Source organism: Pocillopora verrucosa, chromosome 1, assembly GCF_036669915.1.
Source record: "Pocillopora verrucosa isolate sample1 chromosome 1, ASM3666991v2, whole genome shotgun sequence".
Lineage (NCBI taxonomy): Eukaryota > Metazoa > Cnidaria > Anthozoa > Scleractinia > Pocilloporidae > Pocillopora > Pocillopora verrucosa.
Genome location: NC_089312.1, coordinates 6,277,728 through 6,349,816, shown reverse-complemented (window position 1 = coordinate 6,349,816; position 72,089 = coordinate 6,277,728). Strand labels below are relative to the sequence as shown.

At 38.0% G+C, this 72,089-nt stretch overlaps 1 protein-coding gene and 2 pseudogenes across 1 annotated transcript; 1 reads left to right on the top strand and 2 right to left on the bottom strand.

Annotated features, from left to right (window-relative positions):
* Nucleotides 1-8,772: 8,772 nt before the first annotated feature.
* LOC131798770 (G-protein coupled receptor GRL101-like) lies at nucleotides 8,773-18,165 on the bottom strand. Its single transcript, XM_066164701.1, has 18 exons — nucleotides 18,149-18,165; nucleotides 17,506-17,577; nucleotides 17,052-17,123; nucleotides 16,192-16,263; nucleotides 15,584-15,655; nucleotides 15,388-15,459; nucleotides 14,404-14,475; nucleotides 13,141-14,140; nucleotides 12,783-12,867; nucleotides 12,445-12,513; nucleotides 12,280-12,339; nucleotides 11,851-11,919; nucleotides 11,692-11,751; nucleotides 11,318-11,386; nucleotides 11,178-11,237; nucleotides 10,641-10,703; nucleotides 9,445-9,505; nucleotides 8,773-8,872 (listed from the first exon to the last, which is right to left on the bottom strand). Exons 1-18 carry the CDS (start codon nucleotides 18,163-18,165, stop codon nucleotides 8,773-8,775), a joined length of 2,145 nt encoding a protein of 714 aa, XP_066020798.1.
* Nucleotides 18,166-18,757: 592 nt separating this feature from the next.
* LOC136276889 (uncharacterized) lies at nucleotides 18,758-21,119 on the bottom strand (annotated as a pseudogene).
* A 16,110-nt stretch (nucleotides 21,120-37,229) lies between these two features.
* Nucleotides 37,230-38,251, top strand: LOC136283469 (uncharacterized; annotated as a pseudogene).
* The last annotated feature ends 33,838 nt before the right edge of the window (nucleotides 38,252-72,089 follow it).

The following is a 72,089-nucleotide window of genomic DNA, read 5'->3' as shown; positions in this document are numbered from 1 at the left end:
GCCTTTGCGAAATTAACAGCCTTAAAATCGGGCTCCGACAACCGATTTGAACCTTGTGCGATAGCCGTAAGTGAAAACATCAAAAAGGTCAATAGGTACATGTTTAGTTGTTTCATTTTTATCTTGCCTTCGACTCAAATTGATTTGGATGAATTTTCAAACTGGTGGCGCTTACCTTTTAAGCAATTTCAAGGATTCCTATTCATAATTAATAAGCTCCGTCGAAATTAAAAACGGAGTTACCACTCTTTTGACTTAATTTACATGCAAACTATATATATCACTAACTTCCCAATATGCAATATCCATCTTTTACGTCCTTCAAAATAGCAATCATCATTTGCATCGTCACGATTATTTGGATATTTTCATGGCTTCTGATGCAAACATGTATTAAAAATGGACAAAAAGCATTCCTCAATCCAATCAGAGCATTTTCATTCGGAAAGCTGATGTTTTTATTTTTCTTTCGCGGGACAACAAAACAGCTTATCACATTTGTGTAGCAGCTAACACGAAAGATAAATAAAAAAGGCAGGTACTTGAAATTAATAACAAAACAAGCTGAATTAGCATAATTCTACCAAATAAGCCGAGAAAAGGATGTAAAATGTAACAAAAATTAAATTTCAGTATTTATACGATAAGGTGTCGTGATGTTCGCCAATCTTTTGTATTCAATAATTAATTTTGTCAAAACAGGAACTCGAGAGAGAGAATTCGCAATTGGTGATATCAATTCTATAAGAGTTCTGTAAACATTTATGCGATGTACTTGTATCGTTGCCACAGATAGATTACAAATTTTACCAGCCAAGCAGAGAAAATAAACGGTTGAATATGTTTCAATATGTAAATGTGATTAATGTCGTTCATAACACGCACACAATAAAAGGTGTCAAATATTTTGCGTTGTTAACTCCGTTTTGTCTAATAACACCATCCCTAGAGGCATCAAAGGATTATGATTCTCTGAAAGTGTATGAAAAATTACATTTTAGATACAAACTTTTTTTTGTGTGCTACTTCAGCATCCTGGTCGCTTTCGTTTTAAAGCAGGAACTCCTAAGGTGTTGCAAACCAACTTGAAAGCTATATCAGAAACAGAATCAGTTTTCGCGTCACAAATATCTGACCCTTGTAAACTACTATTTGCAAAAATCTTACTGGTACAGGCTACAAAATTGAAATTATGCTGGTCGAAGTTTGATCTCCATGCGCTTTAAAGAATAATCTTGTCCTCGAAATGGTGCACATGTGACTCCTTAAGCGTAACCTCCACCCTGAAACAAACCATTTGGATTAGCGGCATGACAGTCACTATACCACCAGCCACCTTTATATAGCACTGCACAATTTGCATCCTCATAGACGTCGTTGTCCCTGTCCCTGGTTGTAAACCTCGTATTTCTAAATTTCAAACTAAAGAACTTCTTGAGAAAATGAGAAGCTGGATAGCAATGTTACTGAAAGCAACACACATCCAAGAAGCACTGCATTGACACAAAATTGTTAGAATGCCCATCAATGCCTTTCGAATGCAAATATATTAGCAAGTAATTTAAGGTTTAGTCAGAGGTCAATCAAAAGTATGAGTCGGGTAGAACTCGCATAGATCTTCCAGAGTTATAGTCAGGCAACCCATGTTACACGGAGAGAAGTAATTCTGATGTAGGTAAAATGACGTATTAAAGCACCAAGAGATTAAATAAGTGGAAAAGACAGGTCTAGAGTCCTCGGTGTCTATCGTTGAGTGAGATGCCATTCTGCAATTTACAGTTAGCTTCCCCTCTCTCATTGCAAACCAATAGGGGATAGCAAGTTCACCACTATACTTATAGCTGTATGGCTCGATCATAAATAAAAGTACGGATCTCCAGCTTTCCTCAGTTACGGATCTCTGGCGCATTCTTAGGCAGGTACACTTCAGAGGTTTCCCAACATCTGTATTTATTCAGGTAAGCACCGGAAAATACAATGAACAAATCATACCTGATGGGCTAGGAGTGAAATTGCAATGATTCCCTTGCAGTGCCTCGGTATACGTCGATCGTCACTCGATAATTATCACCGTCGTCGGTCGCAGAGAAAGTCGTGTACTCAGCAAATCGTTGGTCGCCTTCATAATCCTCCATATCAGTGCGAACCATCATGTTGGCAGATGCAGTCAGACGGTGAAGATAATCGTTCCCTAGCCGAAACTCGCCCTCCAGATTTCCGAAGCCTTTTTGTATGAATCCCAGTCGACATAAAAGTCTACAGAGCATTCCATGCGCCTTTGAAAGGTGGTTCATCCTCCAACATCAGTTTTCATGTCACACAGCACTTGAAAAGGTTCTTCTTCATCAGGGTAAACCCAGTACACACCGTCAGTTGAGGAATCATCTTGATAATAGTGTTTTAGGGGCAATCTATGAATTCAGCATCTGAGGATATAACTCACTGAGAGTATCAACGTTATTGTCTGTAATGAAAATAAAAATTAATGGCGTCATAACCTTTAGGGCTGCACGCTCAAAAGTAGGAAAACATAAACCGTATATGACTCGCCTGACACCCCGTGCGCAATCACAAAGAAAGCTTCTAACTGTGGACTTGTACTCGGTGGAAATAAAGAAGTGAGAAAATAAGACCCGTTTTTCGATGAATTCTAATTTTCTTGTTCTGACTCGAAAAAATAAGGAGAACAGCTATTAAAGAAGGATCTTTCTTGTGGTTGTACCGCGTGCACTCGTCTTTCGGGTCCTACTTAAGCTGAAACAAAATTTTCCAAAGTTTCGAGAAATAGTGGTCATGTGTTAAAGTGCTTATTGACTGACAGGGCCATACTGTAATATATTCGGCTCGTGGCGAAGACTCAAGGAGCTCGCTGCGCTCAGTCTTTACATTATGACCCCAAGTTAAATATTTTCACTCTCCAGCCCTCCCACTCTATTCAATTCAATTCAATGCTTCATAGCTCTCTAATACTAACATCAACCAGTATTATAACCTGTATTCCTTTAAACAGTGCTCCATGTTCTTTGGTAAAATTAACTCTACTAACAAATCGGTCAGATCACTTAGTTGCATTTTGGCATGTACTTGTCTCATTTCCATGGATGGAAAGGAAGTTGTATGACATACATCGGTCTTCAGAAAAACATTCAAACTGGCAAGAGATCTCAGAAGCCATTTCAAGCTCTCTTAAGATTGTCCCGTTGAGTTTTCGATCTTCTATCACCTTTGCGAAGTTAGCCGCCCTAAAATCAGGCTCTAAAAAGTGAGTTGACCCCTGTGTGATAGCCTTGAGTAGTCTAAACGCCGCAAAGACCCATAGGTACATGTTCATAGCTGTTGCACTTTTTTTTATGCGGCCTTCGACACAGGTTGCAATTCTTAAATTTACCGTCTGGTCAATCTAATGTTTTGAGAACTTTCATTTTCTTGTATACTATAATTATGATAAGTTTTCATCCCCTTTGAAAAATTCTTTAATATTACATAGGTGTCCTCTTATAAAAATATCAGGCAATCTTTATAACGTTACTATTTTTTTATACTTTTTTCACTTGGGTCATCAAATTTATTCAAGAGTGTCTACTAAAGTATCCTCAAGCCAATCAAAACAATTTCAATCTAAAAACTACTACATTTTTCTCAGAAGAAAAGTAACAAAACAGCTTGGGTCATAAAATTAACATCGGCTTGTCAGTTGCGTCAGTAGACATATCCAGTCCAATGATTTTATTCCGATTCTACAGCCCTGCTCCAGTCGTTTTGGAGTCATTGACCTGTATGGCAGCTAAACTCCAGTTCTTGCCCCGACGATAAACAATATATTCAAAGACAGCGGCTGAATTCGCATAATTCTTCTATATATGGGCAGAAACACGGTATCAAAGTAATAAAAGTAACCATCGTTTATGAGTTTTCTTGGCTTCCGGTACAACAATTTAACCCTTTAACTCCCAGAAGTGACTAACATGTAACTTCTCCCTATAGTTTCCACACTATTTCCAGCAAACAGTTAATGAGAGTATTCAAACTTATTAGGTAGAAGTTTATATCTTGATCTTTCACCAAATTCTAGCAACTAATTTACAAGGAATTGTGTTGGAGCTAGAGGGGAGAATTAACAATCAGATATTGGGAGTTAAAGGGTTAACCAAGAATGGACGACAGAAGTATTATTCCTCGAGCCAATCAGAGCAATCTCAGTCGGAAAGTTAGAGTAAATTTACTCGCAAGAAAGTAGACAACTCAGGTTGGGTCATAAAACTGAGATCAGGCTATCAGTTGTGCCGGTAAACGCATCCAATCGCATACATCTCTCCCATACCGAGGTCCTATATCAATCGCTTTGGAGTTGCATCTGGGTTTTATGGTAGGTGACTTCTAGTACTTGCTCAGACAAAAACATGAAAAGGCAGGCGCACAAAACCAGAAATCAAGCTGAATTAGCGTAATATCACGAAGGCGATTATACAATGAGCGAGGTATCATGAAATTAGAATCAGGAATCGCACCTTACCATGTTGTGTACTTCGTCAAATTGATGCGTTGAATGTTGGATTTCAACCGTCTTCTGCAAAATAACAACATGAAATCATGAAAATTTGCGTGGTCTGAGAAAAGAAACCCCGAGGGCGAGTGACTTAAGATTCCATTTGGAACTCAACGCCGTTCTCATACGTTAAGCTAAGGTCAACTTGCGGCGCCGTGAGGGATGGTAAGCACATCCAGTCATTCGCGAAATTCCAACTAAAAATACATATTAAGTGGCGATTGTTGAAGTCCTAAATGTAATAAATTCCTAAATGTAATAACATTTGGTCCTAAATGTAATAAAGCCCTAAATGTAATAACATTCGGTCCTAAATGTAATAAGGCTCCTATGCAATCGTTTAACTGCGCTAACATTGAGACGTGAAAGTGACAGCTGTTGCACCAAAGAATCCTCTGACCAATATTCACGGCATATTGCGGGCTCACTGATATTACTCAGCGTCTTTTTATTTGCTAAAGATGTGCGTTGAGAAGCATTGACTACAAAACCTTATACTGATACTGATGTACTTTTGGCATCAAATTGACGGACGCAAAAGCAATGATAACGCTGACCAGTAGCTCTCTTTATATCATTGGCTCAGACTCTTAAGTGTGACAGATTTTGACGATATACTTCTGTCATCAGTGTAAGTAATCTTGACCATACAAGCTTGTTCAAGAGAGTTTATATTCTCTTGGCTTAATCATTAAAGGATTCATTGTATAGCAAAAGATTTCGCTTAGATAAGAATCAAGAATGGCCTGTTTTATTTCGAGAGCCGATAGTGAAAGCCAACTGTGTTTGCAGCACAATAAACTCAAGAGGCTAGTTTATTTTTTTTTTTCTATGTATATGCCAACATTGTCCAAAAGTTACGAACTTTGTAAGTTTTCTTGCGTGGGATCAATACGGGGAATCCCGAGTGGACGAAGGCGGGCCCATCATGCCCGCTCAGGTAGCCAATCAGAACACAGGATTCTCTTCATCTTTCCCGCGTGCGCTGCTGGCTATATGATAAAGTGTCTTACAGAGCAAGATATCTACTGACCAATCATATGTTATCCCATTTTACGATCACAGGTCCCGACATGTTGCCTTTTTTCCACGCAAGAGTCAAATTGAACCATTGAGCGACAACATTCAACACGATGGTCAGTTGATGGTCTAATGAACCTTCATTGTTTTCCTTTAGCTCCTTATGACAGGTTCATCAGTTCCCGAACCGAAATATAGGGAAAACATATATTTTACAGTTGATCTAATGTTTATATTTCATCTTTTGTCTTCATCTCCTCTGCCGCCGTGAGGGGAGAAAATGAATAGATAAATAAATGAATGAAAAAAAGAAAGCTCAACAGTTTCCACTTATAGTCATATGGTACATGAACTGATTACTGAGGTGGAGTAAATCTATAGGGGGCTAGAAATGCAATATCCCAGGTGCAAAATTGAATAAATCAGGATAGTCATCCTAAAAAATGAACTCAAATGCTTCATTAAAATCAGTTGACACTGAATATCATTGATATGCAAAATTTCAGGAACACTTCTGATAATAATAATTTTCTTTTGGATTAACATGTGACGAACGATAACATCAACAATAGCATGCTAGTTCATCATCAATTGTAGTCAATTTCTTTTTCTTTTTCTCTTTTTTTTCTTTTTCTTAATGATTACGTACCAATCGATTCCATCCTATGAGTTTCCAGCCAAGCACTAGCCCACTTTGGGCTGGAAATGATTTTCAACTCGATCAGTAAACCGCTTTAAGGACCATACTTCGACTGCTGATATTTCTTATGTCTAGCAAGTAAAAAGACGCTGATTGATATCAGGGAGCCCGTAATGTGACATGTATACTGGTCAGCGGTTTTTTGGTGCAACAGCTGTCACTTTAACATCCCAATGTGGATGTCCGCTATAACAACAATGCACCGAAGGAGTTAAATGATTGCATTGGAAGCTTATTACATATAGGACTAAATGTTATTACATTTAGGACTTTATTACATGTAGGACAGTTAGTACATTTAGGCCTTCAACAACCCTAACCCCGACTCTCCTTATTAGGTAGTCAACTAGATCACAACACCCCACCCAACATAATAAACAGAGATCTTGAAGTTCATCCATCAAAAGTTACTTGAAAGTCCTCTCGGCTTTTTTCCCTTAAACAATGTTCCAAGAAATTATAGACAGTTTTATTAACAGCAGGTAACATTGAAGTAGTGAAAAGGTGACGCTTATATAGAAAATGAGAAGTAAAATAGCGTGTCTAGACTTTTGCGAAAAACACATGCTGGGTTTCTAAAAATTCCCTCTCCTCACGAAAAAAAAAAAAACCGAAGAAGAGAGTTTTAAAAAAATCAATAAGAATGTCCTGCTTTGAAAGATACCGCACCAGTAAACATTTTTTCTGATTGAAAAACTTACTACCTGAGTTTTTAAGAGAAAGGGGAGGGAATCGGCTTATAAGAGAGTGAGAGAGAAGGAGCATTTTAATCTATTATTTAATTATTAAATTTTAATTATTAATTATTATTTAATCTATTCAGGGTGAGCACGGGAAAAGGGAGATAAAAAGTTAGTTGTTTTGGAAAGCGTCTTTGTTTATTAGGTTTTTTCTTTCTATGTTTCTTTCTTTTTTTTAAAAGATCTCTTCGACCAAAAAAAAAACAAACAAATCAAAAAAATATGAATTTCATTTCCCTTTTATTTTATTTTTATGTATATGATTCCATTTATTTTTATGAATATGATGAGCCTGACCATTTGCATGATTGTTTTGGTCGCTGTAGTTGATGTGAGACATTGGATGCACTCGCTTCATTTGCAAAATATCCAAGTACATAAAATAAACACAACTTCAAATAGCCAAGGTGTTATTGATCCCTCTCGTTATTTTTATTTTTATTATATTAATGACAGTAATAATCCAATTGAATACAGCATTTATATTATTATCAAATTACTGACAAAAATTTTTTTCAATCAACCTCTATGTATATCCTATACAAGCACATAGGTTACTATTTTTGTTTTTTAAAAGGGTCAACTTGTTAGATAATTCAATGAGTCAGAAAGCATGCATTTTCTGAACCCTGCAGCAAATATAAGAAAAACCTCGTATTGTTCTAATAATGAAGCACATAATCAAGCAGGAAAAACGAGCAAGCATTAAATCAAAACTCTTAAAAACCACTTTTGTATCTCTTGTCAAGGTATATTCTAAGACAGAAAGAATCCTACACTACTACAAACCGAATTACGTTGCTAAACAATGTGTGAAAATGCTTACTAAAAAGCGACTCCTTTAGGCAATATAGTGATTATCTTCTACAAACCACTCCAGACTGTACCTTAGTTCTCCACTGACACAAACTCACCGTTTTTACCCAATCTCTTTTAAGTGCACAATCTTTGATGTACATCACAGTATCTCTCTCTCATTTTAGCGTGAAAAGCATAATTATTCCTAGATTCTTGAATTCTTGAAACGTATTTTAGAACATTCCGCAAGCCTAAAACACTAAAATTCTGGTAGAATGGCATCATAGTTACGTAACCTCCAATTCATTGTGAAAAGGTATTCTAGAAACTAGTATATGATGACGACTTCCCAAAAAAATTTTTGGTATTACATCCTCTCGTTTTAAGTCAATTAACACAATTCAATTAGTTAATTCTGCCTTCAATGTGCTTCCCATCTCAAGCTGACTTAATCTGCCCCCAAAAGGCTCCTCGTAGCAGATGTCTTAAAGGATCCCAATCAACCGCATGGGTGTTTTTGTTTAGTTAAGAGAAAGCTGAAACTTCTTGTGACTGTAAACACGATCCTTAAGATGATGTCACCGATTATGTGGAGTTGCCATGGAGACCATATAAATCATGGATATGAAACACTAACTCATAAACCATTAAAACATCAATTAAATTGTCTTGGTCTGAAAACTTATAACTTATCGTTTGAAAAAAATCGTTTTGGTGGGGATTTTTTTAAGACAACCAAAGATCGAGTGAAATTTAATTTAACTAGGCAAAGCACCCCAATTGGTTCAGTATAACTGACTAAGTCCTCCTTTACATCTAAATAGACACAAAATTAGCAAAGCAGTTGTTTCTATCTTAAGTATCTTATACGCTTAATAAAAAACAATTACGAGATTATCAATCTCTAATTACCAGTTCTTCTTGTTAAATTGCTTCGAATTTATAGTAGTTTCCTCGAGTTAAACTGCCTACAGTTTTTTGTCCTCTTCAAAAGTGTGTTCTTCATGGACAGCCTCGGTAGCCGAAGGTGACTTTCGACGCATTGAAAATCTTGATTTTCGCCTTTTTCTGCAAAAAACCAAAACAAAACAAAAGAGAGACAAGGAAAAAGAAAAGAAACGCTCAATCGCTATTATCTTGTGAAACAATTATTTATTTAAAAATTCCCGTTCTATCATGTAATAAATCAGTCAATCAGTCAGTGAAACAAACTATCAAACAATCTGTCGAATGGCCGCTCAGCTGGGCACACAGTTAGCCAGTCAGTGAAACAGTCAATCAGTTGTTCTGGCGATTGATCAGCATTCGTTCAGTCAGTCGGTCAAGTAGTCAGTTAGTTGGTTTATCAGCTGCTCAGTCATTTTTGTCAGAAATTCAGTCAGTCAGTCCGTCAGCTGGTTAATCAGTGAGTAAGGATGTTAGTGAGTCAGTTAGTCAGTGAGGTAAGTCCGCTAGCGACAGTTACTCTTTCAACCTTTTAGCCAGTAGGTTGAGAAGCTAGGTACTTTGGAAATAAACCAGTAATTCAAATAATTCAGCGGTTAGTTCGTCAGTGACAACGTCCGTCAACTTTGTTAGAAGGACAGTTTCTATCTCTCTAGGAATTTGAACCTGTGTATATCCCGCTGCTCACCACTTACTTCTTTTCGGTGGAATGCCTGAATTTACCGTCCCCTTTTTTCAAACTCTTGTTCCGTTTTCCTAACATTAATAGAAAAAAGTAAAAAAATTACATATTTGATTTGGTACCAAAAGCGCTGTAGCAACTGCTTAACTTGATGAAACTGGTTAACGACACTCTAAATGTAAGAAAGACACAAATAAATAGAGAACTCTAGGTTAATCCGTGAGGTAATACTGGAGAAATAAAACCAATCAGCTGCTTTTGTTTTGTTTTGTTGGTTTTTTGTTGTTGCTTTTTTTTTTTCACTGAGGTTTCTTCTAATAAATTTGCAAAACAAAATTGTTTCATTTGATGAAACAGCAAATAAAGGAAAAAAATTTTAAAAAAGCCAAAAAATTTAAAATTTTTTCCAAGATGTAGGCGAAACGAAGAGGATAGAATAATAAAGTGGAAGTAATTATTACATGGAAAAACTTTTTTTGCCAAAGAAATTTGCATCGGGCATATTTAATGACTTCCTCTTTTCTGTCGAGGCTCATCAAAATTCGCAACAGAACATTGCCCTTTTCGCGAAACAAACCCAAAGCCAAATTAAAAACGGGTAAAAAAACCCGAAATACGCTGCTTTCGTGGTCGTGAAATTGCCTTTGGCAAGGCATTAAACACTTGTGATACGACACATAATCGATGGATGTCAAACTTCAGGATTTCTTAAATGTTTTTGTTTTGTTTGTTCGTTGGTTTTTTTATCTTTTGTTCGACGTTTACTTGAAGAATTGCTTAAGAATTTTAAAGCTCGCAAATAAGAATTACTTGAATCTATACTTAACTTGATGTTTTCATACTTATTGCCGTTCATTTTGGTCGCAACCTGCTATGCAAAATCTCAATTTATTACGGCCAAATTTCGCTCATTTGCATAAAAAATTTCATCTCTTAGTTCTGTTTGAGGATAATTGAAATTTTTTGATTTTACCACCAGTAGTAGTGGTAGGAAAGCCAGCTGAGAAATTTAAAGTTACTTCATTCAGAGCTTGGCAATGCTTGAGGGAGGTAATGAGATTCTGAACTGATCGATACGCAGGAGAACTTAACAGTCCTTAGAAGGTTTGTCCATTTCTAATACAGTAACACTGGATGAGTAGTCAAACAAACAAAGAATAGCGACCAATTGATAAGCTATAGATTTTTAATAAAGGTAAGACAAGTTACCTTGATTTGAATCAGCATACCCAGTTGGTGCCCGTTCGATTTTTTCGGCTTCATCAAGTCCTCCTTGAAACAAGAAAGGTAAATACTGTCATTCTTTTGTGTTTCGAACTAATCAACAATGTTGTACCTTATTTTCTATGTATCTTAGTATTGGTGATTGTTTCAGAATCAAGTTAGTCTATTTTGTTTTTCTTTATTTCAGATAATGACTGGAGACAAAAAAACAAAGAAATGTTTCAAAACTTTTAAACCTAACAAAACTGTGTTAGAACACGAGATCCATAGAATTTAAAACTAACGTAATGAACGATGAAGGTTGAATAACTATAATGATGTAAATTAACTTTATTGACTTGTGGGAATGAAAATATCTATCTGTCCCAGATCCCTCCAGAAGTAGAGAACAAAATAAAAAGTACCATTAATACAACATATTGTTGAGTCTTGGCAATATAAACTAACAGAACAGCAAAGAAAATTTCAGTACGGATCTTTTATTTATATAAAGATGACATCAGAGAAGAAACTTTAGCCTACCTTGTTGTGGATGACGCACATCAACATGAGCCAGTTCGATAACTACACCCTTGACTTCCCCTTGAAAAAAAAAGTAAATAAAACATATAGTCAGACATTGCCACTGTGTTGTCATTGACTATAAGGAAAAAATGTCTTACCTCCCAAGCCGCCATGTTGTTCAATGTCTTCCATGCCCTGTTGGTTCAGTTGTTCTCCATCTCCTTGGCCTTTTCAAAGAAACCAAAGGAAAAAAATCGTGAACGAGTCAGGAAACAAATAAGAGATAGAACAAAGGGATTTTTTGTAACAAACGCAGAACGAGATCTACAATTTTAAACAATTAAAACGTAATAGACGAGAAAGGTTGGGTAATAAAAATGATAATAATAAACTTTATTTGTGTGTATGAGAATATCCTAAAGTCAAAGATCCTTCAGTTACAGAGGACACATTACCAAATCACCAGAGGTACAATATAAACTAACAGAAGAGCATTAAAAACTTGACATTCAAATAGAAACTCTAGCCTTACCCTGTTGTGGATGATGCATACCAACACTTGCCAGTTCAATTTCTTCGCCCTCAATTTCTCCTTGAAAAATGAGAGTAGAAAAAAGATGTACAAAGAATAACCCTGTGCTCTCAGTTCAAATGTTTATGATATGTTAAGTGACACCTAAAAGGTTTTTACCTCCCTTGCCGCCATGTTCTTCATTGTCCTCCATTCTGTGCTGGTTCACTTGCTCTCCCTCTCCTTGGCCTTTTTAAAGAAAAAAAAATGAAAAGAGGTTTATGAAAAAAACAAAAAAACAAAAACGAAAAAAAAGCAAAAAAAAACACACAATAGAAATAACGAAAGTACTAACAAACGAACGGGGAAATGGGTTCTAGAATTTGAGATTAACGTGGTGAACAAAGAGGGTTGAATGACTGTAAAGATAATAATAAACCCTATCTGTGTATATGAAAGTAACAAGCAGTCACAGATCCCTCCGGTAGCAGAGGACACAATAACATCACCAGGGATACCATTCAAAACAAACAGATTAGCAATAAACACTTCAACACGGTATTTTTCTTCCAGACAAGAATTACATTGGATTAGAAAACTGCAGCTCACCTAGTAAGGGATGATGCACACCAACATGAACCAGTTCGATTTGTTCACACCCACCTTCGCCTTAAAATAAAGAGGAAATAACGAATATATATTTAGTCACAGATTGCCTTTTTTCCCCCATTTACAGTTTTCACGATATTTCCAGAAATACGAGTTAGGATTTACCTCCCTCGCCACCATTTTGTCCATCGTCTTCTATTCCCTGTTGGTTCGGTTGTTCCCCATCTCCTTGGCCTTTAAAGAAAACGACGAAGAAAAGTCAATGATCGAGTCGAGAAATATTTAGTTCGTACCACAAATGAACAGACCAATAAAAGAACGAAGGAGCGAACGAGTAAATACATGATTAAATGAATGTCTCTATGCATGCATGAGTAAATTGATTTATGACTGAGTGACTGAATGAATAAATCAACAGATCAATAAACTGTATTTGCAGCAATCTGTTAGTTTACATCGTTTTTCGGTTTATTTCTGATCAGGAGCTGATAATTATATCGCACCTTCCTGATCCCAACCACAGCAGGTGAAAACGGTCTTCAAGTAGTTCCAGACTTTTTCCATTTTTTTCTTCAGAATGCCTCTGACCTGGATACAAAATAGCCAAAAGTGATCGAGATTTCGCTAGCTGCCTTGAGCTAAGCTCCGATGACAAAACAGAAACTAACGAATTTCTGTTGTCCAATGCTTTTGAAACATTATCAGTGTCCATTGCAAGTGAACAAAGCAGTCTTGAACAATATTATACACTGCTTATAGTCGGCTGAAAACCATTACCCTTCCTTTAACTAACCTTTATAAGTCTACTTACGGATTTTATTATCTTGATTACTTATAATGGATTTAAAGCGCATAACTTACCTGTTCTGTTGACAAGGTGTACAGGATAGGATTCAAGGCTGAGTTGATCGGAAGGGCAAATACAGCAATCCAGACAGCGAGGTCTCCTTGTGCTTTGTACGACTTCTCGATGATGGTCCTCATACCAATCACTATCACCGGCATCCAGCACACACAATCACTCAGGATGATGAAGAACACCCGCCTTGCAAGAGCCGTTTCCCTCCTAAAGTTAGCTCTTCTGGCCTGAATCTCTCTTTCAGTACCCTGACGGGCCAGTCGCCGGCTAGACAAGTAAGACTTGACGAGTATCATTAGATAAGCACCCATGATGAACAAGAAAAAAGCAAAATTCAAAGCGAGAAAGATAGCCACAGAATACTCCCAACCTGCCGGCTTATCAGAAGTAAGCTGCAAGGGCAGACATACCACACTTCTACCATAGTAACTATGGTACCTGAATGGGTCTTCAAAATACTGAATACCAAACATAGGCAAAAAGGCCATAAGGAAGCCGATTGCCCATATGATGATGCACAGGATATGTGTTGCCTTTGGTTTCAGAGAAGCACCTTGGTAAGGAAACACAATATTTTTAAGCCGATCAGCAGATATCAGCGTCATCATCATAACCGACACCTCACTTGACAGAAGGGAGATAGCTCCGATTATTTGACAAGACAAACCAGACCTCCACTGGAAGTCATGCAAGTAATACTCTCCTCTCCATAACAGATCTTTAGTGCCAAGAGAGATCAGGTAAATACCCATCAAACCATCGGACACTGCTAAGTGGAGCAACATGATGGACTGAACCACGTTCTTTTCTTTAAAGATCACTCGCCAAGTGATAACAAAAACTGCACCAATCAGAGAAAATACTCCTATCACCCAGATACTCTTCCTTGGGGCAGAATTCTTAAACATACTCTCACAGTTGGCAAAGTCGTCGTTGTATGTGAAAGCACAGTCAGCGTCCTCCTTGTGCATATGACAACACATCAGATTTGTGTCGAGACTCCTGCAATTGTAAAATATCATCCACTGAGAGAAGTTATTTCATTAAAACTTCGCAGACCATGTCGACAAGAACTTGCTTTTAAGAATGTATCAGTAGCTGATGGCTGGAGTTATTCATTGACTTATACAAAATATTTTTTTTAAGAATCCAAGTCTTCAATTCTTTTTGCAAAAATTTAAATTTCTCAAAGATGTTGTCTACTCAGAATATATAGCTTTGCTCAAAAACTAATAATTTGCGAATGAATTTTATCAAAATCTTACACTCGCTGTATATCTTTCAACATATCGAAAAAACCATATGGAATCTCCCTCATCTTGTTGTACTGCATATACCTGGAAATTAAAAATCAGTAGATAAAAATATCATGATCAAAAGCCGCAAAACTCCATAACATAATTTAATCTTTCGAATAGGCTCTCTTAATCCCACATTGTCAACGAAGTCTTTCGTTTAACAAATTTATTTATGTTTATCTCGTGACCAGGTTCCCTCTAATCGCTAAGCGTCTTTTTCCTCTATATAAACCACTTACAACCAACAATTCCTGTATTCTTGGACGAAGGGCTAATGCTCAGACGTCGGCTTTTGAGGATTTTAGCCAATCAACATAACCAACACAGTTGTAATTAATTAAATTTTGGATTAGATCGACCATGATATTATCATAATGCTTAGGTCTGAGTTATCCGCCGAAGCCGGAGGCCGAGGCATATAAAGCAGACACAATATTTCACAGTCCATGATATCATGGGAAAACCGAAAACAATAACTGTTTTATTGTACATTTTAAAACACTCTGCAAAATAAGACATTTCTCTCTGACTTTGCAAAAGTTTCAGGACGTCACATTGACGAGGGGCTTGGCAACTAGTCAGACTTTGAACTCCACGTTATAACCCAATACCTGATGCAGATATCGGTTATCATGTCAACTTTATACGCTTTTGTATATTGACCTTATGCTCTCAACCAATCAGAGTTTTAAAGTAGAATGACACCAAATATCTTAAAATACCCTACACCGACGCAGCACCAAAGTTTCTTTACAAACTTACTCCCACTAAGCAAATAATCAATCTGCTGACAGGAAAGAATTTTCCGGTGAGTTGCAGATAAGTTAAGAAGCTTTTACAATAACAGCATCGATTTGGAGTGTTTTCATTATATTTCAATTTTTTGGACACCTCAAGGTAACAAGGTTCGTTTCACAACTTTGTCATCACTTCATTGATTTTAACACTCACAGAATTTTCAACTGTTTAATGTCTTTGAAGTTGTCGATAGAGACCTGAGTCATTTCGTTTTCCAGAATTTCTCTAACAAGAAGAAAGTGCAACAATGTTTCGAGATTGATGTGTAAATGATCATTTAAATGTGAAATGCACAATATGTTGTATAAAAAACACCTTACTCACTAAATAAGTTTCATAGTCAACTTACATAATCAAAAGCTTCTTTAGGCCTTTAAAAATTCCTTGCGGGAAGTATCTGAGTTTGTTTCTCGATAGATAGCTAGTGAAGAAAGGAAGAAAATGAGATGAATGTTCAACATGACGGATTAAAGAACGGGACATTAGTAATCGTTTTCATAAGAATCTAAGGGATCACGAGAATACTCACTAACATGTTGCAATATAATTACAAGAAACTTTTGGAGAAAGATAACTGATAGTCTGGGAATCAGGAGATTTCTTTTATGGAGTATCACGAACTGCAAATGTCCCAGGTTGTATAAAAAAATAACCCTGGTACTGAAAAACACCTTGCATGATGTCCAAACCGGCCCATCCTATACAAGAATCGCCATCACCAAGAAAAAGGTCCTACACAGACCCTCATAATGAATTAAAATCAGAAATTGCAGGAAATGAAATGATGTCTTAAAAACATGAAAAGGTACATCGGATTAAGCATTTTTCCGCTTGCAGTAATAAAAAAATTCAGCAGTCAGGCCAAAATATGTTACCAGTACGATAGTATATTTTCACTTTTGATAGATGCTTAGATTCAAAACTTGTGCAATAGAGAAATGCTAATAAACTACTCACAGGTCAGATAGCTTTACCAGTCCCCGAAACTGTTTAGGATGCAGCTCCTTTAACTTATTCTCTTCAATTTTTCTGTTAAATCGCAAATCATATATCTGTACTTGGCCAGTTTTCTTTTCATTTAAACGTTGAAAGTTATACCAGTGGTCGGTAATTAGAGTACCTTTCGAATGAGTGTCCAAAAGTAAGAGCCAGAGTAATCACAATGACCAATTAAAGCAAAGGGAGACTATGGATCTGTTAGTGCTGTTGTCGAAGTCCAACCGAATTAAAGATTAGAACACTGAACACGATGAAACAACTTTTTAAGATCTTCTCTTCGACTTCGGTTTTTTTCTCTCGACCTCGTGGTCGCAGATCACGTGACCAAGTGACTTAGTGGGGGTGGGATGCCCCCTACAGATCCAGTCTACATTAGAAGTATCAACGATTCAAGCACAAAGCTTTACGCGCCGGAAAATGCGAGAGATCAAGTAGCGTTTGGTTTTAGTTTGGTGCTCGATTGGTTGATAGGGTGGCACAGGTTTTTAGATTGATAATAGAGGGATTAAAGTAAAACGAGAGCAATCTTCGATTTCTTCTGGCATTATATTAAATTAGCTGAATCAATTTTGTTTTTGACCTCAATAGCTCAAGAATTATCGAATTCAAAAGCAATTCTAAGAAAATTCCCCCTAGACAACTACAAGTTCGTACTTTAAATGGGGTATCTTTTGAAATTTGCTGAAATTTGATGTAATTGTTTTTAATTCTCCAAAAATTCTTAATTCCATCAATCGATCAATCAACTAATAATTAACAAGAGAGGATAATCCTCCCCAACAATTATTCGGTTATTAAAACTATCCATCATTACTCACATTGTCGTTATGTTGGTAAGGTTAGCAAATATCGTTGGCGGTAAATCTCTTATTTGATTGTTGGATAAAAGCCTGCAAGATTAAAACAATTAACCACAAACTACGTTTCACTGCAAAGCAGAAAGTTCTCGAAGATCATGATGGCAACCGGTAAGATCCAATTAGCAATATCCTTACACATCTCTAGGATACAAAGATATGTATTTATGTTCATTCGGCCAGACACGTATTAACGAACAGCTTTAATTAGATTAAATCGAAGGATATATGGAATGATAACATTTAACGAAGAGTCAATTTCAAGTTCAAAACTTCTATTTACTTTGTGTGATAAAATTCACGCAGAAATACAGAAAGTTTTGCAACTCGACAAATCAGAGAGAAGATTGCTTTTATCGACGTGCTTTTAAGTGTTTTGTTTAGTTTCTTTTATATATTTTTGTTGTTGACTTACAGCGTTGTGAGACTTGTCAGATTGCTGAAGATTTCTTGAGGGAGATCCTCAACTTCATTATTAGACAGATCCCTGAAAGTTTCAAGGAAAAATGAATTAACTTTTCAGAAAAAAATAATTCCAGCCGGAATGTAACTCTTATAAAAAGTGAAACAATTGGGAAGACACTCTGACGAGCATTCTTTCGCTACAAGTAAAGAGCACGATGGGAGGAAGGCGTGATCCATCGATGGAACCCAAGACTACCAGGGAACACCTACTGGTCAGAACCCGAGACCAGCGAATTTCGACTCTTTTAGCTCTCAGTAGCTCTGCCTTCTATAAAGCACCATCATCTCAGGATTGCCATGTTGCAATTGATTGCGACATGGTCACTTGGTTTATTTTCCCATGTCTGGTATAAGGAACAGAAAAGTGATGAAGAGTCAATACTTTTTATAAACACATTATATTGTATCGATCAAACTCACAGCTTTTTCAAAGCAGTCAAATCTTTGAAAAGATTTTTGTGTGGCGTTTCAATTCTGTTGTCTTGCAGCCCTCTGAATAAAAGTTGGAATAATACGAGAATCCTTTTTATTTAGGTAAATTGTCATTACATCGTCTAATTTGGGTGTGTTTTCAAAACTAACAGTAGTATTACCTAACACTGATCAACATCCTGACTTTTTTTTAAGTTGATTTTTGATAGCTTTCGATAAGTTTGAGGCTATTATTGGCAACATCGTATTCTATTGTGTTTTGTTTGTGCAACGCCGCTGTCATTAACTTTTTAATATTTGGAAGAACCACCCTGCGCTTTAACTCACTCGTTCATCCAATAAGCATTCATATAAATGTAAATGAGCCTTTCTGGCATTCGCCAAAAGTTATCGTCAATAGAAGTTTTGATCTAAAGTATGGCCAGGATAGCTTATTTGCATAACTTAAATGAATCATAATCACGCCTGCCATTAAAGCAAAAGTTAATATCCTTTCAAGTTAAAGTAGATCGATATAAAAGTGAGCTTCCTGACTTACAGAGACTGCAGCTTCACTAATGGAGTAAATAAATCACCACGCAACTTCTTAATCTTGTTTCTGCTTAGCGACCTACAAAATAATTGTTTTTAAGAATTTTGATCAATTATCATTATAAGAAATAATCACATCTAAAGAACAAGATACGGCAACCTTAAGGTATTACAGAAGGAAAATTAGCGTTTTCATTCAAACTGATGTAGCGTGAAAACAACAGGTGATATACAAACGACTAAGAATATATGAAAGTCATACATTTGAACTGCGGATAAAGACGTGAATGAAAGTGATCCTCACAGTAATGACCACTACTTGAGCAGCAGTGAAAATAAGGCCTGAAAGGATCATCATCAATCTCCTTAGCAATTTGTGCCTCGTTATATATGTCTCTCTGATCAGGCATATTCTTTACGTCATCTGCTCAAAAATGATCAAATCCGTGAGTGTGAGGCAAGTAGTAAAGTTCACCGGGAATACCAGGCACTGTAAAATGCCTGTACTGTCTTATGAAATGGCTGTTCCATTCATGTTTAACTTTATCAAGATCAAGTTGCAGGAAGTCGGAAAACAAAAACCAGACACATTCCATGAGCAAGTGGTTCCCTAAAGCAAGCTTTAACGAGTTCCTTAAAAAAATCTATTACCCACGCAGTGAAGTACCTTTTACTATGTGACCATCAGCCTTGCATGTGCTGATTAGCATGTGAAAATGAACAACTATGGGCAACTGTTTCACCGGATAAAAAGCACTGTAAGGCAGCCAGTATACCACTCTCAGTGCCACAGTCTGTTTGCACTAACATTGGTCGCAGTCCGTTTTCTTCCACTGCATTGGGGGAAAACTGGCTGGAATCACGGGATCATTGATACTTTTACATGCTTTGAGCCACAATATTTTCCCGGAAAATCCATCCTCGCAGCCATGTATTGGTAAGCCGTTAGGTTTCGGTTTACCGTATCCGTCAACATGCCAACCTACGTTTAGACCAGATGAAATGTATGATCGACACGGCAGCTTCCTGGCCTTTCGAAGGGCAGATGCCTATGGATCAAGCTCTCGTCAACCATGACGACCATGTGTCGAGGGACAGCAACATTGTAACTTTCTGTTCATCCTTTTCATCCTCCACATCGACGGCAAATTATTTTCCACATTTGTGGCAGAACATCGCAATACACTTGGTACAGTTTAACCCGTTTGCGTAGTGACTCCAAGTCGACCAAGTCTAACTTGGTGCGACTTGTGCTGTATTAGTATTTTCCCGCGTTTGACTTAGTAATTAGTAGGAAAATGTACTCTCATCGGTATCTTATGTTTGTTTGGGCATGTGGCACTCTGATATTCAACTGACTTCCGGTACGCTTTCGCGTCACGATCTCCTGTTATCTTACGCACATTCGAAGGTGTCACGAATATAATTTTGCCTATTCCATTGGAAAACTATGTTTCCCATCGGAATCTATTAGTGTTAATTGGAAATCTAGGGCAAAAAGTTCGCAACTACCATTTTTTTTTGGTGCTAAGGTATTGTATTATGGGTGAGATGGAATCAATGTGAGCCTATATATGTTACTTACAGGTGAGTCAATTTGGTGTTGTTATTGAAGATTCCGGCTGGTAGATCTTCTATTTCGTTGTCATACAAGTACCTACAAAAATGTTATACCGTGGATCCTACAGTTTATTCTGAGTTAGGAAAAACCAGTTTCCCTAACTAAATAGCTGTTTAAAATAAGAAGAGTCGCAGGCTAAACATGCAACACAAACCTAGTAAATAATGTGCTTTAAAAATGAATAATATATAGTATTGTGACTATCCAACATCTATGAGTGTAAATGAAAATATGTCCAAGCAGTAGGCATGAGACATACGAGATCAAATAGCTACAGCAGGTTGAAGTTCTGAATGCAATCCAAATCTTAACGAGAAGAATAAAGCGGCATTTGGGTGAGCATTTAGCCCGCAGAACCAGCGTAACTTTTTTAGGTTTTCGGGCTAAAGGACGCAATCGCGAGTTGAGCGCGAAGTCCAACTCATTTCTTTGGTCACTGGCGTGAAAAAAATTAAAAGCAAAATTTAAAAGTTAAGTTAGAGTAGATCGACATAGAGTACATCGAGACATCAGCTCCTCAATATTCAGTTCGTCTGGTGTTGTGGTTGTATAAAAGTGTTTCCTTTCTCTTTCTTCTTATGTTTTTGTTTTTTTTGTTTTTGTTTGTTTCTTTGTTTTTTTTTGTTTTCGTTCAAATTTTATTTTTACCTTTTGTTTATTTATATAGAAAATAGTCCGTGTCGAGGTTCTAAAGTAAGCAGAGACCCCGGAAGTAGAGTGGGTGATGTTCACCATAATGGCTGTTTTTACTCTTGTTGTGATTGTTGATTTGTTTTTGCTATTCCCTCAGGAGAAGCGAGGGGATTCTATCTTCCCTCCTTATATGGCTGAGCTCTTTCTGTGCTCAAAATGTCAGGACATCTTTCAAAATAAAAAAATAAAAGCAAACTTATTTCCAGATTCTTCAACTCCTCCCACGTTGGGAGCGAGGCAACTCCTAGAAGGTCAAGGAACGAGCCTTTTTCTCCTGCGTTTGTCATGGTTATTTTTCATTTATCTCATTGCAAAAAGCATAAGTTTTCTTCAACAAAAAGATGAATCTTCCAAAATTTTCCCCACTCATAACGTGTAGCTTTGTAGCTTAGTTTGTGGTATCGCCCAATTAGTATCTGGGTGACATGGGTTCGAATCCTGTCCGAGCCTGAATTTTTTTAGTTAACTTTTCTTGAATCCTCAAGTGAAAAGAAACTTATTTCATTTCGAATTCATATTGAAAAGTTGCGCAGAAAAATTGTTTTCGTTTCGACAATAAAATGTTTTCAACTGTTTTGTTATACGCACTTGAAGTGAGGGGATTCTGAAGCAAATATTCAGGGGCTATGGGGCGTCCTATATAAGTTATTAGGCATAAGGGCGGAAAGGTTGACATTTATTTCTGTAGCTCATGTGGTAGTAGTGTTATAGGAGGCCTGGGTTCAAATCCTGTCCGAGCCTGAGTTTTTCTCTGTCTTCTTTTCTGCAATTGGTAAAACTGCAGCTCACCTGCGAGGATCGTGCCTTTCTTTGATTTTACATCGGCAGCTCCAAAGAAGAATTTTTTTTATAAATACACAGCTTGAACTTGCGCAAAGAAGAGAACCCTTGTTTTGACAATATACTGTTTGTAAACGATTCAAGTATAATAAACAAAATATCCCTGTTTGAACTAACCATGTGTTCTCAAAGTGGGAGGGGGGAGGGGGGAGGGGGGAATGTTTATTTTGAGCAGTCACTGTATGAAAAAAAGTCCGAATTGATTATTTTTTTCTAAATGATTTCTTACGTTTGGGAAAAGGTTCCATAAAAGGTGAATTTAAATGGGATTAGTAACGACTGAAATCTGACTTTCAATGCAGCCGATCGCATGGACCAGTGGGCAATTAAAATTTGGAACCGAGTTTTGGTAAATGCGCGATGGGATTTGTTCGATTTTGATCTCAATATTACGAACTAGCAATATGTTCTCAAAGTGGGAGGGGGGAAGTGGGAAGGAGGAGTTTAGAATTTGTTAATTTTGCTATACTTCTTAACTTCAAATTTCTTTTCGACTGACTGAGTTTTGAACTCTCCATCTTTCGTTAAATTGCGTCTCTATGAGCTTTTTTTTTTAAACTAGTAGGATTAATAAAATTTTAATAGAAATCCCATCCCCACTAATAACAACGGCGATGGGATTTCTATGAAAATTTTAAACCGGGCCTTGGCAAATATCCCAGTTGGGATATAGGATTTGGATCCTGTCATTATGAGCTGTAAACTGGCTCCTCTGCAACGCATGGACTTGAGGGTGATTAAAAATTGGAACCAAGATTTAATAAGTACGTGAGCTGAAATATTGGATTTGAGTCTCGACATTACCAACTGTTATGGTTTGCACGTGTTATAGGGTCTGTATAAGCTTCCTAAAAATAAGGCTCTTGGAATAAACAATAAATTGTGTTTACTTACAGTCGAATCAACTTGGTGTTGTAGCTGAAGACTCCATGTGGCAGCTCTGCTATCTGATTGTTATCTAAATACCTACGTAAAAGATATGAAGAAAGACCATAAATTAAATTAATCATCTCATAAAGTTTTAACAGACTTATAGAGTTTGCAAAGTACATGTACATCTGTAGGAATAGAAATTAACACTTAACTTCTTTCCAGACTCCTCTTCTACTAGGGAGGCCCTTGGAATTTCGGCCAAATCCCTCTGGACCTTAGTTACCGGTCATCATTTATCGCTCAGGTGGCCGGAAGGAAGGGGTCAGAGGATTTGGTTTAAAATTGCAGCTCGCCTGCGAGAATGGTGCCTTTCTTTATATTTACATCGGCAGCTCCAAAGAAATTAATTTTTTTTTAAAAAGCATGCGCAAAGAAGAGAACCTTAATTCTTACATTATACTGTTTGAAGATGATTCAGGTTTAACAAACAAAATATCCCTTTTTGACCTAACAGCGTGTTCTCAAAGTGGGAGGGGGAGGTGGGAATATTTATTTTGAGCATTCATTGTATGAAAAAAAAAGTCTGAATTGATTATTTTTTTCCTAATGATTGCTTGCGTTAGGGAAAGGCTTTATGAAAGATGAATTTAAAGGGGATAAGTAACGATTGAAATCGGATTTCTGGTTAATTATAAAACTGTGAATTGATAATGAAGGTAAACAATATAAAAATATTTTGGGATTGATGTATTACTTCGAATCGGGTGATGATATGGTCGCAGTAAATTAGATTAACATAACGCAATTTGCATCCATCCCACCATTTTCTTTTTTAAAAAGTGGGATTTATAATAATCTAAATGGGATTTCTGTTAACATTTGAAACTGTGTTTTGGAAAATGTGCGAGTTGGGATATAGGATTTGAATCTTGCCACCTCAATTTTAACAATTTTAATGCTTCAAGGGTGTGATGGGATCTCTAGGAGTCCTTTACAAATTTGTGTAGAGCAGCACGAAAAGGATGTTTTTTCACTAACAACTCCTGCAGCCTAACAAAAGGAGTAGTCAATTACCACGCAATTTCTTAATGTTGCTTTTGTGTAAAAATTTATAGCTATTTTAATACCTTTTCCTAAGAACAACTCATTGTAATCAGTCAGACAGATGTGCTCGCATATGTAAACAAAATAGATGCCAGAAAAATGCGGAATTGGTCAGCAGTGATAGTTAAGAAATCTTAGTGAGGTAACTGGTGAAAATTGATTCTCGCCGCTGCTTCACTCACACACTCTGAAACCCATGTCACTCTCTTTTACTCGCATATTATGGCTGTAAAAGAGTTTGAATACGCTTATGCCCATCTTTCATTGATAAAAGTAGAAATTTTCTAACTCTAACTGGAGCAAGAAATCAAAGGACGAACTTATCATCGGAGTTAACGAGAGTGCATTGTAAATAACGAGGTTTCAAGGTCTTACCCGATACGATCTTTAAACATTAAATTATGAATCGAATGTGTTACTAACAGCTCAGTCAACTCGGAGTTGTTATTAAAGACTCCAGGTGGTAGCTCCTTGATTTGGTTTCCATTTAAGTACCTAACAATAGAACATATAATTGAATATAAGATCTCACCTTAATGGACAAACATGATTCCCAGGTGAGTCTAAGTTAATTTGTCCTTTTGAACATTTTCTATTTAAATTTGGGTTAGTTGAACAAAACTGGATGTGGGTCAAAATATCATTTAATATATGTTGTAAAGCCCCTTAATGAACAACAATGTAGCGAATTTGGGAGCGAGGCAAAGTTCAGAGGTTCGAAGAATGGTTTTTTTTTAGATGCATTTTCGACAACTGCTAAAATTTTAGCTCATCTGCGTGTATCATAGCTTTATTTGATTTTCAGTGCAGCCGATCGCATGGACCAGTGGGCAATTAAAATTTGGAAGCGAGTTTTGGTAAATAAACGATAACATTTGTTTGATTTTGATCTCAATATTACGAACTAACAATATGTTCTCAAAGTGGGAGGAGGGAGGGGGGAGGGGGGGGGGAAGTGAGAAGGAGGAGGTTGGAATTTGCTGATTTTGCTATACTTGTTAACTTCAAATTTCTTTTCGATTGGCTGAGTTTGGAACTCTCTATCTTTCGGTAAATTGCGTCTCTCTGAACCTTTTTTGAAACTTATGGGATTAATAAAATTTTAATAGAAATCCCATCCCCACTGATAACAATGGAGATAGAATTTCTATCCTTGGCAAATATACCAGTTGGGACATAGGATTTGGATCCTACCATTATGAGCTGTAAACTGGCTCCGCTGCAACGCATGGACTTGAGGGTTATTAAAATTTAAAACCAAGATTTAGTAAAGGGGGTAAGTTACTTAAGAAACTGTGGTGCTGCGTCTGTGGTAGGGTATAGCAGGTAATTTAGTGTTAACAACTGCATTGAAAACGTCAATTGGCCACCGTAAAGAGTGAAAAAGCTGACGTTTCGAGCGCAAGCCTTTCGTCAGAGCGATTGGAGGAATTTTGGGTTGTGTGTGGGTTTATATGCAAAAAGAGGAGCCACGCTATTGGTGGGAATATGGTGACAAGAAAACAAGAATAAATTAGTTGAAGGATTAAGAGTGCCGATTTGGAAGATAAATTCTTGTTCTGGTATTTTACGGCTTTCCGAACTGCCAAGATGTAAGGAAAGGCCACAAACTGGCATATGTTGTAATGAATAATAAGGGAGATTAAAGTGTCTAGCGACTGGTTTGGATGCGTCCTTTCTTTCCACGTCGTGAACGTGTAAAGGTGCAAAGTACAAAATCAATGACTTTAGTTACCAGTCATCATTTATCGCCTGAATGGGCGGTAGTAACGTGGCGGAAACATGAATCTTTTTATATTTCCGTCGACGTCATCATACCTAAACGTTCACGGAAATACAAGGTCACGTTCCGGAAACACGTTTTTCTCTTGTTTCCGTAGACGTAATCAGACAGAACGTCGACGGAAATACTGGGTTACTTTTCGGAAACAGATTTTTGTCTTATTTCTGCTGACGAATTCAGATCTAGAGTGGACGGAAACACTAGATTTTGTTCCAGAAACACTTCTTTTTTTTGTTTCCTCTATATATCGGACTCTTTCAGCACTCGTTATTCGTGATCTTCCTTTTTCATTACAGGACAGGTAAATATGTTCTGATCGCGCGGTTTTAGATAACCCCTACCAGACTTTTATACCGTCCGTTTGTGAAATCTATGCTCCACTATGTAAAATCACACATATACAAGAACTATATTTTCTTTACAGCTTCAATTTATTTTATTCTTCTTCCTCTTTTCTTCAATTGATCGACCGGTGACAATTTTTACTATATAAAAAGTACGTATATATTCGCTGTCGTCCTTGTCATCTGAACATAACATACCTGAAATTCCTAACTTAACAAATGAAAATCAAGTAAAACGTACAGCTGGTATGTATGAAATGCCAAATGTTCTGAAAATGTATAGAATTAGTCGCTGCGGGCAGCCCGACGAGAGCCGTTAGTTGGGTGAGGGCGTGGTGATTCATCCTCGATCAGTCCGGTTGACACGTTGCTTCTCAGTCAGTAGCAGAAAGCGCTTTGGCGTGGAATAATCAAACTAGTCGTGCGTGCGTACAGTGATGTATCTGATCACGTATTTTCAGGGCATTAAGCTCGTATATTATCAAATAAAACCCCTCGTTACATCTCTTGGATAGAACGTGCGCTATGATTAGTCCATTTAGCGCGCCGTATTTCACTGCATGGCCCGCTAAATTCAAAAGTTTGTTTTGATCGCCAAAATATCTCTTCAAGAAAAATTTGAACAGACTTAAGGAAAAGTACGCCAACAAGGAAAAAGAGCGAAACTTAGAAGCAGATATCCCAATCTTTCGAGTCAGATTCTTCGGGTTTTTGAGTAGGACAAGCGGCAAATAGAGAAATACGACTATCTACGACGAACATAACTCGGGTCGTAAACAATATTATTTCATTGAAGTCGAAAGGTTGTCGAATACTTTGAAAAGACAAAATACGAGTGCAAATAGTTTCTAGGGTTTTGCGAACAGCAGGTTGATGGAAATTGTAATGTAATAAGCATACCTGCTGCTGCTCTCGATAAGCTCCTGGGCAAGTTCTTTAAAGATGTCAACAAGCAAAATGACAGTATTTTAAGCTTTCAAATTGCATATTCGAGTTATCGTCCTCTAAATCGTCCCGTTTTTCTTCCTCTTAAAGCTCTAAAAAGTAGGTTCAGCTCTCAAGCGAGTCCACGTCTTTCTTTTATCGCATCAACAAGCATCGACTCAATGTCAACCCGTCTTTAATCTTTTTGTTCAGTCTGCACCGAGTAATCCACCCTGCAAATTCTATGAAAACGCCACAATTCACCAAAAATCCGGATACTAATCGTTTAAAAGACGCTTGTGCTGTTTTCGATCGAATTGATAAAATTCATTCATTCATTTGACGTTGACACTGACATTGAAAAAGTTAGCCGTTAGTTCGCACTCTACACAGAAACGCGCTGTGCTTTGCAGATTTCAGTAATTAAATTAAGTAATTAATTAAGTTTTTCCATTTTCCTGGAGCAGTTAGACAAAATCTGAGAAGGCAAAACTGGAAAGAGTCATGACATCGAAGTGCGTCGGTCGTGTACACGAAAGACAGCTATGTGCACAAGAGCCAGCAAGAATAAAACAGAGATCCTAGTATTCCTTTACCTCGTCCGTTTTGACTTTCTTTAAAGGCTGCTCTTTAGCTACATATACATGAACACCCTCTTGTTTGAACTGAGTAGTTAGCAAAGATTCCACATAACCATTGATGAATAGGCATTTATCTTAAAATGATATATAAGCGGCGAGTCTCTGCTGAATTGATGGAGTGGTACTCAAATGATTAAAAATGTCATACAATCTAAACGGCAGCGACGCGTTCAAATTGTTGACAGTCTTCACGAAAGATGATTTGGGAATTTGCATCTCCTGATTTACTGAATGGCTTGAGGAGGTGGTGTCGTCTTTTTCGAAATTTGAATCCGTTGGCAGAACCAATTTTTCAACTGCGGAGGAGATTTCCACGATCGAAGTTTTCAACTATCTGCTCGCTGAAATCCCCCGATTCCTCGAAATATTTTTAAAGTTCTGCCACATTCATAGCGTTGAAATCGGTTCCAATTTTGTTTACGCTTCTTGCTTACGATTCTTCGCATCTACTTTGGCGGTAGCGAAATGACAACTTGCTTGATAAATAATCAAACATATTACACAACAAATAAGTCAATTTTAAATATAGAAAAGCTTCACGACGGTGGAAATTATCTAAAACAAAATGGCGAAGTCCATACACGGGTCGTGGGTAGTTGACCCAATGTCCGAAATTTCGCGGTTTGTTTACAATAAAAGTCACGTGATATTACACGTGAAATCGAACGCCGAAAAGGTAAATTCCCCGTTCTGAGGACATTTTGCCACAACTGAACGGTGCAAATTATTTTGTGGTAGCTGCTGCGATATCTGGTTTCACCAACATACTTTAGATCACTAATGAAGCTTAGCCACAATCTCTCATACTCCTTTTGGCAGTTTCTGGTGGCTACGTCTGCCCTAGCGAGTCTCCAGCGAAACGATGGACAAAACGAGACAGCAGGAAGCCCTAGCAGGAATGAAACATTGCTTATCGTGTTCTTAAATATGGATATGGAAGAACACCGGAGGAGGCCGAGAAAGATCATGATGAGAATCTCACAATTTTCTGCTGCAATTTCAAGTGGACTGACTCACATGGGAAAGCTTTTTTTGAGTCTAAGAAGCTCATCGCTCAGGGCCCTGATTTGTGTCATTTCAGTCCTTAGTTCCCTATAATACCTCAAGTGGATGTGTCTAGTGTCGGCGTTGGTGGAGGATTCTTGCAAAATGATCAGTCTGTGGTGTTTGACTCTAACATCCTACAGGCAACTAAGCAGTGCTCCGCAGTCACCGAAAACGAAAGTGATGTTAAATATTTGGATTTTAAGAATTGGAACAGCTTGCTTTATGGAAATTCAGATATCAATACAAAAGGACCAATCGCCACTCGAAAGTATCTTCAAGAAACCTCTCATTCTTAAAGCATCAAACATGGCGATGTGTAGCACACACGCAAGGAAATTTTTTTCGTGCACTCTGCATTTGAGATTTATTAAACAAACATCAAGAAACATTTGGTCACGCGCTGGGCAAAGAATAGTAGAAGCAGACCAATTTCTTTCCCACATTTTTTTTGTTTTGATTAAAAAACTCAAATGGATAATCGTTAAATTCAAATTTCAAGTGAGCTCGTCGCAATAGGAAAAACTGTCAAGTTGCAAGTTACTCTTTACTATATTTTGTTCTGCTTATGTCGGGAACAGTACATGATTATATAAGCTGAGAAAAAAAATGGGCGGTAGAAAAACTTTCCCAGGCAAGAGACAACAGAGCAATGTATCCTTATATTAAAGAAAATTTTCCAAAGCTCATTCCAAGTAAATATTATATGAGTGCAGATGCGCAATCGAAACATACAACAAAGTGGTTTCGGAGAAATTTCCGTTGTTTCCACTGACGTCATCAAGAAATTACGTCACCGGAAACACATGTTGCTTTCAACTGACTACTGGCGGAAACATTTCGAAAAGTGGTCCGGTTACCCTGTGTCGGCAGCGACGGAAACATGAGTAAACGTCATGATCCTCTCTTCGCAAGCGCGTGTTAGCCGTAACGATTCCACAATAGTATTAAAGATTTCAGCAACACTTCGGTAACTGGAATTTTGTTTTTTCGTCTATGTAAGTAAATTGTGTTCCTCTAAGATAGGAATAGAAACAGTAGATATCTGATCTTTAATAAAATTCAGAAACGTGATTTAAAGAAAATTGGTAAATCTTGTCTTTCTGGAAAATTTTTGAAGTAACGGGATTGATAACTTTAGAGATGTGATTAGTGATATTATTACCTTGGACTGGGTAAAAATATGGGCTGAATAAATAGAATTTGGATCCCCAAGTTTAACCTCGTTTTGTATCATGGGTGGGGTATTTCATGGTTGTTTAAACAAAAACTCACGCTTTTTTTCGTATAAACATTGCCCGTTGATGAAACAGTGAGTTGCAATGTTTTCCCCTTGGCCATCCCAGAAATCTCTGCGTAAACACAGGGATTCGATTATTGGCAATCCATTCATTGTGATCTGGCGCAGTTAATCTCGAGTACTGGACATTGAAAATGTGCTGAGTAACTGCAAGTGGTGTATACCAATGAAAAGGAAAGCCCGCTGACCCACAACATTGTGCGATTTGTTTAATGGTTGTCATCGGGAGGGTGCTCCACAATTTTTGTTTGTTTTTAATTCAAAAACTCCATTCCATAATCATTCAATTCAAAACTTCAAGTGAACTCGTGGCAATCGGAAGAAACCATTGAAGAAAAGCGGACGCAGTGAAAATAAATCTTCCAAGACTTGGAAATCGCAGTTTTGATAAATAAGAAATGAAACAAAGTCCAGTAAGTAGCTGATGCCCTTTAAATATTTATGAATAAATGTTAATTCAATCGTTTCAGTAAACACGTTTAATAAGTTGTAGTTGACTGATTTCGTGCAATATACACGCATTTCACACTCACACTTGCAAATGCGTGTAGTGACACGCAGTTTTCGTGTTGCGCGCATGCAGCCTTTTACCGGTATGCAATTTTAACTAATTATTAAGTCATGGAGCTAGTTAAGCACGCTAAATGTGTCAATTTTTAAAGGATGAAATTATTTTACACCGCATTTTTTTTTTGCACTAAAAACTCAAATATCGGTCTCCCCAAAGAAAACGCACATCAGATCACTAACGACCAAAACGAATGCATGAGAGTGAAAAAAACCAAAAAGGGCAAATTTAGAGACAAGATAGAATGATATGCAAAGTTCTCACTCAAGATGGCTGCACTAATCGTTTACTTTACACGCATTTCACAATCAGACTTGTAAGTGCGTGTAGGACACGCAATTTCCAACTACATCCATTTTCAACTAAATATTTAGTTCTGGAGCTAGTAGAACACCCTAAACGTGACAATTTGCGATCGTGAAGAACACAATATGCTTCACGTGATCTGCCCTTGAAATGAGTCGTTTTGCTTCATGGTTTTAAAAGCGAGGCATATTTTACGTAAGCTGCGTCCAATTATTTTGCGTTAAGCGCCTTTTTGTATAAATGGCTGGAAGAACACAATATAAATCAAGTCATCCAGGCTTAAAATGGGCTGTTTTGCTTCAGGGCTTTAAGAACGAGGCATATTTTCCGTATAATGTGCTTCATATTTCTGTTTAAAGCGTATTTTTGCTTTAAGGCTTAAAGAATGAGATTTGAAGTTATCCGCGCTTGAAAAACGAGGTATCTTTCAAGTCATTCGTGTTTGATATGGGCTGTTCCGCTCCATGGCCTTAAAAAAGAGGCATATTTCGCCATATACCAGGCTTGCTGCATTTGCCTACGTAAAGCGCCGTAAGTCGCTGTTAGTCATTCGCACTTGATATGAGCTGTTCCGCTTTATAGCATAAAAAACGAGGCCTTTCCTACGTACATTTCATTTGACTGTTTTTAAGCAAAGGGGCGAGGTTCTTTTCCGTTGTCCGCGCTTAAAATGAGCTCCTTAACTTCATGGCTTAAAGTACGGGCTATATTTCATGGATACCGCATTTGTAAGGGTAAAGCGTTGTTTTGCTTTAAGGCTGAAAAACAAGGTATATATTCAAGTCAATCGCGCTTGAAACGAGCTGTTTCGCTTCATGGCTTTAAGAACGAGGCATATTTCGTTTATACTGCACTTGTCTGAGGTTAAGTTTACCACAAGACTAGTGATTCCGATGGACATAGATGGACTCCGTTGGGTTCCCATGGACCCCATCAGATTCCATTCGACAAATGGGTATCGACGGATACCATCGGACAACATTTGTGCCCTCTTTGATTTTCATCTGACTTCCGGTACTCTTTCGCGTCAAACGTATCTTACATCCGTTGGAAGGTGTTACGAATATAATTTTGCCTATTCCCTCGGAAAAAATACATTTCCCATGGGTGTGTATTGGAAATGTATGGCAAAAAGTCGATATCTACCTTACCTAACAGCGAATTAGGTAAATGTAATGAGATAAGGAACAATCGAGATCTGATCTCTGGTGAAGTTTAGAGACGTGAATTAAAGATAATAGACAAATCACGGACTCCTCGACAATTTTTAAAGTAATAGGGGTGATAACTTTGGAGATGCGATTCTTGATGTTACTACCCTGGACTGGGTAAAAATATGTTCTGATTAAATTGAATTCAGATCTTTACAGCTTAACTCGTGTTGTATTATGGGTGGGATGGAATCAACATTAGCTGCTTACAAAATATAATAATAAGTGTTGTGTAAAACACAATTATTATAGTAATTAATAGTATCGATAGTATCAAATATGAACCTACAAATGTGTTACTTACAGATGAGTCAACTTGGTGTTGTTAGCGAAGACTCCAGGCGGTAGATTTTCTATTTGGTTACCACACAAGACACTGCAAAGATTAGGCATATAAAAAAAAGCGTGATTTAATAGTTACAGCAGGTTAAAGAACTTGATAGAATTCAAATCCTAATAAGAAGAACACAAGGATCATTTAAATGAATATTTAATGTTTTTTTTTGCGGTTTTTGTCCTTGTTGTCCTTATTGTTGTTGTTTTTCTCTCTACAGAGACGAGGGGATCATATTATGATTTTTTCCGTCCATCATTATCCAGTTTGGGTTGTTTAGACGTTTCTTTAATGCTCTTTTAGGTACAAGTGCCTCTATTTGCTGATTACTTGATATTGTTAATAACACAATGTTTCCAATTACATTTGTCTTTATCTCTAACTTGAGTTGTTATATGATGTAACATTGCGATCGTTTTGTTTAATACGCCACCTGCTATGCTAACTGCTTAGAGTTCTAGAAACTGTGTGATATTCATTATTCATGTAAGACCATGTGTTTTAGTAAAATCCTGGAATAGTTAACGTAAAGTTAATAGGTTACAGGGTTTGCAGGTTGAATAATTCAGCAAACAAATTATTAGACAACTGGTTTTTGCGCTAAACGCTCAAATATCGGTCTACCCTGAGAAAACGCACATCACATCACTAACGACTAAAACGAATGCATGAGAGTGAAACAAACCAAAAAAGGGACAAATTTGGAGACAAGATAGAATGATATGTAAAGTTCTCACTCAACTTCGCTACACTAATCGTTTAATTTACACGCTTCTCACAGTCAGACTTCCAGCTGCGTGTAGGACACGCAGTTTGCGTGTTGCGCGCGTGCAGTCTTTCATCTGCATGCATTTTCAACTAATTATTTAGTCATGGAGCTAGTAGAGCACCCTAAACGTGTCATTCTTTGATCGTGTTTTATTCGAATATGGAATTACCACAAAATATAAACCAGATTTACAAGAGGTGACTACTAACTCTTTTTAAACCAATCTGTTTATTTTATTTTATTTTTTATTTTAAAGGATAGAATTATTTTACACCGCAAGTTAATACTTTTCGTGATAAAAGCTAAAAATCGGTCTCCGCAGAGAAAACGCACACCACCAGAGACGAGGTAGCATAAGGCGCAAAGTTCTTACTCGAGATATGGCTACCTCAATCGGCTTCTCATTATTAAGAGTTTTAAAGGATATGTATAGTTATCGTAAAGTACGTTAAAGACATCTCTGATCTCTCACTTTTTTGCTTCATTAGTTTCCAAAATAACCAAGCGACTTTGGCGGGTAAAAAGTAAAACTGAGAACGCAGATCACAGTTCCAAAGGGCAATTTTATCAACATGGGCTTTTCTTTCATTAGCGTTTTCACAAGAAACGGTTGTGAATATATGGAAGTCATATATTTGAACTGCGGTTAAAGACGTGAATGAAAGCGATCTTAGCAGTAATGAACACTACTTAAGTAGCAGTGAAAAGAAGACCTGAAAAAAATTCAGGCCTATACGGAATTTGAACCCATGACTTCTGCGATACCGGTGCAGTGCTCTACCACCTGAGCTAACAAGCCAACTGGGAGCCGGTCAACGTGTTGGTCCCAAATAAACCCGTGAAGTGGTGAAACGGTTGTAAATATATGGAAGTCATATATTTGGCTTGTTAGCCCAGTTGGTAGAGCACTGCACCAGTATCGCAGAGGTCATGGGTTCAAATCCCGTACAGGCCTGAGTTTTTTTCAGGTCTTCTTTTCACTACTACTTAAGTAGTGTTCATTACTGCGAAGATCACTTTCATTCACGTTTTCATAATGTTCACACAACGCTGTAGTTGATTTCTACAAATTTTGAAATCAAATCCTACTCAAGATGCCGGCTTACATTTTTTGATCGTTTTCAAAATCTCGAAATCTGAATTCTGACCTTTACCCTCGGAAATCAACAGGCTCAAATGAGAAAGATTTCGGGCGTATCTTAAGCCAAATTTTTCCAATACTTTTTATGAGCATTCTAAACAACACATAATTTCACGTCGTTCATTTCACCTTTTTTGTTGTTGCTTTTTTACTTTTGTTTTGTTTTGTTTTGTTTTTAATTTGGTTGGATAAACTAAAATTGGGAAGGAGTCTCAACAATATTTAAAAATTATTGTGTATACCAAACCGAAAAAAATGTAGCAAATAGGTAAACTCAAACAATTTTCAATACACCTAAAGTGAAGTTGAAAAAAAAAATAAAAAATAAAAGCAAAATTGTTTCTAGATTCTTCTACTCCTCCCAAGTTGGAGCGAGGTAACCCCTAAAGTCAAGGAACGAGCCTTTTTCTCCTTTTTTTCCGGACTGTTCTGTAATTGCTAAAATTTCAGCTCACCTGCGTTTGTCAGGGCGCTATTTGATTTACCTCTTTGCAAAGAGCATACGTTTTCTCCAAGAAAAGATGTATCTTCCAAAATTTACCTCCCTCATAACGTGTGGCTTTGTTGCTCAGTTTGCAGCATCGCCTAATTAGTATCTCGAATCCCGTCCGAACCTGAATTTTTTTTTAGTCAACTTTTCTTCAATTGGTAAAACTGCAGCTCACCTGCGAGGATCATGTATTTATTTGATTTTAATCCGCAAGTCAAAAGAAACTCATTTCATCGCAAATACATCATATCGAAAAGTCGCGCAGTAAAATGAGCCTTCGTTTCGACAATAAAATGTTTCTAAATGTTTTGTTATACGCACTTAAGAAAAAACATTTGAAGGGCAATGATCAGAATATAACTGAAGCAAATATTCGGGGGTATGGAGCGTCCTATAAAAGTAAATAGGCATAAGGGCGGAAGAGTTGACATTTACTTCCGTAACTCAGTTAGTAGTAATATTCTGGGAGGCCTGGGTTCAAATCCCGTCCGAGCCTGAATTTTTCTTAGTCTTCCTTTTCGGCAATTGGTAAAATTGCAGCTTACCTGCAAGGATCATGTCTTTCTTTAATTTTACATCGGCAGCTCCAAAAAAATTAACTTTTTACAAATACACAGCTTAAACTTGCGCAAAGAAGAGAACCTTTGTTTTGACAATATACGGTTTGTAAATGATTGAAGTGTAATAAACATAACATCCCCTGTTTGACCTAACCATGTGTTCTCCAAGTGGAAGGGGAGAGGTGGGAATGTTTATTTTTAGCAGTCATTGTATGAAAAAAGTCCGAATTGATTATTTTTTTCCTGATAATTGCTTACGTTAGGGGAAAGGCTCCATGAAAGGTGAATTTAAATGAGATCAGTAACGATTGAAATCGGATTTTCAATGCAGCCGATCGCATGGGCCAGTGGGCAATTAAAATTTAGAACCGAGTTTTGGTAAATACGCAATGGGATTTGTTCGATTTTGATCTGAATATTACGAACAAACAATATGTTATTAAAGTGGGAGGGGGGTGTGGGAAGGAGGAGGTTGGAATTTGTTAATTTTGCTATTCTTGTTAACTTCAAATTTCTTTTCGACTGGCTGAGTTTTGAACTCTCCATCTTTCGGTAAATTGCGTCTCTCTGAACCCTTTTTGAAGCTAGTGGGATTAACAAAATTTTAATAGAAACTGAATCCCACTCCAACTAATAACAACGGCGATGGGATTTCTATTAAAATTTGAAACGGGGTCTTGGCAAATATGCCAGTTGGGATATAGGATTTAGATCCCGCCTTTATGAGCTGTAAACTGGCCTCTCTGCAACGCATGGACTTAAGGGCAATTAAAATTTGAAACCAAGATTTAATAAGTACGTGAGCTGAGATATTGGATTAGAGTCCCAACATTACAAATTACTATAGTTTACACGTGTGACTGGGTCTGTATAAGCTTCTTAAAATTAAGTCTCATGGGATAAGCAATGAATGTTGTTTACTTACAGTCCAATCAACTTAGTGTTGTAGCTGAAGACTCCACGTGGTAGCTCTGCTATCTGATTGTCCTCTAAATACCTACGTAAACGATATAAAGAAAGACAATAAAGCAAATTAATAATCTCATGACGTTTTAAGACTTACAGAGTTTGCAAAGTACATCTGTAGGAACAGAAATTAACTCTTGACTTCTTTCCAGACTCCTCTTCTACTGAGGGAGACCCTTGGAATTTCGGCCAAATCCTTCGAGACCTTAGTTACCGGTCATCATTTATCGCTTAAGTGGCCGGAAGGGAAGGGTCAGAGGATTTGGTTTTAAAATTGCAGCTCGCCTGCGAGAATGGTGCCTTTCTTTAAATTTACATCGGCAGCTCCAAAAAAATTAATTTTTTAAAAAATACACAGCCTAAACTTGCCCAAAGAAGAGAACCTTAGTTTTGACATAATACTGTTCGTAGATGATTCAAGTTTAATAAACCAAATATCTCTTTTTGTCCTAACAGTGTGTTCTCTAAGTGGGAGGGGGAAGGTGGGAATGTTAATTTTGAACATTCATTAAATGGAAAAAAGTCCGAATTGACTCCTCCCCTTTGTTTCAGCTCAAATGCAAAAATCATCCAATATGGCGACCAACGTTCCCACCATGAGTGAAACGGTCTGCATAGAAGACACACTTTAAGTGTTTTTTTTTTGTGTCAATAAATTAGAAGATATTGCGTCTTGTTGACTCTCATTCCCATAATTGAGCTTATTTTTATATTAATTGGCACTAACTTATCGTTCGGCCGCTCAAAGCGCTATCTGCGGTCGACGAGACACTCGCACAGTTGTCTTTTCAAAATTCGAACCGTGTAACTTCGGCTTATGTCCCAAGCCCCTGATACATCGGGCCTTCAGATTATTCCCATCGAAACTAGCGGATTCATGATACATTCTATGCGCAATGCTCAGACTATTGTTATCTGTGACAATTATGTGACAAGACCTCTGAAGTATGGACGATTTCACATGTAAGTGCCATTTTGAGACAGAATTTCACAACTCAAGTTCAGTTTGGGGAATAATCTTGGCTGTGGCTACTCGAAAGATATATTCATTGGGAAATTTATTCGTTATGGTTGAGGGAAATTATCCATCTGTACCCAAGAAAAAGCGTCCAACGGATCGAGGTCCTCAGTTCTCGTTCAACATAGAAGTTCCTCGAACTCAGGAGAGCAGACTTCTCGGCATCAAAGACCGCATAAAGATGACCAAAGGCTCGTTGAATCTTACAAAAGCGACGACAAACACACAGAATGCAGATTTGATGGAAGCTCTTCTGTTAGCTCTTGAGGAGAAAATTGAGAGGAAACGACTGACATCGAGCGACTGAGCTTCTCATCAACAGGAATTCCGATCCCATCTCTTCTTTCTACACCATCCATAACTGCACGGTTTTCAATTCTTTCAGCTTTTTCCACTCCATCTTTACGTATTTCTTTGCCTTTTGCTGATCCTTTTTCTCCAATTTCTCCTCCACAAGCAGAACGTACGTCACAAAGAATGCAAATCACTGCATCTTCAGCAGAGAACGACTCCATATATCTCTGCAGTAAAGAATCTCTGCGAACTCTGTTTTTTTTTTCTCTAATACGCTAACGACATCATGTTGTTATTGTGGAAAACCCTTCGATTGCGAGTCACTTGTCTTCAATCGACAGAGTCGTGTAGTGTCGGTGACAATTTCATGTGTTGGTGGAGATTCTTTCAAGTGGCTCTCCTCCCCTATCATGAGAGGATCTCCTCCAAAGTACTATGTAAATTGGAGGTGAGCACTCTTTTATTTTTGCTCGAAATTTACAGAAATTTGTTATCTCGGTATTTTACAGTTTTTGTTTTTTGTAACTGGTCACTTCTCTGTCTCTCTTTCATAGATTGATTCATGGAGTATTGTCCTGTGGCTTGACAGAGACAGAATACACAAGTTTCTGTCAAGCGGCCAACATCGGGTCAGAGGGAGAAAAAACCTCCGACACAGGTTAGCAATGCACATGCGCAGATGCTCTGAAAATCATGTAGTCTTTCTCCTTGCAAGGAGAAGGCAGTCAACAGCAGTTTGCAGGTTGCTAAATCATGAATGTTCTACCAAGATAGCTCAAACTGACTGAACTGTTCCTTCTTTGGTTTGTGCCTTACCCGATGCAGTTCTAAAATACTTCTATTTTTAATCACTTCAGCAGTCTTGAAAAAGCTCAGTTACTTGACAGTCATGAAGAGGGTCTCCAATGAGTCGATGTTGGCTACTCAAGAACAAGTGAAGAGTAACCCTGCATATGCTGTGAATGGAGAGGTACAAGTTGTCATTTTAATTTCATTTTGTCTTTGGCCACATACTTATACACCTGCCATACTCGGAATATATTATGTAGACTGGCACATAAAAAAATATAAAATCTTATATCAGATTGTAAACCTTGAAAATATCTGTGAGTAGAGAAATGTGACCATTTTTATGTTTTGATTTCTACCATTTCTTCCTGCAGTGAGTTATAACAGATGCAAGGCATGATTCCAGTCGATCAACAGCACACACAACTGTGTCAGCCCTTTCTTTCTGGTAAGATGGTTTCTACTTGATCTCTTTGTATGATATGTTGAACCTCTGGTATGTTGAACACAAAGTGTTAGCAGTTGTCAACTGGAGTAGGGCCAATGAAACTGAAAGTAAGCTGTGAGGTCCCTATGACAAAAGAGCTGCTGACTTATCTCTCTGAGACACAAGGTATGATAAATTTGCATCCTCAATAATATCATATCGCATATGTAATACAAATATGGAGGTCACAAGTATCTTTTATAATGCAGCTAAAGTAATTATTTTTTCAGGGTTCCATGTTGCAGAGGTGGCATATGACGTTGTATTACAGCTAAAAACATGGATCTTGTCAAAAGGAATGCTTAATTCCTTTGACTCTTGGCATGGTAATCAGTACACACTTGTATTTTTTGGCTCATTTTGTCTTGATGATTATGACTATTTCTTGAAAGTTAGCATTTTATTGGTATTAATACTTTTTTGTTTATTTTCAAGTGCAAAGTCTGTGACTAAAGCAATGAAGGAAGTTGCCTCAGGGGCCCAGAGGGATGAGGGCTCAAAGTGGTTTTTTGAATTGTTAGACAAAGGTAAGATATCTCTCTTATGAGAGTCATCAAAAGCTATATTCTCTCCAAAATTACCTGCAGATGTCAAATTCCTTCTTGATATAAGATGACTATAATGGAATGTAATAATTCTGAATATTTTACAGTGAAAAGCACAAGGACTCTTGTATACTTCTGCATGAAGAACAGTCCACCCGATGAAGAAGAATTTCAGGGTACACTGTTGAATGTAATTGACCATTACCAGGTAATTTGAGTGACTGTTTATTGAGAACATAGTATTTTGTTTTCATTTCTGTAAGTACCTTTTGTTGTGTTATTCTAGTAAGATATTACACGATCATTACCTCAAAGATTGCACATATTTCTTTAATAATGGTGAACAAGAGACATACTTACTATAATTATTACTACTGATTTATTAATCTATTTTTCTATAACTTGGTGTATTTATTACTCAGGGAAATCATGTCAGATGCCATGCGGAGTCACGGTGCAAACAGAATGGCTATGTGATGAGCAAAAAACTTTTAACTAAACCTGAAGTAGTAGCTACACGCAGGGAAGCCATTATGGGCACTTCAACTTATGGGCATGCATCGGACTACATGCGGGTAATTAATTGGCGCATGCTGTATGTTTATGTTTCTTTGCATGAAGAAGTTTATCTCTTCTTCCAAATTAATGATGTTGAGGTAAGGGCCATAAATGAGTTGAACAAATTCATTTTCCAGTTAAAGAAAAATCACCCATAATTTGTTGCCTTCTTCAGTGCAGGGAAACATATTGGATTGAGTCTCTCCATTCAGTGATGCTCATTTATGCTGCAAATCGGATTCATTATGGAGATGACACATATAACATGTGCATGGAGTTAGCCATTCTTGATTGGGTAAGAAACTTATGCTGTTAATTCTGCTCGATTACTTTGGCACTTTTTGGATTCACTGCCTTCTCTTGCTCATTGACTCATTTGTCTTAAAGAATGAAAATGTGAATCGAGAAGCATCGTCTCTACAGATGTACCAACATACCAGGCAACCAAACCGCTTGGCAGAGACCAGGGTGCTTACTTCAAAGACATTTAATTTCAGAGAAACTATCTAGTCTACCTTTTTTAATATAAACAAATGATGTCTCTTCTGTTTTCCATTGCACCACAGTTTCTGTGATAATTACAACTAGGAGCCCAAATGTTCAGTATTAATATGTGAGGTCATTAGGGAGGACCATTTCTAAAAACTGCTGGTACCAAGAAATGAAAACATGAATATTAGGTTTGACACAAGGTATTTCCAAGCAGACTCATTCTCTGTTTCCTCCTGTTACTTTTCTTTGCACTGTATATCTTTTTCTAACCTATAGGAAAGTCACTATAATTTGTTGTGTGGACATTGTAAAATGGACCATTAAAAAAAATTGGGTACTTGGGCTCTCTTTGAGGTAAACATTTGTATGAGAATTTTATTATTCCCTTTTATACCCCATATAGGCAATACCAGGAGGGTTAGGAAACCTTGAGCTCACATCTTTTATAACACAATTGGACATCCTTTCCCGCACTACATTAACGTGGTCCCCCAGTTCGACTTTTCTAACTTGGTAAACAGGGTCTTTCCAGAGCCCACATTTGTTCAATGCTCTCCAGTACGTCTTCTAATCTTTTCTACGTCGCACGTGATTTTGAATATGTGCTTCGCGATAGCCAAGGTATTCGCGACTGTCGGTCGTTACACACGGCGTTTGCCAACAATAAATACACATTTCGAACTCGTCCCCTCTTGCATCAGCTATTGTGGAGACAAAGTGAAATGACTGTTGGAGCGAAAGCGCAACTGAACGGTCATGAAGTCTGATATGATCGTACAACTAGTCTTCCCGCCTACATTTTATTTTGGACAATTTTTATGTACATTTTTCATGTTTAATTGACACGTATGCCCATGGTGTAGCATAAAATATCGCAATAAATATAACTTGTAGTTCTAAAGAAATAACTCCTTTCAAAATTTTCTTATGCAGGACAAAACATTCTTAGGCGGGACAAAACATTCTTAGGCGGGACAAAACATTCTTAGGCAGGACAAAACATTCTTAGGCAGGACAAAACGTTTCGTAGGTGTCACGCAAGGCTGCATTTCGGAAAATGAAGGCATCAGAAGGAAGCAGTGTTAGACATGAACTGTCGTATCATACGAAAAAAAATCTGTGGTTTGCAAGTATATTGTAACTAGTATTTCCTAGTTATAAAAAAATCTGCAATTAGTTACTTCTAGAAAATTATTGCGTTACGCGAGTGTTTCAATCTTGGTGATACATTATCACAGAGTTGGTTGGTATCGAACTGTAGTCCTAAGTTACCTTTCTAATATATTGTTCCAAAGGTTAAAGATCATTCAGTATTAAAGATTTTAGATATATGAAAATTCATATATTTGCGCTGCGGTGGAGACATGAAATTAAGAGATCCTCGCAGCTAAGAACACTACTGAAACGAGTAGTTGTAAATAGGACCCGAAAAAGATTCAGGCCCGCACGGGATTTGAACCCATGACCTCTGGGATACCGGTGCAGCACTCTACCAATTGAGCTAACAAGCCAACTGGGAGCTGGTCAATGAATTGGGTCCAAATAAACATCCAAGTGAATGAAAATTTTAGATATATGAAAACTCATATATTTGCGCTGCGGTGGAGACACGAAATTAAGAGATCCTCGCAGCTAAGAACACTACTGAAACGAGTAGTTGTAAATAGGACCTGTAAAAGATTCAGGCCCGTACGGGATTTGAACCCATGACCTCTGGGATACCGGTGCAGCGCTCTACCAATTGAGCTAACAAGCCAACTGGGAGCTGGTCAATGAATTGGGTCCAAATAAACATCCAAGTGAATGAAGATTTTAGATATATGAAAATTCATATATGAATTTCATTCATTGACCAGCTCCCAGTTGGCTTGTTAGCTCAATTACTCGTTTCAGTAGTGTTCTTAGCTGCGAGGATCTCTTAATTTCATCATTCAGTATTGTTGTAATCATATTATACTTAGATTTAAAAAAAAAGAAAAAGAAATCGCACCATTTGTGGAGGAAGCCCGTACAGATGATTCATTTGGAGACATCGATGCCTGGACATGTCCAAGTGAATCGGTGGTTGGCGGCGGTTCACTCGCGCGCTCCAGAACTTCGCCTGCAGTGGTCGCTCTACTTTTATTTTTCTTCCGTTGGGTTAACAGCACTTCCCCTTCGCATTATTGAAGAAGTGCCTTGAACATTTCTTCATCTTTTCTTTTTATTCTAACGGTCATCTACATCCAGTATTTAAGAACAGACATGAAATTACGCCATGGCAATTTTAGGCGAGGTGAAGCGAATCATTTCGAATTTCAAATTTACCGCCACAAATGGAGAAGGCTTCGATCGGAAGAAGGTACTACAAACCTCAAAAAATTCTTCCATTGTGATGAAAACGTAGAAATTTACCGAGAAATGCGCCTCTGGTCAGTGTCTTGCATTGGCTGCAGCTCAAGCTGTTTTGGAGTGTATGCCACGACGGTTGATTGACAAATGATTCAGAGGGACCTAAGGCACCTCTCCTTTTATGGCGCACCTTCGTGTAACGATTGAAATCGGATTTCTGGTTAATTATGAAACTGTAAATTGATAATAAAGGTAAACTTTTTAAAAATGTTTTGTGATTGATGTATTACTTCGGATTGAGTGATGATATGGTTGCAGTAAATTAGATTATCGTAACGCAATTTACATCCATACCACCATTTTCGGTTCCTTCCCGCAGCCAGCGAGTGCCCCCAAGGAAAGCCTTTACCCAGAAAGAGTTTTTAAGAGTTGTCCCCGTCCGTCCGTTCATATATTTGTGAAGGCAAAACTCTGTTTTCACATTTTTCAGAAACAAATGACATAGCTATAGCCAGTTTTGTTCAATTACTTTGCCTTTTATCATTTGATGTTTTTTTCTGCAGAGATGTTCCGTCATCGTTCTGTCTAGTACGATTATGCACCAGTGCCAGTAACGGTATACGATTAAAAACTTTGCTGTTCTCTTGCATACGAATCTTAAGTTTCTGCCCATTGTTTAACTTTCTCTATGTGCTTACCCGTGCCTTTTAACTAACACTCGATAAAAACCAACAGAGTTTTCAAAGGGAGGTTTTTGCAAGAGTTAAGTGGACTAAGTGAGGGCTTGCATGACCCAATTAGCATAATTGCAGTTATGGTCGCTCGACGGTCATTTTTTAAAATAAGCACAATTGCGTGAAAAAGAAAAAGCAAGTCTAAATATCCATTTGGCTCTGATTTTGCCTTTATTTTTACCTAAGTTGATTTTTTCTGCTGAAGTGAAAACAATTTTTAATTACCGCAATGTCTGTTCCCTTTGTGACGTATGAGCAAAACAATTAAATTTACTTATTACACCCAGTTTGAAATCACTGATGGTCCCTGTAATCTGATTGGCTCTAATTGGTGCGATTCATTCACAAATTGCACCATTTTTTGCTTTAAATCGCATCTTTTCCCCAGCCAATGAGGAGGCTACACTAAAAACAAAACAACCAATCAGACTTCAAGGCTTGTTTAAAGTAACCGATCATATTGCAGGAAGATGAAAGACATGGAGTATCATATGGCAAATTTTGCAACTTTTGTTTCCAAAACTTTTATTTTTTCCTCCCAAAAACTGGATGAATTTAATTTTAAACCAGCTCAGTATTGTATTAATAAAATATTTGAACTGACCAAGTCCTGTATTTGGGCGATTTCAAAACGGATGTAATAAAGTGGTAATTGAACCTCATGTTGTGGAACATGGAACTTGCTCCAAGGAATGAATTTGCCTCCTCCAATTTTGTAGCCGGATCTCCATACTCTCACACCTTCCTCGCCATTCTGAACGTTGTTGACAAAGCTCACAACATCTCATTTCACTGGATTTTTGATGGAAGACAAAGGAGGTCTGCACGACACTGCTTTTACTCCAGGGACACCTTCAAATGATTCTATTGCCTCCTGCATTTGAGATACCGACCCTATATCGTGGCTTAAATTCAAATGGATGGCCATATGGGATTTGATCGTTGCTGGCTGTAACCAGGGTTAAAGCGTAGTGGTAATACCCGGCGTTGTCTTGTCTAAGATAAATGGATTGTAAATGAGGCATGACATCCTTCAGTCGACGAAAGACGTCGTTAAGTAAGGCAAGAACTGCAGAACTGTCCTGGTTACACGTCTCAAATAAGTGTACAAATGTCATAATCTTAATCTTGCAATCATTTCCCTTTCTCGTCGCAACCGTGATATGCCATGGCAGATCTCTCTTACCAAACCAGTCTCTTTGGCTCTCCCTAAATTTCTTTGGTAGATACTTCATTGCCGGTCTAAAACCAGTAAGGCAGAAGTTTCATCTAGCTCATCGATGAGGTCTGGTCTGGACTCGTCCTGGTTTGTTAAACGCAGTATATGCGCTTTCCAGGAATTTATGCATTGTTTGGACTGTAAAGTCACAAAAGCCCAATCTTCTTTCTTATCGGTTGTGCCTCCCACTTCCTATACAGCTCTCTCGATTTCTAGAGAGATCAGGGCTGACATCCCTACAATCATTTGGACTTCTGTAGGTATTCTGGGTCCTTCGCCAAGCTCAGAACGGTGGAATGGACAAATTGTTAAGGCGTTTATATCCTATGCACTCAGGTAAAAAATACCTGCTCGGGCAAGGTTAAGTTCACTCTCGTTCTTAACTCCGGCAAAACACCAAGCACTTTTATGACCCTGTAAATCCTTATTGCACTACACCAAGGGAACCACCTCAAATAATTTACTCCTGTCTTGTCGGTCGTACGAGCAAGCACTTCTAACTATAAACTTGAATGAACAAGAAGCTTCCATTTCATTCACAAGCGAGACTTCCGAGTCAAAGGAGGTAGGAAATAATTCTTTTTCTTAGTTTCACATGAGAAAAATCGAATGGAGGATTGTTTATTAAGTTTTGTTAATTCAATTAATTGTCTCGCTTTTAAGTAGAAAAGTCAACAAACATCATAGTTTTAATCACGCAGAAAAAAAATAACACGAGTACAAATTTAGGAAAGCTCAGAGCTAAATGGATATCTAGACACATTATTTCTTTTCCTCGTATTTGTGCCTATTCAAATGACGTCGACCGACCCCACTCGTAGGTCCAAATTATTCTGTCACACGAGCACGACGACTCGTACCGCAATTATGCAAATTAGGTCATGCAGGCCCTCACTTAACTCCTCCAAGGGCCTCAGTAAGGTAACATTTTGTGGATTTTCGTTTTACATAGGCTAGGTAAAAGGCACGGATTAGCAAGTCAAACAAGGGGCAGAAACTTAAGATTCGTATGCGAGAGAAAAGCAAAGTTTTTTAATCGTATACCGTTGCTGGCACTAGTGCATAATCATACTAGACAAAACGATGGCAGAATATCTCTGCAGAAACAAACTTCAAATGATAATAGACAAATTGATTTAACAAAACTGGGTATAAATTTGTTATTTGTTTCTGAAAACGTTCTCCTGTACGATTTTGAGTCATTTCAAATGCAGGAATGCTCCTTAACTCTTTGGTCGCGCAATCGACATATGACGTGATTTTGTGTCTTCCGTGTGCTACTTTGAAGAGTTTCCTGCGTCGCGAGAAAACATTTGCCCAAAGAAAACTTTACGTCATCTTAAAGATCATTCCTTCGGCAATTTACATACGTAATTTTGTGGAATTCTGAAAAATGGCACATGGTGAAAAAATTGTGGGGGGGGGGGAGGGGGAAGGGGGGAAGTGGGAAGGAGGAGGTTGGAATTGGTTGATTTTGCTATACTTGTTAACTTCAAATTTCTTCTCGACTGGCTGAGTTTTGAACTCTCCGTCTTTCGGTAAATTGCGTCTCTCTGAACCTTTTCTGAAACTTGTGGGATTGATAAAATTTTAACAGAAATTCCATTCCCACTGATAACAATGGAGATGGAATTTCTATTAAAAATATGAAACCGAGCCTTGGCAAATATACCAGTTGGGATATAGGATTTGGATCCTGCCATTATGAGCTGTAAACTGGCTCCTCTACAACGCATGGACTTGAGGGTAATCAAAATTTGAAACCAAGATTTAGTAAAGGGGGTAAGTTTCTTAAGAAACTGTGGTGCTGCGTCTGTGGTAGGGTATAACAGGTAATTTAGTGTTAACAAATGAGTTGAAAACGTCAATTGGCCACCGTAAAGAGTAAAAAAGCTGACGTTTCGAGCGTAAGCCTTTCGTCAGAGCGATTAGAGGAATTTTGGGTTGTGTGTGGGTTTATATGCAGAAAGAGGAGCTATGCTATTGGTGGGAATATGGTGACAAGAGAACAAGAATAAATTAGTTGAATGAAAAGCGCTCGTTGATACTGTGGGGATTAAGAGTACCGATTTGGAAGATAAATTTTTGTTCTGGTGTTTTGCGGCTTTCCGAACTACCAAGATGTAAGGAAAGGCCACAAACTGCCATATGTTGTAATGAATAATAAGGAAGATTAAAGTGTCTAGCGACTGGTTTGGGTGCGCCCTTGTCATTTCTTTCCACGTCGCGAACGTGTAAAGGTGCAAAGTACAAAGCCAATGACCTTAGTTACCAGTCATTATTTATCGCCTGAATGGGCGGAGGCGAGGAGTCAGAGGATTTGGGTTGTGTCGCAAGAAAATTTAACTGATCCCCTGTATGAATCGCTACAAAAAATGTGGTTTTGTGTAAGGAGAAAAACTCCATGAAAGGTCAATGAATTTAAATGAGATTTTGAACGATTGAAATCGGATTTCTGGTAAATTTTGAAACAGTGATTTGAAGATAAAGGTAAAATTGTCCTTCAAAACAACATTTGTTAAAATGTCCAGGACAGGGGGTTGCGGTCAACTCCCGCAGTCTCCGTCCACGGAAGATCCACGAAGAAATTGTGAAAAGTTCATTCATATGTTCAAAGGTTGGTGCGAGCTCAATGGATGGTAAGACAGCGAGCCTCCTGCCGAAGAAACAGCAGAAGAAGCGGACCAAAGGCTAAAGTGGTAGGCAAAAGGCAAAGCTTTGGCAGCTTTCCGTTCCTCCATCGCTGGTAAGAAGAACCCGAAAAAAATTCAGGGGAGGAGTATGAAACTGATCTCCTTAAGGTTGATATCAAACCAGAAATATATGCCCAAACTGTCTACAGCACTTCACAACATCCAATTGGCGAGGCCCTAGGGCGTTAATTGTCCAGCCCCTTGGAACTGGGTGTGACCAAGGGCCTAAGCAAATCAATCATGGTGCAGTTAGACACTACCTCCACATGCAACACACCACCAGATAGAATTGCTCAATCGTTGATCCCTCTAGCAGACGAAAAAACCTATCTCACCCACAGCAAAGCAACCTTATTCGCCTATGACAACTCTTAGCTGTGGTGAAGCTTTTCTTTGCTCGAAATTGATTTCTTTCGTATTATATGTTTTATTATTTATCAAGCAAGTTGATATTTCGCTACCGCTAAAGTAGATGCGAATAATTTACACAGGAAGAAATATCAAGAATCCGTAAACGGAAACGTGGAAGAAATATGTGAAAACGTTGCGGAAACACGATGCTCAACACGCGTTTCCGCTGTCGGTTTGGTGACGTTTACTTGTGTTTCTGTTGCTGCGGTCACAGCGGAACCGTACCACTTTTTTACATGTTTCCGTCAGGTTTCATTTGAAGGAAAACAAACAAATGTATCCGCAAGTGTAACTTCATGTCAACATGTGCGGAAACACATAGTAACGTGGCGGAAACATGAATCTTTTTATATTTCCGTCGACGTCATCATACCTAAACGTTCACGGAAATACAAGGTCACGTTCCGGAAACACGTTTTTCTCTTGTTTCCGTAGACGTAATCAGACAGAACGTCGACGGAAATACTGGGTTACTTTTCGGAAACAGATTTTTGTCTTATTTCTGCTGACGAATTCAGATCTAGAGTGGACGGAAACACTAGATTTTGTTCCAGAAACACTTTTTTTTCTTGTTTCCTCTATATATCGGACTCTTTCAGCACTCGTTATTCGTGATCTTCCTTTTTCATTACAGGACAGGTAAATATGTTCTGATCGTGCGGTTTTATATAACCCCTACCAGACTTTTATACCGTCGGTTTGTGAAATCTATGCTCCACTATGTAAAATCACACATATACGATAACTATATTTTCTTTACAGCTTCAATCAATTTATTTTGTTCTTCTTCTTTTCTTCAATCGATCGACCAGTGACAATTTTTATTATATGAAAAGTACGTATATATTCGCTCGTCGTCCTTGTCATTTGAACATAACATACCTGAAATTCCTTACTTAACATGTGAACATCAGGAAAAACATACAGCTGGTATTTATGAAATGTCAAATGTTCTGAAAATGTATAGAATTAGTCGCTGCGGACAGCCCAACGAGGGCCGTTAGTTGGGTGAGGGCGTGGTGATTCATCCTCAGTCCGTTTGACACGTGCACCAGTACGACATTGCTTCTCAGTCAGTAGCAGAAAGCGCTTTGACATGGAATAATCAAACTAGTTGTGCGTGCGTACAGTGATGTATCTGATCAGGTATTTTCAGGGCATTAAGCTCGTAGATTATCAAATAAAACCCCTCGTTACATCTCTAGGGTAGAACGTGCGCTATGATTAGTCCATTTAGCGCACCGTATTTCATTGCATGGCCCGCTAAATTCAAAAGTTTGTTTTGATCGCCAAAATATCGCTTCAAGAAAAATTTGAACCGACTTAAGGAAAAGTTCGCCAACGAGGAAAAAGAGCAAAACTTAGAAGCAGATATCCCAATCTTTCGAGTCGGATTCTTCGAGTTTTAAAGTAGGACAAGCGGCAAGTAGAGAAATACGACTATCTACGACGAACATAACTCGGGTCGTAAACCAGATTATTCCATTGCAGCCGAAAGGTCTTCGAATACTTTGAAAAGTCAAAATACGAGTGCAAAAAGTTTGTAGAGTTTTACGAACAGCAGTTTGATGGAAATTCTAATGTAATAAGCATACCTGCTGCTGCTCTCGATAAGCTCCTAGGCAAGTTCTTTAAAGGTGTCGACAAGCAAAATGACAGTATTTTAAGCTTTCAAATTGCATATTGGAGTTAACTTCGTCTAAATCGTCTCGTTTGTATTGCTCCTAAAGCTCTAAAAAGTAGGTTCAGCTCTCAAGCGAGTCCACGCCTTTCTTTCATCGCGTCAACAAACATCGACTCAATGTAAACCCGTCTTTAATCGTTTTTTTTAGTCTGCACCGAGTAATCCACTCTGCAACTTTTATGAAAACGCCACAAATCACCAAAAATCAGATACTAATCGTTAAAAAGGTGCTTGTGCTGTTTTCGATCGAATCGATAAAATTCGTTCATTCGTTTGATGTTGACACTGACATTGAACAAAGTTGGCCGTTAGTTCGCACTCTCTACATAGAAACGCGTTGTGCTTTGCAGATTTCAGGAATTAAAAAAAAAAACTCTCGACAAGAGTGTTACTTATAGAACGTTTTATCTCACTTCCTTACAGAAAACCTTGGTATACTTAAACTGTTGCTTTCGTATAATTTTGCATTATTCTAAACTATGCATGGGTAATAAACGAATATTTTGAACTTTTGACCCAAAGTCCAATTTTTATTGTTTCGCCCTTAGCTCCGGTTGGAGCATAGGCCATTAACCACTTCCGTCCTCCATCGGGTTCTGTCCTGGGAAAATCTTCCTAAAGTGGCCCAAGTGTGGCCCCAGTTTCTCATTTGGGACTCTACACCTCTTCTCCAGGAGTTCCTGGGACGACCCCTCTTTCTCTTGCCCTGGGGGTTCCAACGTAGTGCCTGCCGGGTGATGTTGTTAGCCGGTTTCCTTAGGATGTGACCTATCCATCTCCACTTTCTCTTTGAGATCTGAGTTATGATTGGTTCCTCGCCTGCTAATTCCCACAGCATCTCGTTCGTTACCCTATCAGTCCAACTGATTTTTAAAATTCGCCTAAGGCACTTATTGACGAAGGTCTGCAATTTCTGGGACGTTTGCTTAGTTGTTCTCCACGTTTCTGAGCCATAGAGGAGGACTGCTTTGACGTTGGTGTTAAAAATTCGAAATTTGGTTCTCCGTGAGATGACATGGGAGGACCACACTTTCCTCAACATATTGAAAGCTACTCTGGCTTTGTTTATCCTGACCTTGATATCTTCATCGGAAGCTCCGTCAATGCTGACTACACTGCCTAGGTAGACAAAAGATGTTACTTCCTCCAAGATGGTATCCCTCACTTTAACTGGTCTGTTGTTGGTGCAGTTGACCTTCATAACCTTGGTCTTACTCACATTCGGATGCAGGCCTAACTTGATGGAATTAGCTGTTAGCCGTGCTGTTTTGTCCTGCATTTGTTGGTTGTTACTTGACACCAGGGCGATATCATCAGCAAACTCTAGATCTTCAAGTTGCTCCAATAGGTTCCACTGGATCCCATTTCGCTGTTCTCTAGTTGTTTCCTTCATGATCCAGTCTATAGCAAGTAGAAACAAAAACGGTGCCATCAAACAACCTTGCTTGACCCCAGTGTTGACCGTGAAGCTATCTGACAATCCACTAGCATGAAGGACTCTGCAAGTCATCTTATCATAGGAATTTTTGATGATTCGAATGAATTTCCCCGGTATGCCATAGTGTCTCATAAGGCACCAAAGAACACTTCTATCGAGGCTATCAAAAGCCTTTTCAAAGTCGATGAAATTAACGTAAAGAGAAGTGTTCCATTCAATTGACTGCTCAATGATTATCCTAAGTGTGGCTATTTGGTCGATACAGGAGTGGTCCTTCCTGAAGCCAGCCTGCTGTTTTTATTGGAAGCCAATAAAATATTCTCGTGCTTAGGATTTGACGCTCGTTAATCATCACTGGCCGTTCTGCTTGAACTAAAATCTTTTTCCCTTCTATTTGAATCAAGAGATATAGTAAATATCGTACTAACTTCGTTTTTCTCGGTCCGTACTGCAAGTTAAAGAACCTCGTTTTTCCCGTGCACTTCGCGCTTGTGCCATAAACCCAGCGGAAAAAACTAGGTCTGTATCTTACAGTACGGCCCTCGAACTCGATTAGTAAAAGGTATGCGTGATGGAAATTAGTACTCTCGAATCGCTTTGAACGCGAGCAAGCCTTGATTCCCTAAATTAAAACCGATTCATACACGATGAACGAGTACAATTTCAGTTCCCCAAGTATACCAAAAGAATGGTTGCGACAAAGAGAGGCACTTATGATGCTTGCGAAAACGATTACCAATATCGCAATCCTGTCTAATCGGCGATTCGTTCAAGTTTTTCCATTTTCTTGGAGCAGTTAGACAAAAGCTGAAAAGGCAAAGGTACTCAAATGACTGAAAATGTCTTACAATCCAAACGGCAGCGAAGCGTCCATATTGTACACAGTCTTTACGAAAGATGATTTGGGAATTTGTATCTCCTGATTAACAGAATGGTTTGAAGTGGTGGTGTCGTCTTATTCGAAATTTGAATCCATTGGTAGAACCAATCTTTCAACTGCGGAGACGATTTCCACGATCGAAGTTTTCAACTATCTGCTCGCTGAAATCCCCCGATTCCTCGAAATATTTTTAAAGTTCTGCCACATTGACAGCGTTGAAATCGGTTCTTATTTTGTTTACGCTTCTTGCTACATTCTTCGCATCTACTTTGGCGGTAGTGAAATAACAACTTGCTTGACAAATAATCAAACATATTACACAACAAAAAAAATCAATTTTGTGTATAGAGAAGCTTCACGACAGTGGAAATTATCTACAACAAAATGTCGAAGTCCTTACACGGGTCGTGGGTAGCTGACTTAATGTCCGAGCTTTCGCAGTTTGTTTACAACAAAAGTGACGTGACATTACACTAAATCGAACGCCGAAAAGGTAAATTCCCCGTTTTGAGGACATTTTGCCACAACTGAATGGTGCAAATTATTTTTTGGTAGCTGATGCGATATCTGGTTTCACCAACACACTTTAGATCACTAATGAAGCTTAGCCACAATCTCTCATACTCTTTTTGGCTGGTACTGGTGGCGACGTCTGCCCTAGCGAGTCTCTAGCGAAACGAGGAATATCAAACGAGACAGCAGTAAACCCTGGCATGAATAAAAGGTCTCTGTAACATTGCGGATCGTGTTCTTAAATATGGATGTGGAATAACACAGGAGGAGGCCGAGAAAGATCATGATGAGAATCTTCGCAATTTCCTGCTGCGAATGCAACAAGTGGAACTCGAGCTCAACCCAGCCAGGTAGAAGTTTAAAACCCCAAAAGTGATTTTTACGGGATTCCAGCTCAACTTCAAGGTGTCAGCCCAGCCCTAACCATAGCAGAAGCAATTTTCAGTATGCCGAACGCTGAATTTTCTAGCAAAGTTTTCTCCAAACTTGAGTGATGTGGTCAAGGCTTTAAGAAAATTCACCTACAAAGACGTTCCCTTCCAGTGGACTGACTCACATGGCAAAGCTTTTGTTGAGTCCAAGAAGCTTATCGCTCAGGGCCCTGTTTTGTGTCATTTCAGTCCTCAGTTGCCTATACTACTTCAAGTGGATTTGTCTAGTGTTGGCGTTGGTGGAGGGTTCTGGAAAAATGTGAACTCGTCGCAATAGGAAAAAGACTGTCTGATGAAAAGCGGAAGTGGTGTAAGCTAATATTTCAAGTCTCTCTACTATATTTTGTACTGCTTAGGTCGGGTACAAAACATGATTATATACGCCGAAAAGAAAATGGGTGGAAGAAAAACTTTCCTAGGAAAAAGACAACAGAGCAATGTGTCCTTGTATTAAAGAAAATTTTCCAAAGCTCATTCCATGTAAATGTTACATGAGTGTAGATGCGCGATGGAAACATGCAACAAAGTGGTTTCGGAGAAGTTTTCGTTTGTTTCCGCTGACGTCATCAAGAGATTACGTAACTGGAAACACATGTTGCTTTCAACTGAATACTGGCGGAAACATGTAGAAAAGTGATCGGGTTACGCTGTTTCGGCAGCGACGGAAACAGCAGTAAATGTCATGATCCTCTCTATGCAAGCACATGTTAGCTGTTACGATTCCGCAATAGAAACAAAGGTTTCAGCAACTAAGAATTAAGAAACCCAACAAAGTCCAGTAACTTGCTGATACTCGTTAAGTATTTACGGATAAATATAAATCCAATCGTCTCAGTAAACACATTTAATGAGTTGTGGTTGAGTGACTTCGTGTAATTTACACGCATTTCACACTCACACTTGCAAATGCGTGTAGTGACACGCAGTTTGCGTGTTGCGCGCGTGCAGTCTTTTAACTGCATGCATTTTAAACTAATTATTTAGTCATGGAACTTGTAAAGCACGCTAAACGTGTAAACTTGCGATCGCATTCTACTCGAATATGGAATTACAAGAGTATAAGCCAGAGTTAGAAGAGGGGACTACTAACTCTATTTAAACCGAGCGGTTTTTTCTTGAAGGATAAAATTAAATCGGTCTCCCCAGAGAAAAAGAATCAAACCACTAAAAGGGCTTATTCAGAGACAAGGTAGAATAAGCTGCAAAGTTCTCACACAAATGCAAGATGGCTACACTTCTCGGTTTTCCATAAATAAAAGTTCTAAAGGATACGTATCTTTGCCATACAGTACGTTAAAGCCATCTCTAATCTCTCACTTTTTTGTTTCATTAGCTTCCTGGCGACTTTGGCGGGTAAACGAAAACTGAGAACACAGATCACAGTTCCATAGGGCAACTTTACCAACATGGGCTTTGTTTTTTCTTTAGCGTTTTGACAATGTTCACGCAATCAATCAAATCCTACTCAAGGTGTTGGCTTACATTCTTTGGTGTATCGATCGTTTTCAAATTTATCGGAATCTGAATTCTGATCTTTACCCTCGGAAATAATCAGGCTCTAGGTTCTGGATGCAATCCGAATCCCAACAAGAAAAATAAAGCGATATCTAGGTCAGCATTTAGCCTTCAGAACTGGCGTGGTGTTTTGGGTTTTCAAGCGAACGGAGGCAAGCGCGAGTCGGGCGCGAAGTTCAAGTTTTTCCTTTTGTTACTTGCGTGGAAATATCTAAAGCAAAAGTTAATATCCTTTCAAGTTAAGGTAGATCGATATGAAATGAGCTTCCTGACTTACAGATACTGTAGCTTCACTAATGGAGTAAATAAATCACCACGCAACTTCTTAATCTTGTTTACCTTTAGCGACCTACAAAATAAGTGTTTTCTTGAGAAACTGGTTTCTCAAGATTTGACAAATAATTACATCTTAAACAAAAAATACGGCAACCTTAACCTTATTCCGGAAATCAATTAGCCTCAAGACTGACGACAACCGGTGTGAGTATAATTTCACTCACACTCGGTGATTGACAAAATTATGTGCAAGTGGTGTTTGAACACGAATAGAAACGAATACATTCTTTAAGTATCAAACATGAACTTATGCTTTGATTTTTTTATAATTCGGCCAACTCAGTATTGCTATTGTAGACTCCAGGTGGTATCTTCTCCAGCTGGTTGTCTTCCAAATCCCATATAATAAAAATGTAGCAAAAACCATTGAGGTTTATCGTAAAATAATTGTTATAGCGTATCCGACGAGAAACTAAACCGCTTATATATTTGACTGCGAGTTAGAAGAGGTTGTAAAAACCGAGGTGATTTTTAAAATGCTCACTGTTTAGGCTACCTCAAAACAATTTTAAAACTAATTTAATGATAATTCTAACATCACACGTTTAAACACTTGCTGTAGTAATGCAATTCCATTCCTTTGCTCGATACATCAGCTCTTCAATATTAAGTTCGTTTGGTTTTATGGTTGTGTGAAAATGTTTTCTTTCTCTTTCCTTTTTTAAATTTTATGTTTTTTTGTTTAATTTTTATTTTTCTATAGTTAATAATTTGTGTCGAGGCTCTGAATTAAGTAGAGACCCCTGAAGTAGTGTGTGTGATGTTCGATTGTTTTTACTCTTGTTGTGATTATTGGTTGGTTGTCGCTTTTTCCTCAGGAGAAGCGAGGGGATTTTATTTTCCCGCCTTATATGGCTGATGTCTTTCTGTGCTGAAAATGTCTACCTGGGTGTTTCATTCAAACTTCGGGAGATATTTGGACTCTTTGTACAAGTACATTTATAGAATTATGGTCTGGCATTTTTAATTTCGAGTACTGAAAAAATGGAAGTAACTGCATGCCACCGAAACGGGAAATCCGGCGACACACCACATTGTGCGATTTGTAGCTCTAATTAACTATTATGCAGTGAATTTTGCTACTGAAAAGCATTTTTAGTACGTTGATCCAAATAGTACTCCCTGCCCTTAAATTTGATAAGTTCTTCAAGCCATCGAACCTGGTTACTGTTGTAAAGATCCACGCTTAAATAGTAAAGTTAAAAGAGTGCTACGGTTTCTTTATGTCCAACACTGTCATTCTCAAATTATCCCTGACCTGGTTTTTTCTCTTCCTCTCTTAATAACAAGGTCACTTTTCAACTTAAAGAAATTTGCATACAAATTTTGTGAATGGCGAGAGGCAAGTTTTCAACGTCAGAGGTTTTTTGACACCCTTGCCATAAAGAAATAACTATTTCTTCAATTCCACGCAGGCCCATTGGTAATTTTTTATCATTATTATTATTTTATTTTTAGCGTTAAAAGTTCAACTCGAAGTCAAACTCAAATTATAACTTGGACTCGGAAACCAAACAACAAAAAGAGGTAGATTGTATTCCTCTGACTAGTCTTGACATATACGACAATTGAGATCGATCGGATTTCAGGTAAACTTCAGAACCGTGACTTTAGGATAATAAGTCATTTTTTGTGATTCTGAACAACACATGATTTCGAGTTGTTCATTTGACTGTTTTTTTTTCTTTTTTTTATTTGGTTGGATAAACTAAACTGGGAATGAGTCTAAACAATATTTAAAAGTTTTTTGAAGTCCCTAATAGACAAAAATTTAGTAAATCAGTGAACTCAATACACCTAAAGTGTTGATCAAACATCGTTCGAAATAGAAAAAAAAAAACAAACAAACAAAAAAAGCAAACTCGTCTCCAGATTTCTATACTTTTGAGCAGTGAAAATCCCTACAGGGACTTGAAATTTCTCGAGTTGTCGGCGTTTGTTTCCACTTCACGCCTGTAAGGGCTGTTATCCAGTCATACACTGTTTTGCCTGTCAGCGGTGATCCGTAGAAAGGTGGATGTTGTTAAAAGCGGGAATAGGGAATATGGAATGCGCAAAAAGTCTCTCAAAAGAATTTTGTTTCAACAGAAATAGAAATGAAAACATTCTCTACGCATAAACCTGGAATTGTGATTTTATTTTTTTACAATTCGACCAATTCGGTATTGCTAGTGTTGACACCTGGTGGTATCTCCTCTGGCTGGATGTCTCACAAGTCCCACAGAAATAGAATGTAGCATAAATTCATTGAGGTTGGGTATTTAAGCTATCAAAAAAAAATTTTTTAAGTGTATCGATGAGCGACTAAAACGTTCATTTTTCTACGAATTAGAGATCGGTCAAGGTTATCCAAAACTAGGTACATTTTTAAAAGCTTACCGTTCAGGCTTCCGCGACTTAATTTTGAAATTTATTAAAAGATTAGATGACTACAACATGTTAAGTACTCAACGACGCCAAATAGAAAAATAAAGCGATAATTTAGGTGATCATTCAACGTCTTTTCGTGCTGTTTATGTTGTTGTTATAGATATAGTTTTCTCGTTGCTTTCCCATTGGAGAGGCGAGAGGATTCTGTTTTCCTCCTTGTATGGCTGATCTTTTCTGTCCTGGAAATGTCTGTCAGAGTTTTTCGATTGCAAACTTTGAAAAGATATTTAAACACTTAGTACAATTAGAGAATTGTGGTTTGGCACGCTTAGTCTGATATTAAAAGTATGCTGAGTAACTGCAAGTGGTGCATACCAATGAAACGGGAAGCCTGGCGACTCACAATACTGTGCGATTTGTTTAATGATTGTGATGGGGGGAGCACTTTACAATTTTGGTTTGCTTTTACTTCAAAAACTCCATTCTATGATCATTAAATTCAAAACTTCAAGTGAACTCGTGGCAATCGGAAGAAACTGGTGTAAACATGTAAACGATGAGGAGCTGATCATTGTGCTCGCTGGGGTAGAATCCCTTCTTAATTTCCCGTCCGTTGACTTATCAGAGTTCAGATCCACGAGAAGATGTTCCACTGACCCCTAACCATTTCTTGCAGGGCCAAATGGGGGGACAGTTCGTGCCTGACTCCGTTGAAACCACTCCTTTGCCTCCGCGTCAACGATGGCGAAAGCTCCAGGGCATTATTTCACGAGTGTGGAGGAGATGGCTCAAGGAATGTATTCCTGCCCTTAACAGCCGACCGAAGTGGACTTCAGAATTCCGAGACCTAAAAGTTGGAGATGTAGTTCTTGTGATTCAGCCCGACACTCCAAGAGGACGTTGGCCGTTAGGACGAATTGCCCAAGTGTATCCTGGACGTGATGGCCACACCCGTGTTGCTAAAGTTGCGTGTGGCGTCAAAACTGTCGTGAGACGAATTAATAAACTGATTCCACTTGGAATCAATTTTTAATTCCTTATTTAGGAACACACTAGGACTACCTCCCAGTGTTGGGAGGGGGAAAATGCTAAGAAGATAGTACGGGAATGGCGTGTCGTGCGGTTAGCGCGCGCGCGCGCTGAGACATTTAAATTTTACCAGTTCGTACGCAAGTTACGCGTACGATTTCTCGCGTGTGTGTTTTTCAGTTTTAGTCGCATTTTTTCAGTTTTACCGTCTTTTAACCGATTAAACGTGCCTGCTTTTAAAGGAGATTTTCGTTATCGCTTCCGAACAATCATTAAATTCAAAACTTCAAGTGAACTCGTGGCAATCGGAAGAAACTGTTTGAAGAAAAGCGGAAGCAGTGCAAGTTAAGATGGCTGGTACCAGTTTTCATCTTTTTGATGGTCTGTAGCTTTGAAAGAATATAACAAAAAGACTAACCAAGGCCAGTTGAACACTTTTACAGGTTTTAAAGTATATAACCATTGGTTATCCAAAAATAGGTGTTATTTTGTCACCAGCAGTTTCCATGGCAACACTTTCATAGGATTATTCAGACGCCTATTTTAGCTTGTGGCTCAAATAATTTGAAAACTAACTCGGCGACCCCGTGATTTTTCTTAGTGACCGCTTTGGGCACTTGAAAAGGATAATGCACAAAGACTTAAAAAAAATATACGGAGCGGAATTTCAGAGAATTTAGAAAAAGGCAATTTTCACGTATCGCAAATGTCCTTCCGTAGAATTTCCTAATTTTTTTCTGATGATTCCTTTCCATGTTATTATTATATTGGAACATTAAAAAGAAGGGGTCACCGGACTTTTTTTTCATGCTAAAGCTTTCGTGAGTCTAGCAATTCCCACGCACGTTCTCGCGCATTTAAAATTGCGGATGCCATTATATATATATCGACAGTTGTTCATGATCTGTTACGGCTACCGCTGACAATTGCGTATGCTCGCGCGAGCTCCTATTGCATCCGATCTGATGTTCAGAAACGTTTACTGCTTAGAAAGTCATTCAGTAGCCGTTAAAAACAGCCTACCGGGCCCACCTTGAAAGACATACTTCCAGCTTCTGACTATATTAGCCATATTTTTATTGAAAAACAACGAGCGAAAGTCTGAAATGGAAAACACGTGTTGGTTGGCGCTTCGATCGGAATGTTTGTTTAGAGATTGTGAGTCTTCTAATAGGTAAAACGTTATGCCTGCGATTTTTTCGGGCATCTCTCCTTATTCTTCGTTCCTGGTTTCTTCGAAGTGTCTAATTATGGCGGCCAATATCCTCTTCGTCCGTGTGATTCGTGTTGTCTTCGCCGATGAAGTTGTTGGTGGATTAGACAATATGGCGACTAGTCCTCTTCTACCAAACCTTGTAACCTTGTGTATAGTTTGTGAAGGTCATCGTAAGAGAGATCACTGTCAGCGGTGTTTTGTGCCATTGATCTTTTAATTGGTCCAGTGTCGGTTACGTTGAACAAGTTGTCACTGAATGTTAGAAGAAGTTCGTGGCGATGATCAAGGTAGAGCATGTTTGCCACTGCGTGGGGAGCACTGATGAAACTGGAATTCTCAACGATTTTTTTTTCCTGGAGAGGCTTAATGACGATCCAAAAAGAATTTTTCTCAGCACCCTGACGTTTTCTAAAGCATCATGGGCGTCAAATTGTTCCTTGAACAAATGGTTATAAAAGTTGCTTTGGTTTGGTTTGGTTTGCAATATCCACTAGAATCGAGCTCAAGTACTTTATGTTTGTTTTTAATCAGTTTTTTCATCAGATGTAGACTATCCGCAAAGTAGACATTCATGTCAGTAATGCCATCCTTGAAGTTTTCATCACTATTTCTTAGGAGAGTAGGGACATCGAACGTTGCCGAATTATGACCAATTAAAACAGTTATTTGATTTTCATGTCGCTCAGAAGACTTGACTTAATTATAAGAATCAGAAGACACCAAGTGCTTCCTCTATGGTTATACTTTCGACAGGAATGTTTCCTTGGCACAATGTCCTTACTCCTTTTATGGTCTTTATGGTCAGGCCATTGACAAGGTAGGCACTGTAACTTAGGTTGCTTTTGGGGGAATGTAAGTGGAGAATTCATGTTTCCCATTTCCACTTACAGCAGACAGTTTGCACATCTCAGCTAGCTTCCCTGTGCAAGTCGTTTATGTGTCAAAGATGACGAATTAATATTTCTGTTTTGAATCATATTGTAATTGCACAATCTTTGGCCTTATAGTGTAGGGTGGTGTTATTTCTTCATTTATCCTTTTAGCTCAGTGAGTGATATTTCTGTAGGCATTTCAAATACATTTTGTGACACTGTTTGATGATTTGTTGGGTCCAAATTTAGACCTGCTGAAGACTCATAGGTGACCCCTTCACTGACTTCCCTCCTGAGTGTTTGCAAGGTTTTTTGTTAAGATAACTGGTTACGCCTTCTCTTGAATTTCTTTTTTTCTTTTTGTTGTTTGTCATAAAAAACCTTCTTGTCCATTGCTTTAGCATGTCTTTCATAGAGAGAAGCAAGCTCAATATTAAGAATCTCTAATGTTTTTCCAATGTGGTTGTATCCAATATTGGTTTGTGCCACCCCATATGCTACTCAAAAATCATTACTTTCACTGCCTCCATAAAAACGAGTTTTGGAGTTCTAAGAACCAATGGTGCTATTAAGACTTTCATTCCTCTGTGAATTAGCACGTGGGGTCAGTTTTTTCACTACAATGTGATTAGAATATTTGTCCAGAATGTCACTTAAGGCTATTTTTAGGGAATCTCCAAAGAGATCTTTGCCATTTGGCAAGTCTGTGTATTTGTAGGCAACAGGATTTTGCTTGAAACCACACCATGAAACATTACAACAAGTATGCTCCCCAAAGGCATGGGGAATAATGTTTTTGAGACCTTGCTTTAAAGATTCATGATCTCCCACATTTGGCTGACACAAAAACTGAAGCACTCAGTGATGTAATTTATAACCTTTGAACTGAGAATTGAGCAATTCAATCCTTTGAAGCAGTCTCTTAAGATTGTATAATCTGGTATTGAGGGATTTCTTGGCATGACCAACATCGGACCATTTCTCAACACCATAAGGGACTTTGTTCTTTATGTCTGCAAGGGTTGTTGAGTCATCATCCCGACATAAATTGAAAATTTGACTCCAGATTGAGGAGCTTTTCTCCACAGTTCACAAGCAACATCTCTTTCCATTGATTTTGATGACCATAGTGATTATTTCAACAATCATGCCTTTTTTCTTTCCCAGTTAATTTGTTATGGCTACATACTCGACACATCTTGTGGAATAACTCACAATTTTTCCAGCAGCGAGACCCATGGCAGCCCCATGACCAGTCGCAGAGTTGTGTCCCCTTCCCCTTTTTTTGCCAACCCATATCATAGGAGACAGCTACTCCAGGGAGATGGTCTGCAGATAGACCAGAAGATTTCTGGGCAATTTGTTTTCTAAATTTTACTTTAAATTTACAGGTGTCTGTAGCAACCCTCTCTAGGGCATTTCCAACTTCTCTTTCTCTTCTTTTAAACAGGTTAAGATTCTTTGTTGGTACATTCTAGAGAGTAAATTATTTAGGTGGGTATTCCCCATGCCAGCATGGAGGGATCCTAATACTGCACTTGTGTTGATATCGTTAACAAGAGGACCACAGCTTCCAGCTCTGTGTTCAGCAGAGGATTTTACTTCATTTTCGTGACTACAGAAGCCTCATTTAATGCTGAAGATACTACTGAGACCACTTTGTTTTTCTGCCATAATGTTTGTAAGGGATAATGGACCTGTGGGTGCAATAAATGGCCTAGTGATCAAAGTCATTTATTTATGCATAGAAGCAAATAGTTTGAGGAAAGCAAACAATTTAAGAAAGTAGAAGTTCAAGATGACAGGAGGTAAGATATTGTACTCTGAAATTTGACCAGCAAGAAAAGTCATATTTGAGCCTGTCTAAATGCCCATACTCAATAGCTAAAAAAAGTTTCCTGCACTGTGTTAAACAATACTAGTAATATTTTAAAATATTTTATTTTACCTAAAAATTATTTTACCCACCTTACACAACAATACCAGAGACAAACATTTTAATATACTCATATGAGATTTATAAAAAGATCTATTATTTTTACCGACTTATTTTGTTTTGTGTGTCTCTTTTTTTTTTTTTTCTTTTTGAGAAAAATATTTCTTAAGGCTCCTACAGGAACTTACCTCTTTTGCAGCTTGAGCAAGATTTCAACTCATTTCAAAGATCTGGAAGTTCAATCAGTCTTGTACCACAAATATCAACCTCATATTTAGTGTGCTGTAATGATAAAATTTTTGCTTAGCTATTTGATTTCGGGTATTTGATTATCAAGAATCAAAAGAAGAAAAGGAAAGAAGAAAACGTAACAAATCTCAGTCGAACCAGCCAAAATGCAAATCGATGTAAGGCATAACTTACCTGTTGTGACCTCGTTTTATTTTCCTTGGAGGTTCGTAGTCTTTCTCTTCTTCCGGCAGATTTTCTTTCACTTGAGTTCTCTCTTTTTTTGTTGTCACGAGATTTCGTATCAATTGGATTTTTCGTTTCGATGCGAAGCAACCTTTGTGTCGCCGAAAATCATCTTCTTTATTTTCGTTTCTGTCTCCTACATACGCAGTGGCCGTTGAATACATCAAATACACTCTGGTGGGCAAACTTCTTACAAAATAAGACAAGAAATACGTAGACCGAAGAAAGCCTCGCGCCGCCATCTTTGTTTTGAATTTTTCGCCTTTCAAATCTCGCGCTTCCTTCGCGCGTTTCTCTCGCGCGTGACGCATGAGAGTGACCAACTCCCCCGCGAGGAAACTGGTACCAGCCACCTTTACACTCGCATTTTCATTAATAAGAAACGCAACAAAGTGCAGTTATATTACTGGCTGATGCTCGTCAAAAGTGTTACGAATAATTTTCCTTCTAATTGTCTCGGTTAAAACATTTAATGAATTGTAATTGCCTGATTTCGTGTAAATTATACGCATCTCACAGTCAGACGTGCAATTGCGTATAAAAAACGAACGCAGTTTGCGTGTTGCGACAACAAGTTGGAGTGGACAACAAATTCATCATTGACGTTAGACGCCAGGCACTTTCTGGTGATCGTTAAGACTTTAGCCTTTGAGTTGTTGATTGGGAGTTTATTTGAGTCAGCCCAGTGACATATTTCATTTGCGGAGATATTTAGTGAAAGTTTAAGTTCAAGTTATCATCAGCAGAGGTCTACTTGTGAACTGACAAGCACTGGTAGATCATTGATGAATAGTATGAAGAATAGTGGGCCTAAAATACTTCCCTGAGGAATTCCATGTTTCATCGGCGCCTCACTTGACTCCTTTCCACTCAGGTGAACTACTTTCTTCCTTCCATTCAAATAAGACCGACACCATTTAAGCTCCGTATTAACGATGCCATATGCCTCCAGTTTCTTCAGTAATAGTTCATGGTCGACAATGTAAAATGCTTTGCAGTAGTCAATAAGCACCACTCCAGAGACCCTGTCCTTGTCCAAATTAAATAGGTCATCGATTATCCTGATGAGGGCAGTTTCAGTTCTGAGGTTTTTTCGAAAACCGGACTGCCTTGAAAAAATCAAGTTATCATCGCAGAGAAAAGTGCATAACGTATTGTGCACATGGCGCTCAATGACTCTAGACAAAACCGGTAACACTGAAATTGGATGATAGTTACACGGATCACATTCAGCGCCATTCACGGGGCGTGTAATGAAATCTACAAGCTGTTTGGAATGCAAATTACGAAGTCCTTTTGCAAGGCGATGCTTACCATAGCCCAGTTTCTCTCTGAAGTCGGTGTTGATATCGGAAACAATCAAAGTTTCTTTATTTAATAAATGAACCCTTTCGATGTTCGCTTCAATGCTCATGTCGTCAGCTTTGTTAGAAGAAGGTGGTCAGTAAATAAATGCTTGCAACTTTGCACAATATAGCACAGAAACCGCGCCAATTTTATAACACGCCTCTTAAAGTTAAAGTTGCTTTCGATTTGTACAAGAAGTACGTCCTAAGCTTTAAGGCTTTTTAGCTCACCGATACGCCCGGCTGATATACGATACTCAATATCCAATGCAACTAATTCGCCAAACATGAAGGAATATCTCGACTTATTGTCCATCATTTAAAACTGTGTTTGAGTTTTTTCCTTCATTTTCGAATTCCACATTTTCTTAAAACAGCTTTTAAAACACTGGCCGAACGAGCAAAGTCATCTGCTCTTGAAATCGCGCATGAACTTTTAAAAGCAGCAAGCACAAGCTCTTTAAAATAATAAGAGCAAACCTGTATGACTCAAAGCAAATGGCTACTTCGTTGAGGGTAAACTGTGTTCTAACCGTGTTTGTCTGTTCTGCTAGTCTCCAAGGCATTACGACAAGTATGACAGTCAGTATAGTGCAATAGTAGCGTCATCTTTTATTAACTGACAATCTATTTGCCAAACTTTAGGCGTTATAACTTCCTTTGACTGTCGTCACCTAACCTGTTTGTAAATGCATTATTTTGGGCAGATGAATGATTTTCTAGTCTGCGTTTTATGCCTTTTTTATTCTCTTAATAATTAGCAATGTTTATATGCTAGGATTAACCAAAATCAAAATAGCTCAGAATGCAGTTTTGTTAAACAATGGTTAAACTCTGTTTCATTAACCGACCTATACTTTTTTTCTATTTGAAATGATGGACTAATTGTGCCATCTCAGAGTTTTCAAAACAAACTAGTTTTCTTAAGTCTGTGAATAAGAGTCCTCCTCTTTCCTCTACATTTCGTATTAATGCGAGCGGCTATCTGATTCCACTGCTCACTAAAACATGGCGAGTCAAACTTTCTTTGTAAAACGGACACAAGAAAGCCTAATTTTCCGCTATCGAATTGCTGGAAACCTTTAGTTCCTGACGTGTGGCACCTCGCCATCTCGTTGTCCGGGAAGAGAACATCGAAAGAAGCGTTATAGTTAACTAATTTAGTCATGGAGCTAGTAGAGCACGCTAAGCGTGTCAATTTGCGATCGTGTTCTACTCTACTATGGAATTACCACAAATGTATAAACCAGAGTTAGGAGAGGTGATTACTAACTCTGTTTAAGCCAAGCTTTTTTTCTTTTAAGGATAGAATTATTTACACCGCAATTCAATGGTTTTTGCGCAAAAAGCCAAAAGATGGGTCTCCGCAGAGAAAACGCACGTCACATTACTAACGACTAAAACGAATGCATAAGTGTGAGAGACAAGGTAGCTTAAGGTGCAAAGTTCTTACTCGAGATGGCTACCTCAATCGACCTTTTCATTATCAAAAGTTCTAAAGGATACATAATTATAATTCTTATACAGTACGTTGCAGAAATCTCTGATCTCTTTCTATTCAGTTTCATTAGTTTTCCAAAATAACCTGGCGACTTTGGCGAAAAACTGTAATTAATTTCTACAACTTTTGAAATTAAATCTTACTCAGGGCGTTGGCTTACATTATTTAGTGTATCTGGCGATCGTTTTCAGAATTATTGGAATCTGAATTCTGATCTTTGCCCTCGGAGATCATCGGGCTCTAATGAGAAACATTTTCAGGGCGTACCTTACAACAATTTTTTTCAATACTTTTTATGAGTATTCTGAATTTTTGAAGTATATCTTTCCCTTTAACTTACTAATTTACTCCAGTGTGCAAAACTGATCTGCACCGAAATAAAAAGTCTGTTCAGAAAAAGACAGACAACCTCGAACACGCTGAGCTTCTGGAATGACGCCCTTGAGTGATGTAGGGTAGTGACAAATTTGACGCTATCGTGCGTTCGATAAACCGAAAAAAAGGTACTGACTTAATGGTTACTTGACTGAACCTTGGCTGCAAGACAGCTAAAGACGCTTCACAACCAAACTCTATTTCAACTCATCTCTCTTGTCAAACGCATTTGTACTATGGTCCAAGAATATAACTATAAAGGGGTTAATTTCTTATCATGAAACATTTAGAGGAGATAAATAACCGAGACAAAGCCAGGACAAAAAGGGATACGATCACGAGAGGTTAAAAATACCAATACCCGGAATCCGATTTTGACAAATTCCCCCACTTGAAACAGAGTAGCAGCTTATGTAGGATGGACAGAATTCTGTGAAATTAACCAAATGAAGAAATGGACATCTACCATTTTTTTTTTCCATGCAATACCTTCCACTCAGCTGACTCGGAAGAGTAACTCGATAGCAACTTTTCAATTCTCGAACTACTCGACATATCGATTGTCATAAAAATAAAAGGAATGCAGGAAACTGCCGACATATTTTGAGAGAGTGATCTGTTGTGACTGACATTGTGCAATTTCATATTTCTGTTTACCAGCTTTGTTCACCTCGAAAAGAAAATAATAAAACAGATTTTACTTCTATCGAATTCAACATCTAACAATCTCGTTTCATGGTCTGGCGAAAAAGACACATTTCACGCCTACTGCATATGCCGGTGCAAAACGCGGTTTCGCTTAATTGGTCAAAGAACGCGATATGCTTCACTTGATCCGCCCTTGAAATGAGTCGTTTTGCTTCATGACTTTATGAACGAGGCATATTTTACGTAAACTGCATCCAATTTTTCTGCCTTAAGCGCCGTTTTGTCTAAATGGCTGGAAGAACGCAATATATATCAAGTCTTCCGAGCTGGAAATGGGCTGCTTTGCTTTAGGGCTTTAAGAATGAGGCATATTTCCCCTATACTGTACTTCATATTTCTGTGTAAAGCGTATTTTTGTTTGAAGAATTGAAAAACGAGTCATCTTTTAAGTCATTCGCATTTGATATGGGTTGTTCCCGCTCCATGGCTTTAAAAAAGAGAGGCATATTTAGCAATAGCCCACACTTGCTGCATTTGTCTACCTCAAGCGCCGTAAGTCGCTGTAAGTCATTCGCGCTTGAAACGAGCTGTTTAGCTTCATGGCTCAAAGAACGGGCCATATTTCATGCATACTGTATTTGTTAACATAAAGCGCTGTTTTTCTTAAAGCCTTGAAAAACCAGGTATACATTCAAGTCATCTGCGCTTGAAAAGAGCTATTTCGCTTTATGGCTTTAAGAACGAGGCGTATTTCGTTTATACTACACCTGTCTGAGGTTAGTTTAACCACCAGACCAGTAATTTCGATGGACATGGATGGACTCCGTTGTATTCCCATAGACCCCATCGGATTCCATTCGACAAATAGGTATCGGAGGATACAATCGGACAACATTTCTGCCCTCTCTGATTTTCATGACTTCCGGTACTTTGACTTCGCGTCAAACGTATCTTACTTCCTTTGGAAGGTGTTACGAATAGAATTTTGCCGATTCCATCGGAAAACTACGTTTCCCATTGGTGTGTATTGGAAATGCACGGCAAAAAGGTTAATATCTACCTTTTTTTTCTTTTTCTTTTCTTTTTTTTTGTAACTACTTAGGTCAAAGAAAAACAACACAGAAAATTAGGTAAAGAGAACGAGATAAGGAAAAATCGAGATATGATCTCTGGTGAAGTTTAGAAACGTGATCTAAAGATAATAGATAAATCATGTCCTTCTCAAGAATATTTAAAGTAAAGGCAGTGACAACTTTGGAGATGCTATTCTTGATGTTACTAACCTGGACTGGGTAAAAAAATGTTCTGAAAAATTGAATTTAGATCTCCACAGTTTAACGTGTGTTCTATTATGGGTGGCATGGAATCAACATTAGCTGCTCAAAAAATATAATAATAAGTGTTGTGCAAAACACAATTATTATAGTTTGAAATAAAATAGTATCGATAGTATCTAAAAATGAACCTGCAATTGTTTTACTCACAGGTGAGTCAACTCGCTGTTGTTAGTGAAGACTCCAGGCGGTAGATTTTCTATTTGGTTGCCAAACAACGCACTGCAAAGATTAGGCATATTAAAAAAGCGTGATTCAATAATTACAGCAGGCTTAAGAACTGGATAGAATTCAAATCCTAATAAGAAGAATACAAGGATCATTTAAATGAATATTTAATGTTTTTTTGCTGTTTGTGTCCTTGTTGTCTTTATTGTTGTTGTTTTTCTATTTACGGAGGCGAGGGGATCATATTATGATTTTTTCCGTCTGTCATTATCCAGTTTGGGTTGTTTAGACGTTTCATTAATTTTCTTTTAAATGCAAGTGCCTCTATTTTCCGATTACTTGATATTGTTAAGAACACTATGTTTCCAATTATATTTGTCTTTACCTCGAAGTTGAGTTGTTAAATAATGTAGCATTGCGATCGTTTTGTGTATTACGCCACCTGCTATGCCAATAGCTTAGAGTTCTAGAAACTGTGTGATATTTATTATTCATGTAGGAACATGTGTTTTAGTAAAATCCTGGAACAGTTAAAGTAAAGCTAATAGGTTTGCAAGTTGAATAATTCAGCAAACAAATTATTAGACAACTTCTTGATATCATTTATGCTTAACGATCTGTGGATGTGTATGAAAATTTGGTCAAAGATTAGACAGGATAACATACGTGATCGAATAGTTACAGGAGGCTGAGGTAACTAATGCGACCCAAATCCCAATAAGAAGCAAAAAAAGATACTTTAGGTGAGCATTTAGCCCGCAGCACAAACGCAAACAAATTAATTTTGTGCGTTCTGAATTTGAGATATAGAAAACAGACATCAAGAAAAATTTGGTAACGCGCCTGGCAACGAATTTTAGAAAGCACATCAAAACTTTCATCGAAGCATTAACAATTGTGATTGGGGAAGCGCTTCACAATTTTTTTTTCTTCAAAAACTTCATTCCAAAATCAGCATATTCAGATTTCAAGTCAACTCATCCAATCGGAAGAAACCATTAGGGAAAGCGGAAGAGGTGCAAGTTAATCTTCAAAGTCCCGACACTCGCATTTCTCATTCATAAAAAACCCAACAAAGTGCATTTACTAGCTCATGCTATTCAATAATCTTACGAATAATGTAAATCCAATTGTCTCAGTACACACATTTAATGAGTTGTAGTTGAATGATTTGTGTAATTTACAGGCATCTCCCATTCACACTTGCAAGTGCGTGTACTCACGCGCAGTTTTCATGTTGCACGCGTGCAGCCTTTTTACTGCACGCATTTTTAACCAATTATTAAGTCATGGAGCTAATGAAGCACGCTAAACGTGTCAATTTGCGATCGCCTTCTACTCGAATATGGAATTACAAGAAAAGTATAAACCACAGTTAGAAGAGGGCACTGTTAACTCTGTTTAAACCAAGCCGTTTTTTTTTTTTTCTTCAAAGGGATGAAATTATTTTACACTGCAATTCAACGGTTTTTGCGCTAAAAGCTCAAAAATTGGTCTCCCCAGAGAAAACGCACATCACATCATTAACGACTGAAACGAATGCATGAGAGTGAAACAAACCAAAAAAGGGACAAATTTAGAGACAATAGAATAAGATGCAAAGTTCTCACTCAAGATGGCTACACTAATTGGCTTTTCCTTATGAAAAGTTCAAAAGGGATACGTTAAGTTGCCATACAGTACGATAAAGACATCTCTGATCTCTCACTATTCAGCTTCATTAGTTTTCCAAAATAACCTGGCGACTTCGGCGGGTAAATCGAAAACTAAGATAACAGATCACCGTTCCATGGGGCAATTTTATCAGCTGGGCTTTTCTTTCCTTAGCCTCTCCGAAATGTTCACGCAACGCTGTAGTTAATTTCTACAACTTTTGAAACTAAATCCTACTCAAGGTGCTGGCTTTCATTCTCTAGTGTATCGATCGTTTTCAAAATCAGCGGCGTGATATTTTGGGATTTCAGTAGAACGAAGGTAAGCGCGAGTTGGGCGCGAAGTACAATTCATTCCATTGGTCACTTGCGTGGAAAAATTTAAAGCAAAAGTTAATATCCTTTGAAGTTAAAGTGGATCGTTTTAAAAGTGAGCTTCCTGAATTACAGGTCCCGTAGCTTCACCAATGGAGTAAATAAATCACCACGCAACTTCTTAATCTTGTTATCATCCAGCCTCCTAGAAAATAAGTGTTTTTTGAGAAACTAGTCCATTATTGATTTCATAAATAATTACGTCTTAAGCAAAAACGACGGCAACCTTAACCTTATTCCGGCAATTAATTAGCCTCAAGACTGACAGCAATCAGTGTGAGTATAATTTCACTCACATTCGGTAATTGAGAAAGTTATGTGCAAGTGGTGTTTGAACACAAATAGCGACGAATACATTCTTTAAAACAGACTAGTAGCGTATGTAGAATGGACAAAATTCTGTGAAATTGGCCGAATGAACAAAAGGAACCTTTGTCAATTTTTTTCTTTTTCTTTTTTTTTTTTTTTTTTTTTTTTTCATGCAATACCTTCCACCTAGCTGACTCGGAAGAGTAACTCAACGGCAACTTTTCAATTCTCGAACTACTCGGCATATCGATTGTCATAAAAATATAAGGAATGCAGGAAACTGCCGACATACTTTGAGAGAGTGATCTCTTGTGACTGGCATTGTGTTATTTCATATTTCTGTTTACCAACTTCGTTCACCTCAAAAGGGAAATAGTAAAACAGATTTTACTTCTATCGAATTCAGCATCTAACAACTTCGTTTCCTTGCCTGGCGAAAAAGGCATATTTCACGCATACTGCACATGCCGGTGCGAAACGCGGTTTCGCTTAATGGGTCGAGGAATACCATTTGTTTCACGTGATCCGCCCTTGAAATGAGTCCTTTTGCTTCATGGCTTTACAAACGAGGCATATTTTTCGTAAGCTGCATCCAATGTTTCTGCGGTAAGCGCCGTTTTGTTCAAATGTTTGGAAGAACGCAATATAAATCAAGTCATCCGCGCTTGAAATTGGCTGCTTTGCTTCAGGGCTTTAAGAAAGAGGCATATTTCCCGTATACTGGACTTTACATTTCTGTGTAAAGCGTATTTTTGCTTTAAGGGTTGAAGAACGAGATTTGAAGTCATCCGCGCTTGAAGAACGAGGTATCTTTCAAGTCCTTCGCGTTTGTTATGGGCTGTTCCGCTCCATGGCTTTAAAATCGATGCATATTTAGCCATATACCACGCTTGCTGCATTTGTCTACGTAAAGCGCCGTAAGTCGCTGCAAGTCATTCGCGCTTGATATGAGCTGCTTTGCTTCATGGCCTAAAAAACGAGGCATTTCCCACGTACACTACATTTGACATTGTTTAAGTAGAAAAGCGAGATGTATTTTTCGTTGTCCGCGCTTGAAATGAGCTGCCTCTTTTTGATGAGAAATCAAAAGATATATACAATTGAAGTTTGTTTATTTTTCTACACATATTAAATTCAAATTTCTTGTCCATCTTTTTGGTAGATTACGTCTCTTTAAGCCTTTTTGGAAGCTTGTTGGAGTTATAACAATGGGGATGCGATTTCTCTTAAAACTTGGAACCGCGAATCGTTAAATATACCAACTGGGATATGGGATTTGGATCCTGCCATCTGAATTGTAAACTGACCCCTCTGCTAAGCATGGGGACTTCTTAAAAGGTTGTTTACTTACAGTCGAATCAACTTGGTGTTGTAGTTGAAGACTCCACGTGGCAGTTCTGCTATCTGATTTTCATATAAGTACCTACATAAACGATATACCAAGAATCTATGGCTTATGTTGACATTAGAAGATGCTATGGGTTAGACATAGAACAGAGACAATAGCATTTTTTTTATAAGTGGATGATGATTACTAATGGGATTGTTCTCATCAACATAACTGTTTTTATTCTTGCATCTTGCGTGTGCTCAACCGGTTGTTTGTTGAAAGTCTTACCACAGTCTTGCTGATTATGAAGTAAGATGATGCTACACGTGATAGTGTAAATCAGTTATGTAAAGGCTTGATTTTTATCAACTTTAATGACTCAAGTCATTAATTAGTATCGGGTCGTCATTGGTAGCACGCAGATATAATCGAAAGGCTATGAAGTGTCCTAGCAGAGTAAATAGGCATTGAGGTAAGAGGACTGAGGTTTATTTATTCTGCATGGGAAAAGAGCGAATCTAGGAGCTAGGAATGAGAGTTACCACCTGGTGCGAATAAGAGTAGTACCTCTAAACATCTTTTAAAAAGTTTTTTGAAGTCCTTTAATGCAGCTGAAGCTGCATGGAGCTGGAGCTTGGAGAACTATGATTCTTTAAAGAATTTGAAAAAGATCATTCTTTCGAATGGCTGAGTTTCTCTAAGCAAAAAGTCTAATTTGATCAATTTTTATATTGCTTGCGTCAAGGGAAAATACCC

Excerpts from the sequence above, each read along its gene's own strand:
- LOC131798770 (XM_066164701.1), bottom strand. Across the intron at positions 15,656-16,191 it reads CTGGTAAAGCTATCTGACCT|CTATCTATCGAGAAACAAAC; the intron begins GTGAGTAGTTTA and ends TTTCTTCACTAG. Across the intron at positions 12,868-13,140 it reads ACACCTTGTCAACAGAACAG|GTCAGAGGCATTCTGAAGAA; the intron begins GTAAGTTATGCG and ends TTTTGTATCCAG.